The sequence below is a fragment of the Columba livia genome, chromosome 1 (genome assembly GCF_036013475.1).
Source record: "Columba livia isolate bColLiv1 breed racing homer chromosome 1, bColLiv1.pat.W.v2, whole genome shotgun sequence".
Taxonomy (NCBI): domain Eukaryota; kingdom Metazoa; phylum Chordata; class Aves; order Columbiformes; family Columbidae; genus Columba; species Columba livia.
The window spans coordinates 32,701,298-32,773,386 of record NC_088602.1 but is presented as its reverse complement, the minus strand read 5'-3'; the positions used below and the strand labels follow the sequence as shown (position 1 = coordinate 32,773,386).

Below are 72,089 nucleotides of genomic sequence, written 5' to 3'. Positions count from 1 at the left end.
AGGACTGAAGCAGAAACACTTCCTAATGATGCTGTGTGCACTGGAAAGTAATTTCTGGAACCCAAACTATGTAAATAAAGTCTTCTACTGACCCCTTTTTCCCCTCTCAGTTCCCAACCTTATAAATAACTCTTACTTCCACCTTCAAAATTTTTCCAGAGCTCTGCTGAGGCTTTTGGTCTGCCTATTTTTAGCTTTGCATTTATTGACAATGGTTTCCTCCTTCTCTGCCTATTCAGACTGCAGCCTAGAAAACACAGAGGTCATTTGATTCCCAAATTGCCTTTCCATGGACAGATCTGTAATGTTTCTGAAGGTAAAAAGAGAGGTCACAATTTCTTTCCATCATGGCTGGCAGACACATCTTCCAGGAGTCATCAGGGGAGCCACGCACTGTCTGTCTTCAAAAACTTCCTGAGACCTGGGAACATGCTCTCTGATACCCAAGTACAATCAACTATCTCTGGGGAAGCCAGCCATGAAGGCTGTCACACACATAACAAGGAGTAGGAGGGCAAGATGCATTTTAGATAACTCCCATCAAAAAATATTATTACTAACTGTATAGGAAAACTGCTAGATTTTAATAACACGTGTAATTTTTCCCATTTCTCAGCAGACAGCTTTGAATCATCAGCCTTGTACTTTGCACAGGAAATAGACACAAAACTGTTAGTTGGGCAAATTTCTTACCATGTGGTTGGATGTAGTGCATGATAGGCTGTGTGAGGTGATGCCAATTTAGCGTGTTTGAGAAGTGCAAACAAACTTGTGAACCTATATGGTATGCCCATACCATTTATGAAGGAAGACATAGAGGTAGATAGATCCTGCAAAATGTGTTTTTTCTGGTGTATAGTTTTATTCCCATTAATTAAAAGAAGGTAAAAACCCCCAAACTATAAGTAGTTTTAGCAAGAGAATTTTTTTTTTAACAGTGGTAGTCCTGTCTTGTGGGGTAATAATGCAGAGAAGTGGAAAATGACGATGGTGTCACATTAAGCCATAAAAAGGTAACTGTTTGATAAACACAATAATTTATATGAACTTTATGTTTGCTTGATGCTCTACTTCAGGTACGGAATTTCAGACAAATCCAACAAGAGGGTTAAATGACAGAAAAAGCTGCAAATTGCTACAAAAAATTGATTTTTCAGAGGTACGTGACAAGGCCTGATTTTCAGAGACATGCTCAAAGTGGGACACACGATTGAAGAACTTGCTGAATCAGAGATTTTGTGTACAAAAGGCCAGTTACGCAGCTAACGGGCTGTGCAAATAGACTGTGTGGTTTCCTCATGCAGTTATAACTGTGAACGGAGGAGCTACACGTTCATTGCTGCTGCAACTCACACGAAGGCTACCCAGGAAAATATGACACTTAGTATGGCAGTAGCTCCAAAGGTTTTCCACTGTGAATTGAATTCTAGTTTTTGCCTTGTCTCCACAGGTAAGATCTGCCTTGAAAAGCCAGTAGGTTAGATATGGCCTGTGGGAGGTCAATCCTCCAAGACTTGAAGGGACTCAGATACTTGATCTGAGGAAGTAACTGATAGCAGTGATAGGTTGCCATCCAGTCCTTGGGCGAGCAAGAAGAAGAGGATGATAGCACAGTTTGTGGGGGAGTTTCTTGGCTGTTTCTTGCCAATGGAGGAGTGTCAGGATGGGTTTTGCCCAAGATCATGATGCAGAATGTGCTCTGGCCTCTCCCAGTCTCTGCTCTGTTTCTTTTCTCATCCTTGGCTTCTTGTCCTGGTTTCCTAACCTTTCCAACCTTCCCTGTTTTCCAGCCTGTGAGCTATGTATCCTTCACCCAGTCTCTCCTCCCAGTCCATGCTGCAGTGTCTGCAGCACCCCAGCCCACAGAGCCAGTAGCCTTACCTCAGTCACGGTCTTTGTTCCTCTCTCCCTCCCTCTCCTTGCAAGGCTCCTGGTCTTCAGATGCTTTCCCCATGAATTCACATCCTTGTGCTGGTGCTTGTTTCCCCTGCCTTTGAGATGGGTACGTCCTTTTCTGTGCAACCAGGGCACCAGGCAGGGGAATGACAAAAGGCCATGTCCCCTGCTAGTGCACTGAGAGCCACCCTGGCCACCAGCAGCAAGACATGGTGACGAGTGAGGAAACACCCATGGCCCTGAGCTGGATCCAGCCTGCAGGGATGATGGCTCTGCATGTGTTTGGTATGTGAGGGCTTGTGAAAGGGTGAAGCGCACTTAAAGCAGGTGAGGCTCTAGGAGAATTTAGCAATCATGTTCACGCAAGATGGAGGTAAAACCACCATCTCCCCCACAAATGAGGCTGTGAGAATAAATTGGTTAATAACCCCACAGAAGGGATCATGAGAAAAGGGAAAAATATGCCCCTGAGAAAGGTTTGGATAACGTGATCAAGGAGGCATTGGGCTCTACATTGAGCAAAACACTGAACATCTGCTCACCTGGTGGACACCACCCTTTCTGTCCAAGGAGTCAAGGGCTTGTGAGTGGTGGGAGGACATTGTATTCACAGAGACTGGGGGATATCCCAGCAATCTGGTTTGAGGACAATTCAGAGGAAGAAGTTAGAAATCTAGCTGCTGGAGAGAGGTTGTGCTCATGTAGCCTAACACAGGAGGTGTGAATACTCCTTTTTCATGTAGTTAACAGAATCCAGAGACTTCTTGCAAAGCCTCTGAAACAAAGATTTCAGTCTGCTTTCATACCGATGTTTCCCAGGTGTACTCCACTTTGCAGCCTAACGTCCCTTTAGCATAGTTTTGTGTGTGCATGCACAGCATTGTATAGATTTAAAGCAACACCTCCTGCCACACCCACAAATGAATATCTGGGACAGATGATAAGGCAGATGTGTAAGATATTTGCAGTATGAAATGCTACTGAATAAGTGAGCAGCTGTATTCTGATCTAGCTTCATTTTCCAGATGGCCGCAGCAAGCAGCATCCTGCAGGGAGCGTTATAATGGTCAAGTCCTGAGCTGACAAAGGCTGAGTAAGTGTAATAATATCTGTGACTTGAAAGAAAGGATTGTACAATTCCTGCCAAGAGCAGATGGCAAGATAGCATTCTTAGCCACCAGTGATACTGACCTACTAGCAGGAACCACAGATCTTTATTGCAAACATATCTTCTGACAATTGATGCAATCCCTTAATCAAAGAGCCTTGACTGTTCCTCTAGTTAATTCCCCTGTCCAATCGACATTACCGGGCTGTGTCTGGTATAAGGCTTAGCCACATAAGCAGCTCCTAGATTCCTATCTCGTGAAGATGATGACTTGTATCGTGCATTACATCAGCCTGGTCAGATTAGATAGAGAAACGGGCTTTATTCAGGCTGTCTATCAGCAGTGCCTCATGTAGGTGCTGTGACTCTTAAAGGATCAAAGGACTGAGAAGTGATCCAGATCTCAGACCTCATGGTATCGAGATGTATTTGTGGCACAGAAATTAGGCAAATCCTCTGCTGAAAGTGCATGCCAGGGCAACAGGAACTGCTTGTTTTACACATCTTAACATAAACTGTGGTTCAGATTTTCCATGAGGGTCCTGTTTGGGAAATCAGGTGAGTTTAATGTCTTGATAAGCTAAGAGAGAGCACTCAACCAGTACTGCACATCAGCTGATACGGGGCAACTTGGTCAGCTACTACAACTGCTTGCAGTCATGGATCTGTGCTCTTAATCTAGGCAAGGAAAACTCTTTTAGCACAGATTAGACAGCTAGGGCAAAGTTAGCTCCTCATTAGCCTTCACTTCAGTCTGAGCCATTCCTCTAAATATATAATAATATATTAAAATTAAAAATGTTATTTAGTATGAATGTTAAGAGGCAGCAGTTAGAACATGCTAGCTAATGCATTTTACAATAATACATTGTCTCCTAAATGAAATAAGTACTCACCAGCCATAAGGAAATCACTCCCAGTGTTTTATTTCTCATTCATCCTAGCTTTCCTTTTTGCTGTATGTGCACTCTCCTTTCTTTTCTCATGAGACCTTCCATATTTATACTTGCTTCAGAAAGCTGTTGCTCTCCAGCCTACCATACATAATACCAAGCCTGTGAAATTGAGTTTACCCTTGACCATTCACCCTGAAGCCAACAAAGAAAGAGATGGGAAAGGTAAGGAGAGAAAGGAAGCAGGAATATACTTTTTTAAAGAGATAGGCCAGTGCTATTTTAAAAATCATCCTTTACCCACTGTTTATAAAGGCTAAGGGATAGTCAGGACATGGACTTGTTGGAGAGGGTCCAGAGGAGGCCACAAAAATAATCAGAGGGCTGGAATAGCTCTGCCCTGAGGACAGGCTGAGACAGTTGGGGTTGTTCAGCCTGGAGAAGAGAAGGCTCCGGGGAGACCTTATTGTGGCCTTTCGGTACTTAAAAGGGGCCTATAAGAAAGATGGGGACAGACTTTTTGGCATGGCCTGTTATAACAGAACAACTGGTAGATTTTAAAGTAAAAGAGGGTAGGCTCAGACTAGACATAAGGAATACATTTTTAAAATGAGGGTGGAGGAACACTGAAGTGGATTGCCCAGAGAGGAGGTAGATTCCCCATCCCTGGATACATCCCAGGCCAGGCTGGATGGGGCTCTCAGCAACCTGATCTAATTGAAGATGTCCCTGCTCATTGCAGGGGGGTTGGACTAGATGACCTTTGAAGGTCCCTTCCAACCAAAACCGTTCTGTGATTCTATGACATGCAGATGCACATTGAAATGGGATTGGAGGAAACAGTCCTCTCCAAGGGGAAGAAAGGATTCCCAAATGGAGGGCATGCCAGATCCGGGCTGTCTTAGCAGAACAGACAAGGTGACTGTGGGGCAGTCTGAACCTGTCCCTACAAATATACCCCAGCTAACCTCCAAGCATCCTCCCAAACCCCAGCACATGCTAGAAAAATCCTGGTGGCCTCGGGGAGAGCCTGGGGCTCATGTCTGGTTTAAAGGTCAGCTCTGGGTGCCCGGGGCGATGCCAGGCGGAGTGTCACCTCCCTCAGGCAGCTCCTGTTCCTCCGGCAGCTCCTCTGCACACCACCAGGCTTGCCCACTCAGCACAAGTCATCTTCTGTAACATCAAGTAATGTGCATTCATGTCCCAAAGCCACAAATTAAAAGCAAACCCAGCCACTGAAGTGCCAATTCCACTTTTAAGAAGGATGTTTTTTCTTCTTCCGTCCCTATTGCTTTTTCTTTACTGCCATACTTTCATACAAACCTTGGGGATTGGGGGGGTTACCATCACTGCTGTTTTCTTTTCAAACAGATGAAAACTTCTTTCTCTGTGCCATCAGAGTCTGGACCTGCCTCTGGGGCTGTGGGCAGGGCATTCGCCTTCCCCTTCTGTTAGCTCAGCGGTTCCTGAAAACCCAAGTGCTTGTCTTTCCTAGTCTGTGCTCTGGTTTATTAAGATTCACAGACAATACTGCTGCAAACACCAGTGGGGATAGAAAGAGTCTGCACATACCAACTGAAAAATAACAAAGTGACATTCACTCAGAAAATGAAACATAATACATCTAGGGAAAAAACAGCTGAAACGCAGATGTTCAAGGGGATGAGAAACCTAGAAAGTCAGAGTTCTGGAGGAAAGCCAGGGGTGACAGAAAGCAAAAGATGCGCTTTGCATGGCAACGTGAGAGGAAATGCTCAGGATGATTTTGACCTGATGGTACGTGACCCCGCGGGCAGACAGGGCCATGTCAGTGGTATGTGCTGGATCCTGCTCCCCACTCACCCACGCGTGATGCCAGGACCATAGAGCAGAAAGCACAGCAGGGTGAGGTGTCCCTGTGCTGGAGCCAGTTTGCTTTCCCCTGAAGATTTCTGTGTTACACACCTACAGTCTGGTGGTCCAAGCAATTCTGTCTTCAGCCAGGTGTCTTCTCGCCTGCCCATGGCTGCTGCTCCACACAAGGACTAAGTCCTCTCCCAACACCTGCAGCAGCAGAAGCACTCGGACAAAACTAGTCCTTGAACCTGCCAGGTCTGAGAAGCTCCTTTGTGCCTTGTGTTGCAACAAGAGAAATTGGCTCAAGCAATAAATCAAGAGGTGCAATTTCTAAATGCTGGTTTGCAGCAAGATGGTTGTAGGCATCAAAAGGTATTTACCCATTTATACAGCTGCTGATGGAAAAACTGTAGATCAAAGTTTAAAATTTATAGCTTATAGTGCCATTACCTCAGGTTAACCTTTCAGTATCTCAAAAGTACACTTCAAAGGGGTATTGATTTCAGTGGGACTCAAAGCAAAGCGTGTGCTCAGGAGGCAGGACCTATACTTTCAACAATAGGTCTGGGATGTTGTATTTCAAGAGTGTTTTGGATGCAAAAACACTTGCCATTCCTTAGGATCTGTTCTGCACTGGGATCCTTTCATCCCTCTCAAATGGTGCAAAGAGAACTTTACTCATCAAAAAAATTCAGGGAAGAATCATCCCTATGCAAAGCAGTCCCTTCCAAGAAGATATCTTCCTTTGTTGCCTCCTTCTCCTACCAAACAAAGAAACCCAGACTGCATGCATGATAAACTCTTACACATTCGCTGTGGATAAACTAACACATCCCAGTCTTCTCATGAAATAAGACCACTGTTGAACCCCTGTGACAGCTGTAGAAGACAGAAAACTCCAATGAATCATAACCTCCAGCAGCTGCTGGAGGGTAACCTTTGCTTCCTTCTGTGCATCTGAGCTCCACATAGAGGGCAAGTACCCTCATTTCCCAGGCTTACCTTAGAACATTAAATCAGAGCATTCTAGTGATGTGACAGGAAAAAAAAAAAGGAAAAGCCAGACTAAACTATAAGTCAAATGCATACTCTATTTCTCTCTTGCACCCAAAACGTCTTATGAAAGGAATGAGAGATTTACACTGAGGTTCTTCTCATTTCTCTCTGCCAGCAACTCATCTTAAGTCTTCTTTTCCTTGGTCTGTCCTTGCTGGTTCCCTCTATTCATTGCTGAGGTTCTTGTGTGACACAAGCAACTCCCTGTGTCCAGATGTCTGCATGTCTGGACGTCTTCCCAAACATATTTAACTTGGAATGGCTTTATAACAGCTTTCCTTACAGCCCTTCATCTGCAGATGAACCTCTTTTTATGCATTTCTTCATCCCGGTGCTAGTATTCCTAAAGCTGCATCCCTGTTCAGAGGGCTCTTACTCATTTCAAATAAATTTTTGAATAGTTTCCAATCCTTATCTTCTTTTAAAAGCAGAATGCTTGGAAAATGTTATGTATAAACATGTTTTAAGGCAGTTGGTGTAGCTGCCTTTTGATCTCAACTTTTTTCATTCTCTCCAAAAGGAGTCTGGATAATGATGTCTTTCTGGTGGACATTTTCTGAGATTCTTGATTTTTTTGTTACATGGCCCTATTTTCTGGATAAAGGCAGGATCCATGATTTTTTCAGACTATTTTGATTTGCAGACATCTATCCTGCAATGCTGAAATGGAGTGTTCAAGCCTACCAAAGACTCATTAGGCTCCACTGCTTTTTATGAACTCCTTCGAAGCAGACCCCCATGTTCAGGAAAGCCTTGGGCTCAACTGAGTTTTGAAAAAATCTGAAGATGGCTCCGTGTCGATAAACATTCGGGCCCCAGACATTTGAAGAAACAATGTCGTCTTTCTTATTCCCACCGTGGTGCATGTACGTCCGGCTGTGCGGGGTCTGAGCATCCCATGGCCCAGATTCCTTTCCTGACTTGCAATTGTTCTGCGGCATGACCTATCTTCGTCATCGCTCCCCATAGCCCTGATTAGTGTTGCCCTCCAGTCCTGGGAAAGGCACTTAACCCCTCTGAGCTTCAGCCGTGACCTCTGCAAAAGAAATTGCTGCAGAGCCTGACAAGAGGAGTGCTCTGGAAGCTGGGAACAAGCTGCTTTTGCTCATTAATGGGAGCTCAAAGGAGTTAAAATGCAGGGAGACATAGAGTATGGTGTCAATAATCCTTCCCGTTGCCTGAATCATACCAGCCTGCCAAGAAGGGTTGCCCTGATACCTGGTGTGCCCATTTTCTGGCCCTTAACGAAAAGCCTGTTGGAGCTGCACATGTCCCTGCTGCGTGGCAGCTGACAGGATCCCAAATGACAGGCATCTGCTTGCAAGGCATTTTGGCTTTTTGCCCTGCGCTCTCTAACACCCAAATGTTGGTGGGGAAAATATCAAACATTTCCATATGCTTTCATGTGTCCCAAGGTTTTGCTGGAAAAGCCAAGTTCTCCCCAACCCTTCTGGTAGAAAACAGGGCTCTGCTATGAGCTCATCTTCTGGTGTGCTGTTTCATCACATGAATAAAACCCCAGTTGCCCGCTCTTCAGATTTCAGAATTCCTGCATGAAATCCTCCCTTGCCATGAAGAAAGGAATCTCTTCTGTTTAAGGACCACAGCATATTGCTTCAGGTTTCATGCTAAAATGTCCCTTTCCTCCTAGCAACCCTACCTGTTCTCTGAGACTCGTCTCTTGAGCCACGCAAGGAAGGCAGATTTACATGGCATGGCTTTGAACACTTGGTTAATAACAACTCGTTCATCTCCAAGGAGCAGACTAAATGCAAAGAGCAATTATCCTAAAATAATTTTCTATCAATATTCTCAATTTCTGTGTTTTATTGTGTCATGTACAGATGTGCTTCTGCTTACCTGCTGGATATTGAGGTGAATCAGCCGAGGGAAGGGAAGCACATGTTTAGTTTTAGCTCTTTAGCACATTTCGAAACAAAATGCAAATGCTTTTGTCATGATTCCTTGTGTTCAGGCTATTATTATTTATTTGTCGTGTAGAAAGTCTTCTGTAATGTGAATATATGGTGATACCTGACATAGGCAGGATATTTATTTGAGATCAATCCATCACAATTTGTTAACACAGTCATACTCTTCCAACATCCTCATTTTTAAGAATTTAGCAATTATGCCATCAGAAACTTTCCGTTTCTTCTTAATGAACCCTTGTAGTAACGGGATGATGATTTATGTTTTTCCGGATGCCAAAATAAATATAGAAAATAATTAGGCTTTACTTGTGTCCCTTCTGTGTATGTTATTTGGGTCACTGCACAATATCTTAAAAAATATTTTCCGATAATTCCACTTCTGGAACTATAAGTAAACAAGATCACTGAACCTGTAAGAGTGCTAGCACATTTTTGCTATACATGCAAAAGGAAAAAAAAGAATAACTATTTTAAGTGTCCACTGAGCCACAAAAAACAAACAAAACAAAACAAACACGAACAAACAAGCAAACCCCAAACCACAAACCAAAACAAAACAAAAATCAAAAAGAGAATGAAGCTCTAATACAGAAACAGTTTTTTTGGGATATAATGATGCTACTGCTAGTCAAATAACTGTCACATATGTGCAAGACTTTTCTATTTCTGTTGTCTTTCTCTTACTGTTAACCCACTTTGTGATCCAGCTTCAAGTGAATATCAAGGAAGCAGTCAGCCCCATCGTGAATGCTAATATTGTATCAGATGAAAGGTACCCACAAAGATGCAAAATCCTTGGAAAAAAACACTATGAAAAATAAATTCCCACAACAAATAGATTTTATTTCCACTTGAAATGCAGAGAAAGTGTTGAATTAGCAAATAATACAGTGGTTTATAAAAATCTGCCTCTTAGCATTAAAAGGTAGAAGAAAAATATCGTATAAAAAAAAAATCCTTGAGGTCAATAAAGCATTACATTGCAGCTTATGGATGAAATTAAACCTCAGGCTCACAGTTTTTAAATTATGGTGTTTCAAATAAAAGTTACTGGTTTTGTTGTTTTGTGATTTATTTTTTTTTACTTATATTGCCCATTATATTTCAAAGAAGGAAAGACTCAAGTTTTAGAGCAAGTCATTTCAGCTTGCAATCTGCATACTCTGTGCTTTACCATTTTTCCTTCTGATTTTCAATAGAGCCTTTGAAAAGATAATTAAAAGATATGAATTAGCTGAGGGTGACCATTGTGATCAGCCAAGAGGAAGGTCTTTAGTACCACAGGATGGCTGAGAAGCAGTATGTACGCATGAGAGCATTATTATTCTTTCCATTAGGCCGTTTACTGCTCTTGATCTGTGACAGAGCTCCCACTGATGTCAAATGAGGTTGTACGCATTGATCCAGGGGGAAGAAAAGACTCTTGCAAGAGGAATATTGTTTTTTTTTCCTTGCTCCCTGTGTGACAGGGAATTGATCAAAGAGTAAATGCTTGGGCTGGGGAGTTTGGCACAGCAAACTCAAAGCCTGATGCAGAGCGGCACTTGGGCATCTCCAGGAGAGGAGATGTGATGCCCAATGCTTGGGCGACAACCCACCAGCCATCTCTGATGGCCCAAGTTAGGCAGCTACATTACCTACACAGCATTTTTAGGGGTAGATTCGGTGCCTACAGCCAGGCTGGTAAGACTGGGGCACAAGCTCGGGACTGTCCACAGGTAGGGTAGATGAAGCCACCATGTTTTTGGGGAGAAGTTAAAGGGTTCAGGGAGAAGGACACAAGCTGCATATGCCATAAGTTCTCACTGGCCCCTTTTCCCTGCCCATACAGATGACACCCACTGTTGTTCAGACCACAGTCCTGCACCTGACGGGGCTGTGAGACCTCTCCAAAAAGCTCCTGCCCTTTTGGTGGTGACACTGTCAATGATGAGGGCCAACAGCCAAGGGACAGCTAACTCCCGGAGTGAGGTCATTTAAGCCACAGCTCTTCAGGAAAGAGGATCACTGTATTCCTCCTCTGCAAACTAGACCACTAATCCAAGGGGAAATGCAAGGTTTGGAGGGTCAAAAGGGGAGAAAGCCAAAATTTACAGGCACTCGGGAAGTCCCTGTTCCCAAGGGAGTCTTTACATTGAAGTTCCACCAGCCTTTACCCATCCCAGTGAGAAGAAACATGGACACTGGATCTGTCCCTCAGGAGGCTTCAAGGACGTGAGCTCTGGAACCCTAAATTACTGCCCCATGACACCTGCTGAGGAGGTGCCACAGAAGGAGCTCCTAGACTCCTGGGAAGGACAGGCTTCCCATGCCAGGCACCATTGCCTGTTGCACAGACCACACAACCCAAACCATATCGAATATCTCGAGCACTTTAAAGAGCAACCCCCAAAACTTGCATGAACTGGAAACCTGGCAATGTGCAGGGTCAGAACTGGCCAAACTGGTGATGTGGGGGCACTACGCCCCCACCATAGACCTTGCACTCTGGAGATTTTCAGGCCCAGCAAACTCTGTTTAACCCCCTCAACCTTTGAGTCATATCTGATTTATACTCATCCCCCACATGTATAACATTTGTTTATTTCTGTAATATATTAGAATACAGTAACATTCCATACTTGGGGGGGAGCTTAGAGGGAGGGTAATGACTTACACATGTACTGTGCTACATTGGATCTTTTCCAGTGTCATAAATAAGAGGGAAAGCAAGATTTTACAGCTCAGCCATTAATGAGAACAGTCCACTATCACATATGGAAAAATACTTTAGTCAGTAAAAGCTGACACAACACTGATGGCATTTAGCTGTCTGGTATGAATCATCTTCATAGAATAAATTCCAAGAGAAAATATTGTATCATTAGTTGATTTGTAGCCTCATTGCAGGCAGCTGCAAATAAATGTTTGCGTTGCTGTACTCTAAAACAGGCTAGCACAGCTCTAGAAATAAGTTGTTTAAAATGCAGGTACTGGGCAAACACATTCTGTCAAGGGTTAAACCTTCTAGGTATTCTTTTGCATGACCTGCATGACCTGCATGACCTTTTGTGCTTTTTTCCTCCTCTCCATGCTAGGTGGTTTGCAGAAAAAAAACCTAAATGAGCAGTGCATGGAAATCAGTGCTCTTTTAAGAAACGGGCATAACTTCAAACTTCTTCACAGCATTAAAAAAAGTCAGTGTCCTCAGGAAGACACTCAAATATTAGAATGGAAATAGTCTAAAGGGCAGAAACGAAGGTTCAACAGCCATCTAGCTCTCCAGGCTTGTTTATGGACCACACTGCAGAACAGTGGTTATTGTCATTTGCTGTCTTGCAAAGCACCAAATCTGCTCTTGCTGCCCTCAGGCACCTCTGGCAGCACATTTCCATGGGGATATGGGTGGCTCAGGTCTGAAGCACCTATTGTTCCTTGCTGACTTGGGTGACTAAGCTCCAAGTGTAAGCACCTCTCTTATGTCCCTTGTGTTTGGTGGGGAGAGTCTGGCTGCCAGTGCCTGCATGGGATATAAGTCCCACAACACCTGTGTGGATCTAAACCCTTTGGCCTTCCCTAATAAGATGGTTTGGATTTATTCCTGCCTACGCATGCAACACTGTTGGTAAAATAAGAGCTCACAGTCATTGATACTTTCTGTAGCTAATCATTAACATTGCTTGCATGCGTTTGCCCACGCCTTCGGAGAATCAAAGGACAAGTTTTGCATAAACATATTAGCAGAACCATCGTCAGTAAACTGCCAATTTTCTTTGCATTCAGTGCTCGCCTTTAAACATCCTCCAAGCTGTGCCACTCCGAGCCGGCACGCTTCTTTGAGCGCAGCAGCTTGCACCACCGTAAATGTGCACGAAGTCTGGCTCTGAGATCAGATTACACCTGGGGCTCAGTCTTTTCTCACTAATTTATACTCATAAGGATATTTCCTTTCTTTAAACTATTAAAGAGGAAAAAAATCCTCACGTTCTAGGAAGCTGCACACCGTGAAATGCTTGTACTTGTAAATAATAAGTAGCTTTCAAAAGCTGGAAAATCTGACTTCTTGCCTGGGCTTCCACAAGGAGTTGATTTCAAACCACAGTGAGCACTGATCTTCAACCATCAGCAAACAGCAAAGCTGGCAATGTGCTTGTCACCCCTCTTACATGTGTTTCAGTGACACCTTGGAACTTGGGTCCTAAATCTATTGTTCCATTGGGCTTGGAGAATGAGGGAAGTCAACTGTCCATGATCCAGGGCAGCAAGGGACTTGGGTTAGCCGAATAATGGAAAAACACAGAGAACAGGGGTAGAGCAGGAGAGTCTTCTGGGAAGTTTGAGCTTTACATAGCATAAAAGCGATTGTCAGATATGAGGTGACCTTGAAAACCATTCAGCTCATTTTCACATGAGATAATTAGCCCAACTGGCTCCTGCACGTGTGAAGGAGCTTGTGCCTGTGTGTGTCTAACCTGCACCTTGGATGAAGCAACAGGAAATACTAACTCTGTACCTGAGACCTAGACAATGGGGAGTAGCAATAGACAATGGAAGAAGAAAAAGGGAAAAGACATAGCAATAAAAACACAGATATTTCTGCATAGTGAGCACCCATCTCACCTTTTGTACCGACTCCAGGAGATCAGGATAAAGGCTGTTCTGCCGTGGACAGATCACCATGAGCTCTCAGACAGCTGTTGTTGTGAGCAGTCACCACCTGTGCAGAAGCAGCACTGCAAATAGTAGCCACGTGGCTAAGTACCCACGATAAACATGGGAGGAATACTGCCTCTGAAGACCTATATAGGTGATGAAAAGCAGAAACAGAAAGGTTAGACATAGAGACAAAAGTAAATAGGTCCATCCCCTGAGCCAAGCCTTCTAATTCAGTACAAACTTGTTTGAACCCAAGCCAAGAGTCGAATGGACCTGATATATCAATAGGGACTAGCATGATCTCAGCCGCAACCCAAAAAAGAGTAAATTCTCAAATAGTGGCTAATGTTAAACAACTGAGTTACAATGACTTCCTGGCCCTGCCACATCAGTGCTGGGAGCTTCCTCTGCACAGAGACTGTAGAATATTTCGGGCATCTGAAGCCTCTCAGAACCTTTTCAGTTCACAGCTTTGCTCTGCAGTAGTCTTATTAAGAAGCATGCAGCAATACAATTGCTTGGATATATTATTACATTCTGACAAGATTTCCATATATGGGCATATTATTGATTAAATTAAAAGAATAATTTTCTATAGAGTCATCTCTATAAGTTATGCCAGACCTCAGATTTATTTTGGATACTGCCAGCAGGAAACTTTGTTAATGAAACAGAAAAGGGAATTATATATATTCTTGCATTACACTATAGAAAAGATGCCTGAGATTTGCATCCAAATCACACTGGATTTTTGAGAGATTTGAGCACTTAACCTCTCTTTGTTCCTTATCAACATATAGTAGAAAGGAACAAATTAGCTTCCCAGAAATTGCCTAGTGGTTCTCATACCGTAGACGCCAGAAAGAAATGTCAAGCAAATCAGTCACCATATTCCAGAGGAATTACTGCCTGTGAACCAGGCTATTAGACACTCAGCCTTCCCACATGCTGCTTTGCAAGGATATAGGGCTTGGGGATTGACAGGAATACATCAGTTTTCACCCAGACATTTTTCTTACAAATGTCACCTAGTTAATTCATGGGGTAATTTCTACCCTTCTCTAATTTATGCAATTTGTTAGGTGCCTGAAAGCTTACCTTCTTGAATTAAGAGTAAAAACTTTGGGAGACAAAAACACTATTCCCTTTGTCTTTGTGCAGCACCACACACAAGAACTGGACTCGATAGGTAATTAGAATAATGACTGTAATGGCTTAGCAAACAGAATGAACTCTTGACTGCAACCACAAAGGATCACTTGCCTTAGCTATTAAGAGGGTCCTACAGAATTGAGGTCTTTGTCTCTGCAGGTGATCAGCAATTTAACAACAGCGCGTTGCACATGGTTTCCATCTCTGCTATAGATAAGCATGCTGTATATTCTTTACGAACCTCACTGGAACAACTACAAATCTCTCTTTTAGTTCATTCAGATAAACAGAGATGCCTTGGTGTACCAGGAATATTGTCTTTTCTCTGGCCAAGTAATAAGTGAGGTGATACCAAGGATCAGTTCAGGGCCTTTGATCTGTAATCCATTAAATATTATTTATGCCTCCTCACTGGTGAGAATTATTGTTATAGAGCCAAATGAATGGTTTCTGTGATGTGTCTGATGACATTTGCTGTTTCTCATGGGATCAGAACTTTGAATCATTTTGCATGTCTGGATAGTGGGGGAGAAACGGGATGACTCTCTTTCAAACAGGGATAACTGCATTCAAAAGGAAAGGCAGATGCATTTTGAATTCCTAACCATGGTGGCTTCATCTGTAAAATTAATGCTTGATAGGGCCTGCTCCAATTATTGTGACCTGGATATAAAGTGGGTGGAAAATTGGGTGGCTTGCCAGAGTCAGAAGTTGGTGGGCAGTGGTTCAGAGTCCCGCTAGAGGAGTTTGTCAGGACAGCTTGCCTCATCAGTGAGGTGACCAGTGCTACTGAGCCAGAGGGAGCAGTCAATAAGCTCTAGAGCTGGGCCATCATGCACAGGGACCTAGGGCAGCTGGAGAAGTGGTCCAACAGGAACATTATGAAGCTGAGCACGGGAAATGCAAAGCCCTGCCCCTGGGCAGGAACAGCCCCTGCACCAGTACAATCTGGGGGCGGCCAGCTGGAAAGCAGCTCTGCAGAGAAGGTCCTGGTGGCCAACAAGGTGACCATGAGCCAGCAGCATGTCATGGCAGCAGAGATCAGTGTCACCCTGGGCTGCATGAGTAGGAGCACAGCCTCTTCCCTTTGCTCCTTGTGCTTGGTGTTGGATGATCTGGGCTGCTGTACCCAAGCATTTTATATATTCACACCACCCGTCAGATGCTATGCTGTACGTGGTAATTCCCTTTCGGCTCCATCAGGTGCGGTGTCTGCTCAGGCTGGGACACTTCTTAACTCATCCTGGTAGGTAACAAGGAGAGAGAGCTCTGCAGCAGCCTGCGCTCACTCAGCCTGCAGATTCCTTTTGCACGAGCTAAGTTTGGGCACAGAGCTTTTAAATAAGCTCTTGAACTTTCCATTCCCTTTTTAGGCTAGATTATCCCGGAGGCTGAGGCAAATAACTACCTGGCTCCTCTCATCAGCGGGGGATGTTCAGCATCTTGCAGGCTCAGGTCCTTCGGATACACAGCTCTGGTGTGGACAACAGGCCTATTTTCAGCTGACATGGGAATTTGTGCCTATTGCTCCTGTGTGAGACAGGAAAAACAAAACAAAACAAAACAAAACACCTCTATTCTATCTATAACCAATGGAATGTCACAAAAAATATCAGACTAATGAGGCACTTTATAATAAAACTCAGTCAAGACTTTTGTTATAGTCAAATCAGTCTCTGTTTTAACAATTCCCTGTGGCTTGTACGTGCTCGTGATTATCATGGGCATGAGTGCGGTCACTGACTCCAAACACTGCTGTCCGCTTGCATACCCCAGCTTGGAGGCATTCAGTCATAAACCCCGGATCTGCTGAGAGTCTGCAAATGGGAGTTAGCAACTTCTCACGTGCAAATGCAGGGAAGTGGAAAGCATTCAAAACCACTTGGGTATGCTTGCATAAACCTTTTATGGCACACACTAACAGTTTGCAATTAAGTGAAAGAAGGAAAAACTAGACTGACCCCATGATTCAATAACAATGGCATTTTATAGAGTATAGAAGGACTTCAAAACTGACCTCAAGATACGGGTGAGGAAGTCATTCACTTTACTGTGCACACTGGAGAAGTAGGTAAGAGCCAGTCTGGCCAACTTAAGCACTTAGCTTGCACGTAGGTATGAAGTGCATGTTTTTATCTGCTCAAATGTGTGCTGTGGATGCCTACATCTCACTAGTTATCTGGATTCATACAGGAGAGAAATGAACTGTTTTAAGGTGTATCTGCCTTTTTACTAAGACAGACATGTGAAACAGGTCAGATGAATGGCTTCCTAAATGTGTTCACCCCTGCCCATTGACTATGAAGGGTGACTAGGTCCATCACAGATGACGTACCCAGTAATAGATTTTATTAGGATACAGTTAAGAGAAACAAATTGTATTCTGGTTCCTTGAGAGAACTGTAGTGTCAGCCTCAACAAGAAAGCCTGTGTCCCAGCACAGCAGTCTATCCTTGGGTGAGATGTCTCTCTGGCTTGACCTTCTGGGGGTCTTATCTCTCTGTTGACTTTGGAGGTTGCCTGCAATATCAGGACAAGCTAAGGGCCTGGAGGAGAAGCAGACAGGAGGGCTTCATCAGCCATTCAGAGCCTTTCCTTGCAGAAGAGATAGAACCAAGCAAAAGAAGTTAAGAACTAGAAAAGGTCAGAATTATGTCAGGAGTTATTGGAAAAGCATTCTGTCAACTGATGACCCCCTAGGGCGTCTGCCGCATATGCAGCCATTATTCATGGGGTTAAGTGGTTTCTTTGACTATGCATGGAGCCCAGGATTTGCTGGATTGGGTCCTTTTTCACAGAAAGATTTGCTATAGTCAGCAGTTGGTTACAGCATCCTCTTGAGGGCAAATCATACAGTAAGTTGCAAAAGTGGTTTCTACTGTAAAGCCTCACTTTCATGGCATGCCAAAAATGTTGCCTTTTCAGATGGGACGTTCCAAGTTTGATTGCATTCCAAAGGTCACTGCTGAAAACTCAGGGCAAAAGGCTTTCAGTTGGCTGTGAGCTGTGATTGTCCCTGTGTGTGCAGGGAATTCACTCATTTGGAACTTCCTCTGCTGTCCTCTCAAGTATGTACCACAGACTGGTGTGGTAAAGCCACAACATCAGATAACACCAACCACCAGGATGAGTTGGTGGCTTGATCATTGTGTTCTTGAAACCTTGTCACATTTATAAGCATTGCTGTGAACCCAGAACCAAACCTGAAATGCCAGGGAAATTAAAATCCAGACATTTTTCAAATCTTTCCTGATGAGCCTGCATATGGGACATGAGCTTGTCTGACAGCATGAACTTGAAGGGGAAGTTGCATACACAGCATCTTTCAACATTGCATGCTTCCCATGGAAATCAGCAGTCATTCAAAAAAGACTTAAAAAATGGCTTAAATGCTTTAAGCACCTAGAAGACTTAATAAGGATTTAAGTTGGCTTTAATGCTTACATTGTGCTACCTTAAAGATTTAAGGCAGCTTAAATGCTTATGTGCCTTAAGAAGTTAGGGTAACAATCACTTTGTCTGCACAAAGCCCATATAATCAGGATTTATGCAGCGAAACACTTTAGGGAGGTCTTCAAATCACCTCTTTTCTGAGGCTGCTAGAGATGTCTTCATCAAAGGTGACCTGGCAGCACCGGCTCACAGTTTTGCCTGCTTACTTAAATATCCACCACTCTTACCTGGCACTTAGCACTTCAGGATTTGAGGTTTATCACATCCAAGCTTGTGCACCACAGTGGGCCTAAGAAAAGCTCTTGCATCGATCTTGCGCCTGTTGGAAACCAAGGCACCGTCAGGCTGAGGGCTTTGACCAAGATGGCACAGGAAGGCCGATGCAACACAGAAACATGAACCTGGGTCTCCCACACACCAGGTTCCTGGTTGTAGAGTCTCATTCCAGCCTTGGAGCTGGACTGGCTTCCCCACTCTGGTTTATTTTCTTTTAAAGCATGACCCTTAACTTGGCTCTATGGGTACTGATGAAGCTACACCAAGAGGAGCAGCTTCAAGGCCAGGCCAGATGGGGCTCTGAGCAACCTGATCTAGCTGAAGATGCCCCTGCTTATTGCAGGGAGCTTGGACTGGATGACCTTTGAAGGTCCCTTCCAACCCAAACTATTCTGTAATTCTATGATTCTATGAGTTTGGACTATTATTGTTCTACCTTTGGGCAGCCCCACTTCTGTGGGACTCATCTCTTTCCTTGTGGCCAAAACCTATTTCCGCATTAGCCCCAGTCTCCCCTCCCTTTCTGTTTCATTATGCAGAAGTCATGAAGGCATTTTTTGCCATTTGGCTGGAGCATCTTTTCAGAAGTCTTCTTCCCTTCCTTCTGAGAAGCCAGTTCTTCCTCCTGCTGAAGTATGGGACTGCAATCTGGACACGGACCTGGGCAACTAGCCCTGTTTGAACAGAGGGCTTGGACTAGATGACCTCCAGAGGTCCCTTCCAACCACAACCATCTTATGATACTGTGGTGTGTCCCACATGCCTCAAATCTGCTCCTCTGAGGACTGTGAAGTAATTACAGAGGAAGCTAATTTCTAGTGCCTAGTTTTACTAACTGGTAGTGAAATTATCTGAAGTTGGATAATGATCGCAGTCAGCTTGGAGAGATGAGCAAACAGCATGGGATGGGAATGCGGTAGGTCTGGGAGGCACAGCTCTGGGAGTAGTCACTGGCAACCCTCCCCGTTTGCATGCACTTATTTGGAGTTACAAAGTCACTTCTTCCCCTCCTCTGACACGTTCTCTCACTTGCTCTTCTCAGAAATATCTTTCATACAAAACAATAAGTGCAGCCTCACAGTGCAGGACCAGCTTAGGCATGGGCAAAGCAGATGGATCCCCACGGGGAAGGGTTGTCCTGAAGCAGGGAGGAGGGAAGGGGCCAGCTCAAGGTCTGTGACTCTGCTCTTCATTTTGCCTATGCCAGAGCACTGGACACTAGAGACACCACAGTGGATGCTGCTGGAGGAAAGGTTGAGGTGTAGTGATGAGCAGAGGCTCAGCCTCCTCCAGCAGCAGGAGACTCCTTCTCTGGAGACACTCAAAACCCGCCTGGACGCCTTCCTGTGTAACCTCATCTGGGTGTTCCTGCTCCGGTGGGGGAATTGGACTGGATGATCTTTCGAGGTCCCTTCCAATCCCTGACATTCTGTGATTCTGTGATCATTTATCCCCCAGGCCAGCAGAGCTATACCAGTCCATCCAGTAGCATGTTCAATGCACTAAAGTTAATTCATTAGAAGTTTGTTCTTCATCCTTGGTGGTTCCAAGCCAAAGGGACAGGGAAACACAACCCTGCACAACCCATTTACTGTTGCCTGGCTGTCTGCTGAAACAGCATGGAGCAGAAAGATTCTCACGAGACTAGCCATGTATTCAGCATGCCAGGAACTCTCCCAGCTAAAAGCTGGGAGAAAGCATCCTTAGGGCAGTGAGACTTTCACAAAGCACATCCAGGGTACCTGGCAAGGACGTGAATTGCTGTCCATGGACACCTCAAGCAAGGATTTGTCAATATTGCTACAGGAAGAGCACGCCAATACATTGCATTTGAGCTGAATTTGTTTTGCAAATGTTGTTTTAAACACATTACCAAGAAATGGCCCTTTTCTGGCTTTTCTCCAGCTTCTGGGACACATCCTGTTCCCCAAGCTGGCCATGAATAGAGAGTTATGTGGAAAGCATCAGTACCATGAATAGCCACAGTACAAATTCCTCATGTCAGGTCTTCTGTAACTTATGTCCCCTTCATGCTAAATGGCACCAGGAGCTGCTTTTCTTCTGAGGGGAAGTTTCTAATGTTAGACAAACACTTTGGTATGTAAATGGGGTATTTGCAAACTTTCCATATTTAAGATAATACTTAATATTTAATAATGGTCATTAACTATAATAATTCTTATGAAGATATCTTATTTTTTTCTATTTGTACTTTACTTTAAAGTTACCTACCACTCTGATATAACTAACTTTTATTGTCTGGTTTTTTAGTAAGCAGATTTGGATGAGTAAGAAATTGGTGAGCACAGATATTTGTACTAATGGCCTTACTTTGTGTATTTTAGCATGCAAGATAGACATCCACTGTGTGGGCTGGGTAACAGGTGATATATGTTCAAGTAAATATATACACACTGAAGAGGAACGTGGAAACTCTTACAGGATTTATTTAACACAGTGCAGAGCTATGAGGTTACTACCCACCCAGAAAAACTCGACAAACTAGCTCTGATCCTTTAGAAAAGAGCAGATGAAGAGGACTTTGAATGCCTTAGAAAATAATGACAAGAAGCGAGGGTTCTAAATAACTTATTGCCTTCAAATGTTGCTCTTAAGCTACACGAGTTGTATCTAGTTTCATTTCAAATAGTGCCTTTCATGCAAATCACATCTCTGTATGCTTCAAGGTTCTAATTAGAGTGTTATGACAAAGAGAAAAAAAAAAAAGTAAAATTGGAGATATGAGCAAGTGTGGGTTTAGATAAGCTTTGAGTAAAATGGGAGAGGCAGTGAAACGGAGAGCTAATGTCATCTCCCAGTAGGGGTCAAGAATTTAAGCTCAGTGTACGCAGGATGGGTGGGCCCAAAAGGAATGCCAGATGATTTAAAATAGCAGAAGGAGCTAATCTACAGGATGAGCTGCCATGGGGGAGAACACAAGCAGCTGGTAGAACAAGATTTTTTTACTGTCTTTTACTCAAGTGAGTTAAAAAAGGCAGGGAAAAATACTTAGAGGCAAATGCAGAGGGGACAGATTTGTGCAGAATTCTTAAATCGGTCCTTTGATGGACTCTCTTCTGGAGCATGCTACTGTATGATTAGTTCTTGAATTAATTAGGAAAATAATAAGTGTCCCATCCTTCCTGTGGTCAGTGCTCTGAACCTCATTAGCACCAGTGCACAGCCCATTAGTGAAGGACCTGCAACATCAAGCCCTCTAAAGGCTTGCTCTTGAGCAGGATGAGATCTGGGAGCCTTGAGCAAGCACAAGAGCTACGAGTGTCCCAGGGGATAAATACCTCCCACTTATGAGGACTGGACATACAAGAAGGACTTTGTGGAACATCTAGGCCAATGGGAATACCAACAAATTTTTTGCAAGCTTGCTTTTTCTGTCACACTGGAGAACACTGGTGTGGCTTTGAACTGCTTGGTGCTCGTAGTCCTGGGATGTGTTGTTTCCCAAGGGCCAACAAGAGAAAACTTGCAAACTGCTGATAGCCAGGCAAAAAAGGCGTGCAGTAACATTTGTCTTTGCAGCTTAAGTTCTTATGAAGGTGGTTTGGGGTTATATTTTCCCCCTGAAATTTCACACATAAATACATTAATATAATCTGAGTCATGTCTGCATATTTACAAAGAAACAGATCCCCAAGGAGTTTATGGATTTGTAATCCCAGTGCTTAATCTCTGAGAATGATGCTTCCAGACCATAATGAGATATTGTGTCTGCTCATGGAGGCAAAGCCTGGCCTTGGACACCTGTCTAACTTTTCCAAAGGAGTGAGTAAGAGTCATGTGTACGTAACCCTTCTGCCAGAACTTGACTGGCAGCAGTGAGGGCTGGGTTCAAGTCTAAGGGCATCACTACAAACCCTCTATCTTGAGCTCAGAACCAGCAACCTCAGAAAAAGAAGTTGGGCAGGCATTCTCCAAGAGTTCATCAACAAGAGTCAGATAGGTAATGAGAAATGCACTTATTAAAGAGGAAAAAAAGAAAACTTGAATGAGGCAGGGAAACAGCATTATAATAACAAATGCCAAAACTGTAACACTTTCACTTTCTCTTGCTTTGGGATATAGCTGCTTGGCAGCTTTCCCGCCCCTGCGTAACCTTCACTGGTGGTTTCAGAATTAGTCTTGCAGGATAGCAAGGACTTACACAGCTGTGAGTCCATGCTCTGCTCTCTGCCCCTTGCTGCTGGCTGCTCCTCCAAACACGCTACAGTGTCTTCCCTTTGCAGCTCAGATGCTGAGAGCTGTAGAGCTGGGGTGTGGGAGCCACTCCTCCCAGGCTCCCTCTAAAAGATCTGGCTGACCTGTGCTTACAAGCGTTATTGCAATCACCAACTTTTCTGCTTGCAATGCTGTTCAAGAAGCCACTGTGCTTCTCTTTTCACCTGGTAGCACTGAAGCTCCCCTTGATTTGGGCCCTTTTGACTGTGGGAATTTCAGGGGCCCCAGGGGGATGCACAGGGTGGTATTTTTGCTGCAGTGTCATCCATCAGGTTTGCATGTATTTTCACTGTCTAAAGAGAAGCTTTTTAAATTGGGAATTTATTTGCCTTCACGTGCACTGCATCTCCACCTGACTACAGCCATTTGCTAAGGACTTAAGTGTCGTCCCACTAGTTAAATCAGTTGAGTTGTTTGCTTCCAAATATGTCTAACTGTAGAAGAAAGTGAAAGGATCCCAGAATCAGGTACATTTGGAATACATCCTTCCTGGGATGTATTTTCTTTCCGCTAATCCTAGACAATTACTGATTGGATCACACCTTGAGGTGGGATGTCTCCTAGACCATTTTTTTCTCTTGAAATATAGTACCTGCTGGGCCTATTAGTCATGGAAATGCCAGCTATTTCTAGCTTCCATCTGAATTATCACTTCCAACATTACCTTATGAAAATTATTCTTGTGCATCAAGCATTTGTTGTCAGTGCAATGAGAGAAACAAGAAGTCACTCACCTATGGACATGGCCCTGTATACAGGCAGAATTTTAAAAAAAACTACTCAGTTATGGCAATCAAGGTGTGCTTCACTCTGAAAAAGCAGCATTTCTTTTTGGGCTATTTATACCAGTTGCCTTTTATTTCTGTCTGATGTCACTTTGCTCTCACTTTAAAAAAATGAAACAATGTATTTAGCTGAAATTCTCTATGTTGCTTCAGCTGACAAGTTTTATACTATCTCAAGTCATTCTGTCAGGTTCCTTCCTATTTACCATCACTCTCACCTAACCCTTTTCATCTTTCAGTCTCTGCTGCTCCTCAAATCTTTTTATTGCTCTCTCTATACTCCTTCAGACTATTTTGACCTCATGTCTGAAGTGCCTCACAGGTTTTTCTACTTTCAATTCACCTCGGCAAATGGATGTCTTCAGCATATTTCCTCCTCCTTCCCTCCTGCTCTGCCCACTGGGACACCTGTAGCTGTGAGCTGCCTTGGCCATATTGCAACTGAACTCTTGCTTTATACTCTTGTCAGTGATTTTTATCCATGACTGAATTTACCCACACACCTGTTCAGTTTTCTGAGGAGCATCTTAAAAATGCTACTGAGAAAGTATTTTTTTTAATTGGTTTTTCTGTTTACTGCAGTTGAGTTAATAGATGATGGGAGAGACACCACCTGTCCTTGCAGAAGCCACTCTTGTCTGCTACTGTCCTACTATATTCACCAGGTTGTTTTAAAGTAGCGTTTCAGTTATCAGTTCAGCCAGGACTTCCTGCTCCTGATTCAAGACTTCCTGGTCCAAGGCTTTTTTTTGTTGTTTTTTTTTTTTTCAAGATTGGTGCTTTGGAGGGTCTTAGCAGTCCAGAGAAAAATATCCCAAATTCCTTTAGGACTTAGGAGGGATGTTTTTACTAGCAACTCAGTCTCATATCGTTCCAGTCCTTGGTTATTTGATACACAGTGCAGGAAGGAGGAAAGAAAAGAGTAAAGACCCTCCAAAGCATTCAGGCGTTCAGGTTGGGAAACAGTATCTAAGGTCCTGCCTCAAAGGTCATCTTCAGGGAACTTGGGGTCGTGCTGAAGAGTGCTTCTGGTGGGAGAAGCGGTTGCCCAGAGGGCTTCTGCAGAAACACCTCCTGGTGATGGGAGTGTTTGGGTCCACCTAGGACCAACAAGTATGCTGGCCAACACAGAGGTGAGCACAGGACTGACAGGCGTCACCAGGCTTTGCTGGAAAGAGGCGCCACATTTGCTTCACCCAATGCATTCACTCTGCTATGGTCAATGACAAAATCTTACAGATTCCTCTTGTGCTGCTTCTTTCAACTTACCAGTTTTATCTGTTCCTCCTTCACAAATTTGCACATGTTGAACCGAGTGAGGGATGTATCTGCAACACTGCCCATGGCCGGAAAAACCCTGCTTCATGGTTTCTTGATGGATGCTCACAAAGGATATAACTTGGAGGGGGAGAAGGGATTATTTAGCGTGGTTTGTGATTGTGCACATAGGGACAAGGCGCAAAAGCAAGAAAATCTGTGGGATATCTGGGATTTTATCAACCAGAGACTCTCTCACAGGATGGTTTGTCCTGTGAAACACTTTAAGACAGGGCACATTCCCACAGAACACAGCAGAAGCCATCCAAGGACGTCCCCGCTCTAACTTTATCATTTCTATTAATATAAAAGTAGAGGCAAAGCCACGGAGCACTGAAACAATCCCTTCACTGTGCAACTGCCCATGGGTATATGCAGATGGTGTGATTGCCCTTGTGCTGGGGTAATGACAGAGTATTTAACCTTTTCAATTGTAAGCTCTCATTAAAACCTAGCCCCATGTGCACCTCCTGGTTATACGGTTGTGGTAATGTAGGATCGTGTTTTTCTCATTAAGAAAGAAATGGGTTTTCCTCTGTCTTGTGGACAGCCTCTCTAAGTTAGACACAGAGGACTGGTACAATGCATGCAAACTCCTTGTTGCTCTAACATTCAAAGGGTTTGGCTTTACTGCATCCTAATAAATAACTAAAATGTTCCATCAGTTCAGTAGCATGGGGAGTGAGAACAATGTATGACCAGATAATTAAATGTCTTGTCTTTGAACAAGACACAAAGTCATTTTCAATAGAGGCTGCTAAACCAGATGCCCTTGCTCATCTGACATGCTTGCAGGGCTGTGTTTGGTATTCTGTGACAAGTGATTATGTGGGGATTTTGCTGGATGCAAACACTGAAAAAAAAAAACCTTGTTTATTTTGCAGTTCTGGCTTACTGATCCCAGATATGACTTTTCCAGTCCTGTTGAGAGCCTTAGAGACCATGTGTAACCCCATTCAGCTCTGCCCTGGCTCAGCACAAAGGAAAAAACAATATACAGGCATCTCTGCATAGGCAGGAGTGTAACCTCATCCTGTGTCCCACAGGAGGAGAGAAGCCATTTGCTGTCTCCTCTGGGGAAAAAGGTGCTATAGGCCACAGACAAACAGCCCTTGGTCTGGCTTCATCCTATAGATCTTCCACTGAGCAACACTGAATTGCACAAGAGCAGGGCCAAATGTGATACCTCAAATGACATGCTGGAATCTGAGAATAAACTATGCACAGAAATAAAAACTCTTCTTCAGTTGGCCATTTATATTCTGACCTACATGCTATCAAACAGTCTATTCTATTCTATTCTATTCTATTCTATTCTGTTCTATTCTATTCTATTCTATTCTATTCTATTCTATTCTATAAATGTTGTGCTACAAAATTGGTCAAACCAGTAGCTAAAATAATTAACCTCAAGAAGGTAAACAGGATACAGAAAGAAGAAGATAAAACAGCCAAATGCAAAGGACAGTTGTATCTTACTAATCTACGGTAATTCTTTCCACACCTCAACAAATAAAAGCTGGTGTACCGTTTTGGCCTGGATGTTTGTGACCAAATAGCACACACACACAAAAAAAAAGGATTAAATAATGAGGCAGCAAAAATTGCTAATTATGCTTTACTTCCAGATGAGTGAAAGCTGTAGGGAATTATGCAGGATGCAGGGACTTAACAACTCAGTCACCAGAGCAGCACAATACTACGTGAAGTCCCCAGATGCCAAAAGCAGCCTGATGCGCATTAAGAGAAATGTCACGAGTACTCAGGCATACCTCACACAGGGCTTGACATGCATCAAAACCCACCCAAAACCAAAAGAACTCTCCTCTTTTTCTTTCACGCTGCCTCACAGCTTCCCGTCACAGAGCTGCCTCCTACAAACTGCTCCTGAAAATGACCTTTAATTGAAATGATTTTTTTGAAAGATGGCAGAAAATATTCTCCTCATGCTGCTCTCCTTTGTGGTCCTGTGTCTGATTTTGCCTGGTTTGTACCTTGAGCTTGGTGGGCTTTGCTCTATGTGTCTGCAGAACCCGGCTGTGAGACATCCTGCTCCATTGGCCACGACTCTTGACCAACACAGTGATGTGAATAAAATTGCATGAAATTGAAGCAGAACAACTTGAAAAGGGATTTGAGGATTTTTTTAAAATATGATGTAGAATTAACTGACCACCTTGGACAACCATGCCATAAGAGATCATTGAGATAGTTGGCCCTCAATGAGGATGAGGTGTTTAAAAATAAGAATCCAATAGCCTTTCTTTCTCAAAAAATAACTTTTTGTCTCCTTTTTCCAATGTCACAAACCAGTTGTGAAGATTCTGTGAAATGTCACCTCTAATATTACTCTCTAATTGTCCCTTTAAATATTTGTTGGGCTTCCCTTTGAAATACAATATTTGTCTCCAATTGCGCTCAGAAATTGGACAGGAGGGCAGAGGGATCCTGGCTCTATGTGAGATGACAATTCCTCTTGCTCCCAGCAAAGCCTGTTTGGCTGCATTCACCAATTACACCAGATACTTTATGATCCCTCTAAATTCCAAATTGTTGAGCTGTTTTCCAGCTATTTGGACTGGAACACAACAGCGTTCCCCGGGAATTCCTGGTTTCAGAGCAGAGCCACACCTGGAGCGATCGAGAGACCAGCATCTGTGCCTGGGAATTTGCTCCTGAGCTCTCATCTCCTTCCTAACCTGTCTGCAGCCTTGTGAGCAGAGGGGGGAAAAAGGTCTCCACTGGGACGCTGGATTCACCAGCCGACAGGCAGAATCTGGTGCACACTGCGGTCCCAGATTGAAGATCGCATGTGACCCCCCGGCAGCCGCCGCATCTCCCGCCAGCTGCCTCCATGGCCAGAAGTGAGAATGTTAATAAACACCCAAATGAAAGGAAGTTGTTGGGTTGTAATTAACATATGCCATTAGTATCTGTCGCTTTTGGCCGGCCGCAGCAGACAGGCTGAACCCATACATACAAATGAGTGTCTGCCCGAGCTGTGGGGAGGGGAGGGAAGAGATGATTTCATTGTAAGCATCTGATGCTGTCAGCAGCTTTAAATCACACGGGTACTTACTAACAAAAACAGTAACGACCATTGTGTCCTGGAACAATAATATGGCTTTTAAAACCTTGTTTTATTCAATAAAGAGTTCTGAATTCTTGCCTGTCCTCTTCTTTTCACTGGAGATGCTTGATTTAAAAGATATTCCAAGGGGGAAAAATAAAGGTCTGGCCCACCAAAGGCTGATCTGCACCTACGGCTCTTTTGCAACTCTCCCCAGTGCCACTACCAGTGGGATGGGTGACAGCACCAGTCACATGGGAATCACATCAACCTGCTTCCGAAGAACCTCAACAAGGGCTTCTGGAAGGTCCCTAATGAGCCCAGATACACCTGTTCTGGCCAGGACCGTTTTGCTGAAGCAATGATGTTACTTTTCTGTGTTCATTACCCATAATTATCTTTGTATGGCTGTGCACTGCCTACCTCACAAATTCTTCTCACTTAGGGAGCTGAAAGATTAAAATGCACAGACAAGCCCCTGCCCATCGGCACTGCTGGAGACATCCCCGTTAATTGCTGTCGCTCTCTCCTTGCTCCACAGAGATGTGGCAGAAACTGAAGGCTTAGCAGGTTTTATCCTCTCTAAAAATAAAGCTTCTGTGAATTCAAAAAATAATGGTAATTTGTAACCCCCAAATATTGCTGGAAGTTAATTGTATTTTTTTTTTCAGCCGTCTTAGTCCTCCTCTAGGTTTTAAAATGTTTATTTACATAAGCGATTAGTTCAAGTACCATCACTACCAAAACCAGCAGATCTAGGACTGCAAACGTGATTCTGCTGAATTGCTAAACTGCAGCAAAAAACAACAAAGTCAGAAAGGCCTGGGCTGTTTTCCAAGACACGGGATTTATATGATCACATTCTGCATCTTGGTTCAGTCTGACAGAGTATTTTCCTACTTTGTGTATTAAAAGAGCTTCAAAGGTCTCTGCAGGAGTTTCCCTTTGGAGGCATTTGAGGTGGTAGATAACAATTAGACATTTCTATAGTGCAGAAATGATTTTCTTTGCATTTCCCATTTCACAGGCAGAGCTGTGGTCAGCAACTCTGTCTGACTCAGCCTGTCATCTTCCTGCTTTTAAAACCCCACAATTCTTCTATTTACTGTCTTTTTTTTTTTAAGTATTACTGCATCTGAAAAAAATTCTGTTCTGTTGTCCTTGCTTCCAGCTTTCCGCAGCAAAACTGCCACTGTCTCCAGCAGAAATTTTGTCTGAGGAGGAACTGCAGAAAACCCACAGATTCCTCCTTGGTTAGCAGGTCCAGCTGGATGCAGCCAGTGCTCCCCGAAATGGCCTGGGAAAAGCTGTGGGACTGTCCCCTTCAGCTGGCCCTGCTCCAGGGGAAAAGCCAAAGGCCAGATGGATGAGGAGCTGGCAAAGGAGGTGTTTGGACTGATGGTTTTCCCAAACTTCATGATAAAATCCTTAGAGGTGGTTGTGGCAGTACATTCTCCTCTCCACACAGAGATGGACCCAGCCACTGGGCACACAGTGAGGCTGCCAAGTGGGAGGCCTGATTTTCCAGCCTTTACACCTCCCATCTCAGCCCTTGTGTAATTCCCCCATTTTCCTCCTCCTTTACATCACAGCATGGGCAGGAGGCCAGTGCAGCCACCCTGCATCAACAAAGCCACACTGTCGCTATCCTCACCACCTTTCACCGTACAGTATCACAGTATCACAGTATGTTTGGGATTGGAAGGGACCTCAAAAGATCATCTAGTCCAATCCCCCTGCTGGAGCAGGAACACCTAGGTGAGGTCGCACAGAAACACGTCCAGGCGGGTCTTGAATGTCTCCAGCGAATGAGATGCCACAACCCCCCTGGGCAGCCTGTTCCAGTGCTCTGTCACCCTCACTGAGAAGAAGTTTTTTCTCAAATTTAAGTGGAACCTCTTGTGTTCCAGCTTGATCCCATTACCCCTTGTCCTAGCATTGTTTGCCACCGAGAAGAGCCTGGCTCTGTCCTCGTGGCACTCACCCTTTATACATTTATAAATATTAATAAGGTCACCCCTCAGTCTCCTCTTCTCCAAGCTAAAGAGACCCAGCTCCCTCAGTCTTTCTTCATAAGGGAGATGCTCCACTCCTTTAATCATCTTTGTTGCCCTGCGCTGGACCCTCTCAAGCAGTTCCCTGTCATTCTGGAACTTAGGGGCCCAGAACTGGACACAATATTCTAGACGGGGTCCCACCAGGGTGGAGTAGAGGGCCTCAATGCCCTCTACTGGAAAGAAGACCCAGGCTGCCATCCTGGTTTCTCCAAGGACCCACCACCAGCTTCTGGCCCTACCTAGGGCTAGGGAGAAGTCAGGGTGCTGCATCAAATCCCCAGGGGAATCAGGGAGCTGCAGCCTGTATGACCAGGCTTGCTCTGGTGCCACTGCACTGCTGCACTGCAAGATGGTACTGGAAGGATGTCTTCAGATGGAGACCTCAACATGCTGTCAGATTTTTGGGTGGAGAAATACCCCTGTAATGCCACATCATGAAGCTGCTGCTTCTCACCTAAAGAATGCAATGGCACTTATTCCACCTTCAAGATAAGGTAGGCTGGGGAAAAAGCACTGGATTTGACACCTGCAGTTAGAGCCCAATTCTTCCAAGGTCTTCATCCAGCCTGGGAATAGATTTCAGAAGCCTTTTATAACATTGAGAAAAAGGGAATAGTCTTGTACTGTGGATATCGTGCCCTGCATGAAGTCCAACCACCTGTAACAAGATTCTCAGGAAGAAAATTCAGCTGTTTTAAACCAAATTTCTAGATCAAGACGTAAACCCGAGGGAGCTTTATGGAAGCTGGTTTCACTAGTTTTATCCGCAAAAGCTCTTTTCTGGATGGTTCGAATGTTCTTCAACCTTTTTTTGACACTACCCTAAATATTTTAATGGGGAAGCTGTTCCACCCAAAAGCGGTTGTTCAGCTACACAGAGTTCAAAGGCACAAGAAGAAAAGGTTGCCAGTGAAAAGTTCCATTAGGAAGTAGATTTAATCTTATACTATGTATATTCATCAATGCTTAACATATTTAACACAGTGCCCAGGGCAATCCATTGCATGAGGTGGAGATACAGATCCAGTCTCAAGCTTTTTGCTCTCCATGGGTGCATCTTCTGCCAGTCTGAGCCAGGGCTGCCACTGTCCTGCTACCCCCTCCATCCCCATGCTCCCATCTCCTCCATGGGCCAGCACTGATGTATGCCTGGCACCATGGTGTGCACCTTCAGCTCTTCCACCAGCAAGAAACATCCCTACAAATAGCTGGTGGGGTTGTTTTGTACTGATGTGTCTTAGTGGCTCATCCCACCCCCACACTGTCAATGCAGCAGGGGCTGAAATGGCATGGAGCTGCACCTTGGGCTTCACATGGGGACTCCTTTGTGATCTACTCAGCTCCTATGAGCTTTTCTCATGCTCCAAGTTAAGCAATTTCACAAGTGAAATTTGCAGGATTGGTCCTTATGTTTCCACCCAGTGGTTTCCACATATTCTGATTTCATGTTTTTTTCAGGTTTTAGGGGAGCAGTTTGACCATGTTGAATGCAGCACCAGGCAGTAAGCAGCTCTGTTAGCCTCAGAAAGGCTTCAATGTTTACTTTTCCTTTATTTTGCATATCTTAAAGTATTTCAGTGTGTTTCTCCATCCAAATTTTTACCATAGGTGAAAACACACATTTTTAATTCCAAAGGTAATGAGTGATAAGCCCTAACACACTGGAAATGAAAACTATCATGTTTTTCCTTCATATCAACTGTCTGCTAGAAATAAATTATGAGCAGGTGTGTGTCAGTCTTCTTGAACAGAGGCACCTGCACACGAAAATGCCCCGAAGCACCCATTTACTAAAAGGAGGTTAAAAACTTCAGCTCCTGTATTTGGTACCTTTGTGATAAGGAGGCACGAAGCATCCCAGTTTCTTTGCTTGCATTGTTCAGCCCCTTGCCCATGAGATGCCACCTCTCCTACACCACCAAGAACTGCTGATCTGGTAAGCAGAGCCCAAAACTGGCCCACACCTCATGCAACAGGGAAACCAGGTTTCCTTCTGGAACTAGTTTGTTGTTGTTGTTTTGTTAGCTTCCTTTATACAGAAAAAAGGGACTTGAGGAAGAATCGGGGAAAAAAAGTGTCCTTCATGCTTTTTTCATTTCATTAGAGGAAACTAGAAGGTTATGGAGGTTGGTATAAGAAGCAGAGCAAGAAAAAAATACAGCAGTTTCAGGATTAACATGTTTTCTTTATTAAGCTCTTTGTTGCTGTGAAGAAAAGCAGAGGATCTTTGTGATTTGTTTGCGTTTTTGTAAGACAATCTTGTATCCAGTTTCCAGTCTCTAAGTCTCACAAATGAAGTGCAAGTATCACAGCATGATGGATCCCATAAGGCATCATTGTCTAGAATCACAGTATTACACAAAAAACTCATGTGTGATTTTTTTGTAAAAATTTAAATTTGCCTTCCAAACTGTGATTCCGATATATATATATACAGAGAGAAAAAAAAAAAAATACCAGCATGGGTTTTTTAAGATAATGTGTACTTTTAAAGCTCATTTTCTAATTTCGAAGGGACGTGACTCATGTTTTCTTGCATGCTTGGATGTGACCGTGCTGCTTGGTAACACACAGACACGAGTGCAGCAGCTTGAAAACCCCAGTTCATGTGAAAAATAAACGAGTCTTAACAGCTGCTTACTTCCTCTGTGATGTGGTCATCTGCCGTGTAAGTTATCTGGACATATGAGTGTATATTTTTAAAGATGACACAAACTTCTCCCAATGTCCATTAATCAAACACTTCCCTTAAACACAGCTTACACATACACTGCCCTACAGATCTAGGAGGTCCTATGTTCCTCCCAGGCTAATACCATGTTACAAGTAAATTCTTCCAAAGGGAAAGGTGAATTCTGTACCCAGTGTGAATTTTGTTTAGGTTATTTGAGTGGAAAGCCTCACTTCCTGCCTACCACGCTGGAGAACCTCTAGAAGACCTGGCTTCTTCCATAGCGTGCATACTCATTGCTTTCAGAAACTTCACCTCCTTTTAGGATGTTGCAGGCCAAGAGATGGAAATTGCTGGTCACTTTTGAAAACATGGCCATTTGGCACTGTTTGCGCATGAGGACGGCTAGGAGGGCAGCAAGATGAAGGCTGTGGCCATCGATGGCCAGAGGAAGGAGGTTTCTCAGGGTTGCTGGAAGTGCAGTGCTCCTGTGCTTCTGGAAGTCCTCCATCAGTTGAGCCTTCCTGGGAAAACAATGGCAATCTAAATTTCTAATGTAGCAGAACAAGCAGGAAAAAAAGCACCTACTTTCAAAGGCCCTTTTGTGCCTCATTAAAAAACTGAGAGAGACTTGAGGGAGGTCTCACTGCTCAGTCCCTCTAATCTTCTTAACTTTGTCGTGGGTTTGTTTGAGTTTTTTCCCCCCATTTGTGATGGTGATAAGCACTGACAGCCATGAGACAACCTTTCTGAGTCCCCAGCTCCACATTCAGCAGTAAGGGCTGAGGAGCTGGAGCTCTGCCTCCCTCCACGTTCACTGGGATGGAAACTGACTTTCTGCCCCATGCGTTTATCCAGGTACTTAGCCAAATTCTTTGTATTTCCATGCGATCTCCAGCATGGTCTGCATCTCAAGTAGCTGTGACTCCATATCTAAACTTAGAAAAAAAGAGCAAATTATTTCAACATCATGTTGCAGCAGCTGCCTGTACGCGACAGAAATGGAAAAGCCTCCAGTGGCCAGTCAGGAGAAGAACTATAAATGTCATAGGTTGGTCACAATAATATTGAAGAGCCACACTCTCTGACAGCCTTTTTTAGGTATATATCATTCAAAATTTATTTGACCTTTCTGGATGGATTTTTTTATATACAGATCCAGTTTGACAGTTGTTTCTTCCTCACATGTTGGAATATTTTGGTATCACAAAAGTGCATCTCTGCTCAGAGACCAGATGTGCCCTCCAATAACAATTACGTAGCACAGAGTAGTAAGCCTATTGTTTAGCCCAGTAAATCAAGCTGTTTAATCAAAGAAGCCAGATTGTTATTTCTTCACTGCACATTTATAACTCTTTGTTTGACTTCATATACATTCATGCATATATACATACGTACAGAAATATATATGTTTCAATGCTTGGAGCACTGTGATCTGCAGCACAGGCAAAGTAGAGCCCCTATGTTGGCAAGGGACTGCTGATCCATCAGAAAAGTGTCACTCTGAGCAAGCCAGGGTCCCACGGCTGCAAAGCAAATGTAGACATTGTGCAGGAAGGAGAGAAATTTAGGGAGTGCCCTGACCCCCAACTGAGAAAGCTTGAAGGGCAGATGACCAGCCATCACTGGGCTCAGAAAGAAGTTTAGAGCAGCCATGAAAAGCTGATTCATGAACACGAAACATTTATTACTAGCCAGCGCTGTTTTCCTGTTAAAGCTGGCAACCGGGCAAGGGGAGTGAAGCTGCTTTTCTGATGCTCATACACAACAACCTGCTCCTCCTTCCTCACAGCACAGCGACAATGCTGAAAACCCTCCTCTCCTTCATCTGAGGTGACCCCCTGGCCTGCAGTGCCCTCCAGCACACAGAGTTCCCCCAGGCGCTGCCCCAACCCTCTTCCCAGCCCCACACCTTTGCCATCAGGTGGGGTGAGCAAGGAATGGTGGGTGCTGCCCATTCACCCAGGCTCCCCCGTGCCATTGCACCTTCCTCTGCTCTATGGTTCACCCATGGTTTGTTTGCAGAAACACACGCCCCTTCTAGATATAAGAAAATGTATCAACTCCATTGAATGCATTTCCATAGGACTACACCTCTCTAGGGCACTTCTGGATGGGCAGCTCTTCATGCCGTAGGCTGCCAACAACAGGTTTAGCTCAGCTAAGACTTTCCCTATATAAATAACTGCTAGAAGATGAAACACATGCATGGGCTATGTCCTGCCAATAAATCCTGGCTTCTGCCCCATACATCCAACTAGCCCTTCAGCAATTTATCTTCTAACCATGCTTTTGCACAACAACCTTCATTCTTGACTTGAAGCTGCATATTGCAATTTTGTAATTTATGCTGTAGGAATAGGATATATCTAGCTCTTCTTCTGGGATCTGGCACTGCAGAAAGCCTCTGCTCTCTATTTTCTGGCTCCTTTTAATGCTACCGAGAGAGCTACTAGAGAGTGTCCAGAGAAGGGTCACGAAGTTGGTGAAGGGTTTGGAGGGGAAGCCACACGAGGAGCTGCTAAAGTCAATTGGTTTGTTCAGCCTGGAGAAGAGGAGACTGAGGGGAGACCTCATGGCGGCTACAGCTTCCTCACAAGGGGAGCAGGAGGGGCAGGCACTGATCTCTTCTCTTTAGTGACCGATGGCCGATGGCAGAACCCAAGGGAATGGCAGGAAGATGTGCCAGGGGAGCTTCAGGTTGGACATGAGGAAAAGGTTCTTCATCCAGAGGGTAGTGGAGCTCCCCAGGGAGGTGTCATGGCCCCAAGCCTGACAGTGTTCAAGAAGAGACTGGATAATGTCCTCAGACACATGGTGTGAATTTTGGAATTAACCTGTGCAGGGACAGAAGTTGGACTTGATGATCCATATGAGTCCTTTCCAACGCAGGACATTCTATGATTCTACCTGACAGCAGGCAAATAACATTTAATGTGTTACCCCTTGTCTCTGCTTGTCTATTTAAATTCTCATTTTCACATCCTATAACCTTTTTTCCAGAAAGAACTGCACGGGTAAACTCACATCAAGCCCAGACAACCTGCACTGGAAGTAGTACAGGTTTTGGTTACACAACTTTTTGGGTAAAAAATTTGTGAAAAGCTAGTCCAGGCCATTTCCACTATCAAAACCGCAGGCCTAAAGTCATTGCAGTGTCCGTGCTGCAACCAGCTGTGTTAAGTCATATAAAAAAATCCTGATGAGCTCTTCCAAGAGGCAGCCACCAAAGCTTCCTTCTGCATCAGCCTGGCTGTCCCCTGCCTGGAGACAGGTCTCCCTGAGACCAAAAAAGTGTGTTAGGTTACTGCCAAAAAGGAGAGAGAACTAAGAGTCAAGAGATCCAGGCTTGTTTCCCAGATTTGAAACAGTCATCCTTTATGGCCTTGTGCAAAAATCACTTTTTTCTCCACTTCCCCTGTATCCTTATCATGAAAACTGGAACATTTCCTTACTATCAACCAGTCCTGCCCACCAGAGGGGTAAGTTTGAAGGGGAAGGATCTGAGCCTTGCTGCAAACAAGTACAGCCCAAACAGGTCCTGATGTGGAGGACTGGGGGCTGGCAGGATCATCTTCTGGATGTAGAGAGGCATAACTCAGCTGGATGCTTTTTTAAACTCCTTGATAAACCATCAGAAAACAGCTACAGTTTCCTCAAGATCAACATGGATCATATTCCCCACCAAAAAGCTGCTCTGGGGTCACCAGAAGTTTACAGCCCTGGAATCTTAAGATGCTTTGGCTTCTCTGGTGAGGACATGGTTTTATGGGAATCAAGTGTTTATGGGAAGAGGATGGCTTTCACCTGGCAAGGCGAGGAACCAGCAGCGAAACTTACACATTTTTGCACCGTCTATTGTGCCTGTCAGTGCTATGGCTTTCAAACCTTTGAGGAGAACCTCTTTTGGTTCCTGATTTCTTTTTGACTACAGCAATGGCCTTCAAGAATTTACAATGTAAATACCACCAGGTGACTTTCTTGTGTGAAGCATTGCAAGGTCTCAGCACATGAGTGAGGTTGCTTTCATGCTTGGAAAACATGCAGCTCTCGCACAAGTTGCACATCAACCAGAACATTGCTGTGGGAGGAGAAGGTTTTCTTTTTACCTAAGTGTTTATGTCAAGCGATCCTTCCTTGGACCAGGTTTAGACTGGAGATTTTCAGAGGAAGCAACTGACCTGCATACTGACATCTCACTCCGAAAATCGGTCACCTCCATGTGTCTGGTGTCTCCACCAGTGCTCACCTGCTAGGTGAAAACTTCTCTTAGGTCTCAAGAGAGCCACAACACAAACTGCCCAGAAAAAGCAGCAGTTTAATTTTAAAGGGCCTTTTGGATGTCAGCATTGTGCGTGTCCCCAGTGAGAAACGAAACCATTCGTGCTGATGTGCCAGTCAGGGCTGCAGCCAAGTGGACTTGAGAGCAGGAACAGCTGGATGTCAGTGGACTATTAAAGTGCTGCAGCCAAAAGCCATCATTGTGGACCTGCTCACATACCACAGACCTCTGGAGAGGATCATCTGCATAATTACAAGGATCACAGATCTTGCACTTCCCCTATCAATGAACATTTTCCTTTTGGGTACAGTATGTTCCTGCAGATTCCGACGATAAACTGCTCTAATGGTCTTTGCAGTCATCTGATTTAGGTGCAGAAAAATGTCCTAGCGCTGAGCTGGAAACACAGCTCCCCACCGCGTGAATCTGCATGGGAACAGGGTGTGTGCGGCACGTTCCATCCACGGATAAGCTAATCCTTTCTGCAGATAAAAACTACCAGCAAAATGTAGCCTGAAAAAGTAGTTACTGAGATTGTTTATTTTTTAAAGGATGGATAAAATTTCAGAGCGATAAAATCATTTCCTTGAACTACTTTCATTCAAATAATTTACTTCCTTTTGAAAGGCTTAATCTTTGCTGTAGGTTTTTTTGGATGTATTTTGTTGTTGTTGTTGTTGTTGTTGTTCTGGTTTTGGTTTTTTGTTGGTTGGTTGCTGGGGTTTTTTTTCACTCCTAGGCAGGGGTGAGCAAGGACAGAGGTGGCCCTGATCTGAATGGGGGGGCATGTGCAGTTACAAGACTGCATTTTGTGATAGGGGGTGCACGTGCCACACCAGCTGGAGCTAACGTGCATGGAGGGGGGACGACGAACACCCCACGGGCCCCTCCAGTAAATGTCGCATTGTACTGGTAAATGCCTCATTGTGTTAATTCACAGGAGCCCTGCAGACAACTACAATGAAAATTGTTGTGTAGTACCAGTGCTCAGGCTGTGTCCAGGGCTTGGCTCGTGTTGGTGGGCTTCACCTTGCATGGAAGGAGTTGGTGAGAGGTGCTGAAAGCGCACCATGTGCAACATGGCCAGCTCAAAGCTTTGGACTCAGAGACGGAACCAGGGATTTATTTTTCAGTGAAGGCTGAGCTTCTTTGATTAATTGCATGTAACTTTAGGCAAAACATCAAATAGCATGAGATTCTCTGTAAGGCCACAAAAAGCTGGCTGTGCTGGGGAAGTGGTGAAAAATGAATTGTTTTTTCAAAGTCGCATAATTATTTTAGTGAGATTGTCAGCCAAAGCCTGGAAAACTCTGCAGAGCAAAAAATAAAAGCCACTGAAAAAAACAAATAAAGGGTACATCGCTGGCTTAAGTGCTGGCCTGGACTTTGTAGGGTATTCTCAACCCCTGCTGTGCAATGCAGGCTGCCTTCTGGAAAGCGGATTTGCAAACGGGAGGATTTAATCTTGACTGTGGTGGAAATCAGTGAAGTGCCATGGGATCAGGCAGGGAGTCCAGCACCCATGGGCTTGGGCTCACCTGTGGGAGCTGAGAACCCTCTGCCCTGAGGCTGCCATGCTGCAAGGTCAGGTGAAGGACAATACAGGAAAGCATAAAATGTTACTCACAAATAGGTCAAAAGAGAAAGACACAGCTAAGCCTTTTCCCTGAGCTGACTGACCTGTGCTGCAACCTGCAGCATGTGAGGACATCACATCCAGATGTCTTTGGCTGTCAAACTTCTCACAGCCAGTTTGATGGGCATTTCAGTGGGCATTTTGACTGCTCCCGCTGCAGAGGGGCAAGGTAGAAGAAGAGCAGCGTGTTCAGCTTCTACACAACAGCGAGGGAAGGATGACTCATCATGTTTGCTCTATAAGGGATTTTGTAGGTTTACATGGCAGAATTGTGTCTGTAAATGCAAGTTTGCATCACAACCTGGCACAGACTTAATCAGGGACAAAAGGAGAAAGAAGGAGTTAATGCCTCCTCTGCACCCCTCCCTATATTAGCTACCAGATATCAACACCTACCCCTGTTCCTCTCTCAAGTAATGGCCATGTTGTATACTCCCTCCCAACCCATTCAGATGACTTGAAGCTGCTTTCACCTATTTTGGGGTTGTCTGCCAGCCCATTCCTCAGCACTCTCATAGCACCCAGCAAGCAGAGCACTATACAGATCTAAAAGACAAAAAGATGTAAGAAAAATAGTCAAGGAAGCTGAATTACAGAAACAGAAACTTAACAGGATTTGGTGGAGCTGTCATCAGGTTAGTCTTCCACCAGTATAAGTTCACTGATGTAAACAGCAGCTAACTCACTAGACAAAAATCCCAATTGAAGCTGGGTCCATCACTGGAAGATGGTGAAAAGCTGGCACCTTCAGAAGCTGAGCAAATTGCATGTTTCCCAGAGAAACCTTCAGTCGAGAAAGAGGAGCAAACACAACTAGAACTAAAGTAAACAGAAACACAAACATACCTGGACAGGAACTGATCAGAGACGGAATGAGAAAACCAAAGTGCATGGCCTGGGGCTCCTGAGGAGTCAGGTGATAGGTACTTATCCTGTATCTCACAGAGATTCCTGGAAAACAGGGGTTGTTTTTGGAGTAACTGTGTTGTTGCAGGTTTGAAGGTCTAAGTATGTAAATGAGGCAAAGCCTAAGGGGAGAGGTAATACCTGTCAGTAGATCAGCTAAATACCATGGAGGTAAAACAGCATGTAAACCTCCTGTGGGTACCTTCTCTGTCAGACACTCATTGTGTAATATAAATTGGCTTAATATAAATTACTTTAGGAGAACTAGGTATAAGTGCCTGACAGGATGATGGCAGGCAATTGGCTTTGCACAAAGGCAGTAACAGCAGCGATTCGGTTGTAACACTGACGGTCTTAAGACGTGAGCCAGGCAAGGGTACAGGGAGAGATGATATTGTGCAATCTCTATATATAACTGCATTGTGCAGCCAGATACAGGATCTCTGGTCTGCCATCTCCTGGGACAGAATCATGTAAAGGTTTGTTGTTTCTATTCCAAGGGCTTCTAGAATAAATTGCACTATAAATGCAAAATGAAATCAATAATAATACAAATAGGTGGCTATAGTTCATGTGATTTGTATCTCAATTTTTCATCTTTGATAGCTTTTTAACAAAGCTTAGCATCAACTGTTTCAAGCACACTTAAAATAGGAACGGATCAATTTTCCCAACACTCCAGTAAAAATGGTAAGCTGCCTTATGTGTTTCAGCAGATGAGAAACACTAAACCAAAAAGTGAAGAGGTTTGTCTGAAAGCTCAGGGCAAGTTTGTGGCAGAGCCTGAGACTAAACCTAAGGCTTCCTAATGCCCTACTTGCTATTTGGCCATCTGGCCTCTCTCCTCCAAAGGCACTGACATAGTAGCTCGCCTAGGGTTCAAGATCTCCCAGAGCACTTGCAATTGGCCTAAGTGGCTTCCCATGTAAAAACCCAAGTGAAAACTCTCTGTCTATATTTCTGAAATTAGGAGCTCTGCAACAGAGAGAGAATTAAACTAGTGTAGGGCACGAGAAATCCCTCCTCTCTGACTTCTGATGTGACCTGAATAAGTTTGAGCCTTACTTTCATTAAGCCCAGCTTCCCACCACTAAAACACTATAAAACCATGAAATGAGAATGTTATTAGAAGAAATCCACACAAAATTCAATGGTATATGCTTTATATGCATAGGTACTGTATATACGACGAATATACTATATATGGTGCGGTTATCTCAGCACTTAAAAAATCCTTAGCACCAAAACCTAACAAAAAGAGAGAAGTTCTCATTTTCAGATTTTGGGTTTGTGCTGGCATCTCATTCATTTCGGTTTTTCTCTTCCCCTCATTGTCTTGTGCTCACCTTCCACCAGAACAGCTTCTTTGCCTGTGTGCCATCAGCTACAGTGTTTGCACAATACTTGCCACCTTTGGATTTCTTACTTGCTTCAGTAATGTGAAGAAAATGCAACTTTGTGGCCTGTCATGACAAAAGATTTCCAAAAGCCTCTGGATTTAATGAAAAAAAAAAAAGAAAACAAAAACAATTTTAACAACAACAAAAACAAACAAAACCCCTAAACCTACAAGAATCCTTCCCCCAAAAAAAAGCTCCCACACCTACTGTAGACCAGATTCTCCATCCACAGAGCTAGAAACCAGAAGTCATTCCTAGTCAGCACAATTACAACCCTATACAATTGCTGCTGCTACCGAGCAGGGTCGCAGCCCTCTCGGTTACCAGCTCACCTATGCAGATGACAGCTGGAGAAGGGTTGGTTGCGGGGGAAGAGCTGGCTGCACTCCAAAACAACAGCATTAGGGGCAGAGATGGTCTTTGACATGCAATATTTACTGGTCTCTGCCACTGGCACTGAGTTATTTCTCTTTTTTTCCTGATTCTGTGATAAGGCGAAGATGGCAGCACAGCTGAGGGAGCCTGCCCGCATGAGCTGCAGCAGTGATCAAGCTCACCAAATAGCTTCTGACCTGCTCCCAGTGAGTGAGACCTGTCTTGTTTGAGCTCTTACAAAGCTAACGAGTCATTTTCCCTCAGGTAAAGCAAAGCAGAAGTAGGAAGAAAATTGTAACAGCACTGCTGAATTAGATAATCTACCTTTGGCAGCCAGCAGCGTCTGAGAATGGAAGATATTCTTTCTTAGCAAAGGAAAAACAAGAAAATTTAATTTGCAATGAAAGAATTGCATATCAGGTCCTTGAAGCCACTGAACACAGCTTTCTGCCCAACTTTGTCCTTGCTAAAGGCAAAAGAAAGCCTCAGGAAAACCCCTGGAAGCCACCTCAGCCACAGGCAGATGCTGACAATGCAGCAATGACTGCTCTGAGTGATGACTGTGAGGAGAAGCGTAGCAAAGCTTTTGAAAGTGGAGAGTAGAGTAGAAAGAGCAGCTGACTTGTAGCCATACAAATAACCAACAAAATCCCTGAAAAATAAAAGAAAATTTAAAATATCCAAGGCCTGTGCACCTCCATGGCTGACTCCCACCATCCCATCTAGGTGCACGGTTTGATGCTCTGGGAAATGGACTCTTCCTTGGGCTCTGAGGACCCAGATGCTAAAGGCTAAGTGAGCAATTATTATTGTCAGTAAAAGCTCTGTTCATCATTAAAAGCCAATTTAGTGGATTCCTAGTAGAAGTGGCAAGCAGCATTTCCTTTGTACCATGAAGACGCAAGGGAAAAATTATTGTTGCTTCGTATTTCTCTGTAAGTAGAGCCAAAGGGACTCAGAACCAGCACCTTGTTGTACTACAAGACAAACACAGAAGCTAAGGAAGACTTCACCCAGCCAATGTTAGGCACATGCATGAGCTCAGGATGCAAGAAAGAAGCCAAATAGATGCTGAACAGTGAAAGCAAAAAGAGGGACAGAACGACTATGTTATGCCATTCTCATGTACTTTAGCCCTTACCTTGTTAGATCTGATTTAACTTGTTTTATTATGTAAAAAAAAATCCCACTTTTCCTCTCTACCTTTGGCTAGCTTGTAATGCAAGTCCCAGAGCAGAGCCAAGATTCAGTGACTAGCAAGTCTGCTATGGGGTGCCTTTTGCAGAATAACCTGGATAGTTCCCAGAAGCTGAAAGCAAGTGTATGAGGCAGATCTTATCACCAGTGCAAGGCCAAAAGTTGCACTAGAAGTTCAGGATCCTGAGGGAGAGAAGTTGAGACCACACCATACAATGCATTAGCTGAAAAGTGGGAGACCACGACTGGCAGAACAGTTCTTGCCGGGCAGACTAACCCAACCTTCATCATGTTTAGAGCTGTTTTGAGACAATATGCATTTTTTTCTATTTGTATTTACTCCTTGCTCAGACTGAAGAACTTAGATTCACAACCGAGTGGCCAGCATGGCTTCTGGAGAAGTACATGAGCTGGATGTAAAAGCCAGATGCAGCTACAAAGGGGGCAGCTGCAGATCTTCCCATGTTGTCTTGTGACCCCACCCATGTGCTGGATGGTGCTAATGGAGAGGAATGGCAAAGCCCCACTTAATCCCCACCACTAAATATGTTCCTCTAATGTTGCCAGGTCAAGGTCTCAGGCCAAGTGTTTGCTGCAGCAGTTCTGCCTTGTGCAGAAAGACCATCAGTGGGCTTACTGCCCAGACTGGCCTGCTCTTCTCCACAGCATCTTCAGAGAGGTGAGAAAGAAGGTGCCTGCCTGGCAGAGCAGAGGCCATCCCCAGAGATGCGAAAACCCCCAGCACTGCAGTCAGGCCAAGGGATTTCCTTCCAGAGGCCCCTCCAGGCACCTCCCCTCCCACCATCAGCAAAAGCATGGCAGAGCTTGCAGACACCCACTGCTGCAGCAAGCCAATACTGCAGGCTAAGCACATTTGACATGGTAACTTAAAAAAAATGCATTTAAACAAGCAATGCTGTGGACTTTAATGAGCTTTAGAGCTGTACTCAGTAGCCTTTTGTCTGTGACAGACAAAAAAGGGGAGGTATTGGTCTGCAAGGCTTGGCAATCAGAAAATAGTTTGTATTATGGGGAGAAAAGAGTGAAGAAACACTGGCTGTGAGAGAAGTGGTGCTCACCAAAAGGGTGTAGGAAGTGGCAGCCCTAATGGAACAACTGATGCACCTGAAAATCACTAGATGAGAGTATAATTTTGAGGCAAACAATTAATTTTGAGCAGCACCTGCTGCACAAAAGATGCTCACAGCACTTGAAGCATAATCATGAGCTGAACATTCTTTAAAAATACACACACTCACAAAACAAAGCAAAAACCAAACCAAACAAAAAAAAAAAAAAAGAAAAAAAAAAAAGAAGAAAAAAAGAAAAAAAAAGAAAAAAAAGAAAAAAAAAAGAAGAAAAAAAGAAAAAAAAAAGAAAAAAATAAAAAAGAAAAAACAACACTCCAGTTGAAGGTAAGAGCAGTTATATATAACACCACTACCGAGAGAACCATATAAAACAGGACTTCAATTGTGCAGAAAGCAGCAGCAGTCAGTTGAACAGCTGAAAGGCAAAGAGGGCCAAAGACTGATGCTCAGTGACAGGGACTCACCAGGGAAGCAAGGAGATGTGTTATCTTTGGGGATTTAAGCAACCTGCAGTCTATGCCATGCTGGTTTTGTGTGTGACCTTGAAGAAGTCATCCAGTGCGCTCCAGTGTCCTGATGTAAAACAGTCTTTAGGAGAGTGTCTTTGAAGGTTTTTAGAGCACTGTGTAATGCTCGGATAGGAAGAGATGCTTGCTTGTCAGGATCGAGAACTGGTTGGCATCTGAAAGCATTCATAACCACCCCTGTTTATAACCCACCTGTAAAGACAGATGGAACTTTCAGCAGCTGGGCCAGCAGTGGGACAGCCCCAGGAGCAGTGTGGCTCTTGCTGCTATCCCACCTTAGAAGGTGAACTAAAATCCAGGTGTTAGTTAGTAGAGCTGTGACCCTCATACCCAAACCTGCAGCTGAGCAGGTGTGGTGGTTGCCAACATGTGCAGGTAAGTGAGAAGTTTATCCTATAGATCTTTCTCCATGCTTCCTGCCTCTAGGGGTCCTATCTGAAAACCTCTGAGGCTTTGTCTGGAGCTGGCTTGTTTGCACCCCAAAACCCTTTCATTCCTTCACCTCTGATTCTGCATGGCTTGTTGGAGGTGTGGGCTGCTTGAATGCAGATAACCATAGATATCCCCAGAGCTCCTGACAGACTCTTTTCAACCACCATCAGAAGCCACCATCCCATGTCATAGACATAGAGAAGCCCGCCTCCACTCCACTGCTTGCCACCAAGTGCAGATCCTCCCAGGCAAGAGTTAAATCGATCCTTTTAATTCCCTGAGACAGCCCACAAATGAGGCACAGGCCGGCCCGCACACAGCCCTAACACGTTTGTCTAAAAAGGACCAAGTGTGAACTGCAGGTTTAAGCCTGACCCTCATTCCTTTACCGTGCTGCTTCTGCACAGATATTCCTCACCACATTGGAGAGATGCCTGCTCTTGCTGTTTCCCCATTTCCTAATTGATCCAGAACCCAGCTGCAGATAGTCTCATTTTTAGTTAATCCTTTTTGTTTATAACCAGTGAAGGGCACGATGTGGTCGGAATAAAATGGCTGGATTTCTTCCCGCGCGCGATGCTCTCACAGTGGTGGCATTCCCTGCCAGAGGAAGCAGCCCGGTGAACCTTGCGGCAGGGCATTACGGTAATCTAATCAGAAAGAGATAAGAGACTGGATGAGCTTTGCAGTGTCTGATATGGATAAACACCAGACCAAAGCTTGTCAGCATTCATGAGAGAATAAACCGAAGCATTTAGATAGCAGCAAAATGATGAGAACTGTTGAGATGAGATATAATTGGCGCCTCACATTTTAAAAGAAGAACCAAACTTATTTAATCTATGTCTCTGAACTTACCCGCTTCCTTTGGCAAGAGAAAAAAAGCTTTAGTTCGATTAGCTGACTTGAGTGCACACAACTCCGAGCTGAAAGAACACTTCTCAGGGACTAATTTATTCCACAAATACAACATATTTTTCTGCTCACAGAATACCCACAAACACATTGTCGTTTCCTTACATATTTTTCTTTGAATTATTTTGGCACATTTTCATTAATTGTTTGCAAGTTCTCAGTTTGCAGTATTTAATGCCTGGAATCTGAGCGGCTGGTTAGTGGCAGTTGGTCACGTACATCACATGCTATTATTTCTGCTGGTTCCTGGCTGAGACTGTCCTTCATTGGGACCAATTCAATGTCCTTTGATGTCAATGAGAATCTCCCTCTTTGACTTTAGTGCACTTGGGTCCAGCCTTTTGTTAGGGAAGGAAATGGAAGAAGCCACTGGGCTCAGATTTATTTGTGAACTCAGCAAACATTCATTCCTTCCCACACAGGCCTTTTGCAGCTCCGCTCCTAAGAAAAACTGAAGTTTTCAAACATCTATTGGAGCAAAAATTTTGTTTCCTCGCAACTTACTCAGTTCAGTAAAAAATGGGCATAGAACGGTGCCCTGATGAACTTCACACTCCACTCCAGCGCATTCAGAAATATCAGAGGAGTGAAGGATGAAGCTCCTCATTTGAACACCGGGTTTGCCTTTAATTTAATATCAGCACCGTAAGAGAAAATTCCTGTCTGCATCACACCCCATGGATATCCACAATTTAGAAGTTCAAAACCCTTCTTTCTCACCAGGAGGCACCCCTCAAATGTCTGCATTTCTTCCTGTCCATCTCCCCAGGCTTCTGAGCACTGGTCTCCAGGCACCTCCAAACCCATGTCCTGACAGCACTGGGCAATGAGCTGCCGCAGGAGGACCGTGGGGAGAAGCTGGCAAGCCTGTATAAGTTGAGGCACTTTTTTTGATCTCTAGCACTTGTGGTGCTGTGAGGGAGCAGAAGAACCAGGACTGACACAGGGATTTTTCTTTTCCTTCTCCTCTTGGGCAGTGCTACGCTGGCAGCTCATTTAACTTTAAGACTGCCTGCATGTAAAAATACAAATTGTCTTCTCTTCAAAACCTAGTTTAAAAATAGCACTATTTGAGGAGTACATAAATAAGTAATCATTTGGAACACAATATTGGAGTACCCTTCTTTAATTAAATGGTTGCTTGATGCATTTCAAAGCTCTGTTCTGACTCAGTCTTCCTGCATCTCTGTGCTTTTCCTGTTATGAACGAACCTTGTCTAACTGCACCATGAATTTTAAAGCAAACCAGACTGTGCAAAGTAATAAGACTATTAATATCCTAATTGCTGATCTGCGCTTGGGACTAGCCCATTCTCGTGCAGCCACAGGAAGAAATAATGTCTCAGACATGCTGTTAAGCAGGAATGGCTTCAATGGCCATCACTGCCTCCATTTGACACCTGGCTGACAGGAAAACACAAAGAAAATATTCTAATGAGAGGGTACATATATTTTTCCTCTTAACCCACATAGTATTTGCTAGACATAGCCAGGAATGTAATCCTGCCTAGTCAGACCAACCCCTCTTCTGGTCCTGAATGCCACTGGAGGGTGAGTAGAAAGGCCATGCATTTCCCTTTGTTGGAGTGCATTCTTTGTGTAATCCCTGGATTGGATCAGACTTTTTTTAGTATCACAGAAGTGGGGAATGCAAAAGACACATGACATGAGGCCAACAGTTCACCCCATACCCAAGCAGGATTATTGACTCTGTTTCACTTACTGACTCTGGTTTATTCACTAGCGCTTTGTCTTGTCCAGTTTTAAATTTATCAAGTCACACAGCTTTTGCTCTTCTCCTGGGGTGCTATTAGAAAGTATATCTTAATAAAAGCTCCCTGATTTCAAGGTCTATAACTTCCCTTTCTTAATTTCATGCAACTAATCATGCTGCCCACTTAAAGGATATCAAATGTGTTTTTTTTTTATTTTTAGGGGTCCATCGGCGACTCTTTAGCTCCTCTGTACATATTCAGCAGTTCTTTCTTTTTTTTGCTTGCAGGTCCTTGTCGCACTGGGAGTCAGATTTCCCCAGCACATCACTCTTCACTTCTCACACAGGCTTGTGGGCAGCTGCCAAACAACTAGAAGCAGGGCACTTTTTTTTGTTCATTAAATGACAGAGGGAAAGGACAGGAGGTCCTAGCTAGAAGAGTGCAAGGAAAATCACAGCCTTTGCCTGCAGCTGGTTTGCTTACACACTTGCTTTCTGAGAGGGAGAAAAAGAGAATAATTTATGTCCAAAGATGGCCATTCTTCATTTGACATGCATGGACCTAAAACTTCCCTGGAGCCTTTCCCCAAAAGGCAACCTAAACTGTGTGTGACAAGGGTCTTGGATCCACACAATTCTATTAAAGGCAAATTTGGTGTCTGTAGCAGCCCTGGGAGGACATGGATAGTTACGTGGTGGAGCTGGGAAGAAGATGAGGCATGCTTCATGGGAGCTCGCTCAGTGCAGTGTTTAACTTGCAATGGTATTGGACATGGAGCAGCACAACCTCCTAAACCCTCTGTTGGCTCTCACCCTTCATTGCTCCAGCTTCACTGAGTAGATGGTTTCTACTTTTCCCCCACCTGAGACCAATGCCCACCAACCAGCCAGGTGCTACTACAGCTCTAAACCAACAGACACCACTTCAGCTTCAAAGGTGTGGACTGGTTCTCACGCTGCACATTCACCCCAGCGGCTTGCACAGCAGCATTTAGTCAAATCTCATATGGGACCAGTCATATTTGAAGTGTGTTGCACATGTGATCCCACCACAATCCCATGAGAGGCTCTGGGGCTCAGCAATTGGTTTGTCTTGGGAGCTCCTGAAAGGCCAAATTAGTAAGGTTTGTGTTAAGATTCATCCAGATACCCTGCAGAGATGAGCTGCTTTTAAATCCCATGTTTAAATCTCCTTTGAATATACAGATGACTGTTTTGGGTTGCCAGACACCTTCATTTTGTCCTCTAATATATGACATCTGCATTAGGATGACACTCATACATTGTACAAGTATGATTCTACCTTTCATATGTTTGCTTGTTTATTTGTTTGTTTTAATTCCTTCTAAATATGCAGCAATATTCAACAGAAGAGCTGATGTTCAGAGTAAATATAGGTGTGTATTTCTGAGTACACCTCATAAAGCTGCCTTGAGTTCTTTGTAATCTCACCCAATCTGGTTGGCTGCTTTCACTGTTATGAATCTGCCTGATGCCATGTTCAGGTGATGAACAGGAGTAGGATGGAAAGCCATGGTGAGAGGGGGTTCATGCAGAGCTGCTTTTGTAATTTCTCCAGCTCTTTTGGTTTTGGGAGGGGAGGAGTGACTGACCAGACAGGAGCAATGTAACATCACAGCACACCATGGGGCTGTGTCACGGCTGGGAAGGAGCTCAGACGCAGAAGAAATGCAGTGCAGGAAAGGCAATTTTCGGAGAAAAAATAAATGGATTAATCTGAAAGCATTTTTTTCAATTAAAAAGAAGAAGCAGAGATACTGCCTCCCTCACTCTGCTCCTAATTTTTGAGCACTTGGAACGGAGTAACTTCACAGGAAGATTGCCAACATCCAGAAGCGGTTCTTCTTGATTATATAGGATCTTCTGTTAAGTTGCTTGAGGCTTGTGTGGTAACAGCATTATTCAAAACAATAGTGGTCTGTCTTTTATCAGTTAGGAGAACAATGGCAGAATCATCTTTCCCTAATCCCTAATCCTCCCCGCAACTGCTTGAGATCCTCAGTCACAGAATCTTTGTTTTATTTACATGTTTGTTGGGATGGCAGCTGTGGGATTGGATCAAATATCTTTCAGATTCTGGGACATTTTGAGCCTTATAATGGGTGTAAATGTAAGACTTCAAAAAGAAATATTTAGAGAACAGTGCAAGGAAAGTACTGCTTGAAGATAGAAATGTTATAATTGCAGTAATATGAGATATAAATGATGTATCAGCCATCCTCCACATGTGTGTGGCTATATGGACTTCTTGGGATTTATTCTGCTTCACAACAGTCCAATGCTGGTTGTTAAGCCTACATCTGAAGCTAGCAATGAGAAATGTGTCGTTGCCACCTTTGGTTTTCAGACTGAGTGTAGAGAGTTTGACTGAGTGTACTACAGAAAGCAGGATCATGCAAGCATTGAAATCTATGGATACTTCTTGATATGACAGATGAGGGTTAGATATGAAGCTCGAAGCCACTTGCCAGCTTTCAGTTTCTATCCTGTTACAGGTTGCAGTCTCCTGCTGTACAGTATCATGCTAAGCAGTATTTGGCTATTCTGGCTGGGTGCCATCTCCAGGGTTGATGATCATCGTTGCATACAGACTGAGTAATGAGGAGCAAAGACATCTCCTGAGTGCATTTTGGAACAGTCTTCTTCCTTTCTTGGTCATAACCAATTCTGCAGGTTGCCTGGTTTGGAAACAGAGTCATCAAAGACAGTGGTTCTGGCATTGCCCCTTAGCAGCTCTTTCAGCACTTGCTCAGAGCAGCTCTCTTCAGCTATTCATTTCCATCCTGACTGTTTTTCCAGACAGATCCCTACTGAGCTGATGTAGTCACACAGTAAACACTGCTAGAAGCAGGCCAACATATGGTATCACTTAGGTACAAAGCAGTCCCAGCACCATTGTAATGGTATTTCAGTATCTCTGGTTCCATTCCTAATCCCAGTCAGTCGGTTAATTTGTGCATAAAGTGTAGAGGAAAAGAAGGTGTTAAAGAGACTTCTACAATCCAAGGAAAGAGTTTTCATTTGATACCATGCTTCATGTCTTCATGAGGAAGAGGCCTAAGGTCAAGAGGAGAACAATGCCCAACAAGCAGTTGGCTCTATAATCATCTGATTGCTCTACTACAGGCCAGGTCAGTGAGATGTTAAATAAAAATAGCTTTAAAGTCTTTAAAATTAGACTTCTCTACAACCTTATCGAGCTTTGCTGACCTAACATAAGAAACACGAGCCACTGCAGATGCAAACAAATCCAGTAAACATGAGCCACTGGAACCTAAAGGAAAATGCCAAGTCCCACTGTGACTTCTTCTCAGTGTTTCAAGCAGCAGCTGAAGGTAGGACAGCAGGCAATGCAGCAGGAATCCAATGTGCGAAGGGGAAGGAAATTATGGTGCTGAGCCAGACTGAACTACTTGGGACCTTGTCAAACCATTGCACCACCTTTCGCCTGCAGGACTGAAGCAGTGTAAAGTTACTGAAGACCGCACAGGGAATCCAGATGTTAGGCAAAGGAAAATGATGGAAACCTCCCAGAAAGTAATGGGAGGCTCTTGTGGTGAGAAGCATGTGGGTTTGTAGCAGCACAAGCCAGGTCAGAAGCAGTGGGTTGCAGGCTGCCCGCACCAGTGTGGGGTGGCAGGGCAGGAGCAATGGCTGTATGAAAGGGAAGGTGAGGCTGTCATTTTGCCTTATAAATGAGGAGCATTACTGCGTCGGGCAACCCTCTACAACCAGCTCTGCCTGCCAAGTTGCTTTTACCTAGTGTGCAGCACCTGAAGAATCAAGCTATCTGTAAACCTTCAGTGGCAAAACTGTGCAATGGGGAAGTTTGAGGAAGCAGGTGTGGTCATCTGGGTCAGATGGAAATGTAAAGTCCCATCTCTCAGGCTGAAGCTGCTATGCTGTTTGGTTTGGAAGGGACCTTCAAAGGTCATCTAGTCCAATCCCCTGCAGTGAGGAGGGACATCTTCAACTAGGTCAGGTTGCTCAAAGCCCCGTCCAGCCTGGCCTTTAATGTCTCCAGGGATGAGGCATCTACCACCTCCCTGGACAACCTGTTCCGGTGTTTCACCACCCTCAGTGTAAAAAATTTCTTCCTCATGTCTAGCCTGAATCCCCCTCCTTTAGTATAAAACCATTACCCCTTGTCCTATTACTGCAGGTCCTGCTATAAAGTCTGTCCCCATCTTTCTTATAAGCCCCTTTTAAGAGCAAAAGACTGCAATAAGGTCTCCCCAGAGCCTTCTCCAGGCTGAACAACCACAGCTCTCAGTCTGTCCTCATAGGAGAGGTGTTCCAGCCCTCTGATCATCTTGGTGGCCTGTTCTGGGCCCTCTCCAACAAGTCCATGCCTTTCCTGTACTGAGGACTCCAGGTGGGGTCTCACCAGAGCAGAGCAGAGGGGCAGAATCACCCCCCTCGACCTGCTGTCCATGCTGCTTTTGATGCAGCCCAGGATACGGTTGGTCTTCTGGACTGCAAGAGGACATTGCTGGGTCATGTCCCCAGGAGTTGGGGCCCTGGAGGCAGTGGAAGGTGAGCAGAGCAATTATAGTGGGGTTTGGTTCCAGCTGAAGCCTTAACACATGCACAGACTGTGGCAGCTGGATCCCCTCTCCACAATGGGCTGCAAAGCCAAGGTAAGGCAGGCTGGTCTCATGACACGAATAGGTGCTGTTTCTCACCAAAATGAACCTAAGGGAATTGTGTAATAACATACAAGATACACTGCACAGAAAGGAGGATTTGCTTAAGCCACGTAGAAAAGAATTGAAAGATTATTCTTGCAATTTGCTAACCCAGATGGCCACCTGTGGGCAGAAAATCCTTTGGAAAATCTTTTTTCAGAAAATCAGTTTCCTTTAACAGGAAATCTAAAAGGTACTCAAGGCGCTCAGCAACGTGTTGTTCACATATGCCCCAGCACACACTCACAGAGGTATCACACTCCAGATTTTCAGTTTTAGGTAGTGAAAGCTACAGAAGTTAATCTATATTTGGAGCCATAATTGAGGCACCTCACAGCTACTGAGCAGTACACACTCCTTTCCTGCAATTCAAGCCACTTTTCTGCTTCAGGAGCATCAGCTTCCAACACCCACAGTTAAACCGTGAAGTTTCTGAGGTTTGTTAGACATCCTTACACAGGAAGGCCAGCACAACAGAATTCAGCAAGCCACCTCCTCTATAACAAGATCATCACTAATGAGAACGTGTTATCCTGCATTTTTCCAGATCAATTATCACCTTGCACTTTTTCTGGTCTCTAGCTTGAAGCAAATTGAAGTAATTGCAGTCTTCCACAGATAGTTGTTTAACACCTTCTGAAAAAAAAATTAAGCTCATTTTAAAAGCACCTTCTTTTGGACAACTAAAAATGGAAGCAACACAAATAGAGGCATTTTGAAAATTTTGGCTCTCATAAGAGAACGATCTGGTTCATTTTCTCACTGGAGTGCCCTTGCATTGACTCAATCCTCAAGTTATGAGAGGTGCTGGGACTGGCAAGTGGTAGCCTAAACACGAACAAGAGAGACATGGTGATCTCAAGTAAGACATGAATATTGTAGGGTAATGGGTACAAACTGGAACACAAAAGGTTCCACTTAAATTTGAGAAGAAACTTCTTCTCAGTGAGGGTGACAGACACTGGAACAGGCTGCCCAGGGAGGTTGTGGAGCCTCCTACCCTGGAGACGTTCAAGACCTGCCTGGACACCTTCCTGTGTAACCTCATCTAGGTGTTCCTGCTCCGGCAGGGGGATTGGACTAGATGATCTTTCGAGGTCCCTTCTAATCCATGACATGCTGTGATTCTGTGACTTGAGAGATGTTTACTGTACAGGATTTTTATTTTTTTTTTTTTTAACTGCAGGCCTTAAAGAATAAAATCAGCTCTTGAAGAATTCTAAGAAACCACAGGAAGACTAGAAGCTGCAGCCTCTGTCCTCATCACTTGAAGAGCTACCAGGGACTCTGGTGGGGCTCCAGTTCAGGTAGGAACACAGCTCCTGTGGACCTGTTGGGGGAAAAACAAATGGCCTCCTGCAGCTCATGGAGGTGCCTGAAGTTAGTCCCGCCTGAGGCATCTTCAAGAGGGTGCAACAGACAGTGCAGCCTGGTTTTGCAGACCTTTTATTTTTTTCCTTCCTAAAGACCAGTTCCTGCACTAACAGAAAAAGTGCTGGGGTTGTGACTTTGCTTGTTCGTACACAGATCACTAAAGGGAGGAAGGGCAGGCAACAGAGCCACTTGGGCACTTGCTGCAAGCTTGGGTGAGGACTATGGCACCGGAGTCCCCATGCAGACAAACACCATGACAACCCCCAGGGGCAGTGAAGGCAGAAGGTTTCATACCCAAACGCAGGTACGAGAGGCAGCAAAAGGGAGACATAGCCCAGGGCTGCAAAACAAAAAAAAAAAGGAAAACCAAGCTAATTTTTAACAAGCGGTGCTATTTCTGTATTGCACAAGAGCCGCACAAGTCATGCTGAGCCTTCTGTGATTGTCGTACATATGTTTAGACTAGAATTTCAGGAGAGGGCAAGAGAGAGTCCCAGAACTATGGGAGCCCTTCTACTTATAGCTATGAATTAATTCTAATTAGCCCTGGAAATGAGCCTCTCTGGCTCTTTGTTCTCTGAAATTGTGCTTTTCAGATGCAGACTTCTCAATTAGCGGCTAATTATGATGGTCTTGCCTCCTTGCGGCTAGAGGGGGTATAAAAAACCACAGCCCCTGACAGCTGTTGGAGCTTTGCCTTCAGCTTCAGCAGCAGAATTATTGATATCGATTTCAAGGGTCTTTGGCTCTAGTCCATAAATCCCTGACAGACCTGAAACAATGTTATTTGTGACACTACTGAGAATTATTTGATGGTGTGAGCTCTGGAAAATACACGACATTTGCAGCTCTCACGAAACATAGTGAACGCAAAAATAGACAAACTGTATGTCTGACACTCTGTCCCTCCTCTTCTCTCCTACAGCAGCGAATAGGAATTTTTAGACAATGATACTGGTAGGTCTAAGCACCCTTAACCCAGATCCAGATCTAGTATGCCTTACGCTGATGACCCCAATTATCCATTTCTCCATGGGCCACCTCCAGTTTTGTAGATTACTGCAAGCCCAGCAAAGAACCTTTTCAGCCCTGTGATAGGTAGGTTCGGTTCTGGAGCCATGGGCAGGGCGGATGGGATGGGGAGGAGATGCAGTTCACAAAAAGATCAGATTTGTGCTACTGGGGCGAGACCCTGAAAGCCCACCTCACCCCATGCGCTGTTTCTGTTAATGATGCTAGGACATGCTGCCTAGGGAGTTTAGTGAGTACAACCCTGCTTCTTCCCCTAAGTGTCTTTTTATGAACCTGTTGTCTATGAATTTACTCAACCACTTCTTGAATTAGCTGGTAGTACCTGTACCCACAGCCGTCTGCAGGAATAAATCCCAGAAGTTCGCTGCTCGTTGTAAAATAAATAGGCTTTCTTACGTCTCTTTTAAGAGAACCTCCTAGTTCGATCATCATTTTTTTCCAGCATCGCCCCTCACTTTCAAGCTGCATACAATTTCTTCTGCATGCAGGGGAAGAAAATGGTTTGTTTGTTCTTTAATCTGTGTGTACTGGGGTCTGTCTGTACAAAATGTATCTGCTGAAGGACGTGACAGAATCATACTAGCATCACAATTCTCAGCTGCTTGTAGATGTACAGTTGTTCTCAGATAACTGGAAATACAGTCTGTTCAACAGTTCTCACGTTCTTCTTGTATGATGGTTTCACTTTGGGTCTCAGTGGAGCAGTTATTGTCTGATATTTCCTGGGTAATACCAGAGGGGGTTAGCAGTACTGGAAGGACTCTGAGAGTACTGTTTAAAGATAAAATTTCTTTGCCGTAAAACTAGAGATAAGACAAACCCTAGCTCAAATCAGCCACAGACTTTCCCCCGCTGTAGATCCACATCTGGATATTAACTTAATGCAGATGCTAATTATTTCTGTGCTGCAGTGGACAGACTCCCCAGACCCAGACTAAATTTCAGCTCCAACTAAATCACAAATCCTCAGTCTAGAGCATGTATCTGTGAAAGCCAGGAAGCCTAACACCAAACAGTAAGTAATAGCACCTCCTTCCACATATATAAAACACAGCTATGAAAACTTGTTTCCATATTGCAGGCAGTTAAGAAATGAAGTGTATATATTACTACTGTAGCATTATAGCTCATAGTATGTTGTAGTTTCTCTCCCAATGCAAAAATCTATGTCCTGAAGGGAAAACAATCAACTTTAGACTAAATTAGATCACAAAACTTTTACGTTATCAAACAATCTCTTTGAAGATTTCTAGCATTTCTGTTTCCTACCAAAAATTGGAAGGATTGCAGCAGCAAATGAATGTAGTTTGGCTGGTTTAGGCTGAACTGTGTGTAACTTGTCATCAGCTATGTTGTTTTGGATCAGATGAAGTGGCTGAAGATAGGAAAGTACAGGGAAAGATTGTCCAGGGGGTTTGCTTCAAAAACAGGTTAGACAAACAGCAGTCAGAAAAGACAGTGATAGACTTGATCCTGCTCTGAGCACAGAACGGAACAAGATAACTTCCTGAGGTCCTTTCCAGGCTGATTGATGTGACTCTATAAAACAGCAATAAACTAACAAAGTCAAAGTCTCTGTTTTCATTTCACATAGCACTTCCCAAGCTTGTCTGCTGGGCAAATTTGCCAAGTTTGCTGCCTCTCTGAATGATATACTATTAGCAAAAGAATAAACTGCTTCAAAAGGGACAACATACGACACCAGACAGAAATAAGACTGTAAACAAAAATCTTCTCTAAGATTGTGACATCCAAATGTTCATCCTCAGCAACATACTTCAAACTGATTATAACAGTGGAAAAACAATGGCAAGGGGGGGAATGGGGCGGGAGAGGGAAGGAGGGAGGGAGGGAGGGAGGGAGGGAGGGAGGGAGGGAAGGAAGGAAGGAAGGAAGGAAGGAAGGAAGGAAGGAAGGAAGGAAGGAAGGAAGGAAGGAAGGAGGGAGGGAGGGAGGGAGGGAGGGAGTGAAGGAAGGAAGGAAGGAAGGAAGGAAGGAAGGAAGGAGGGAAGGAGGGAGGGAGGGAGGGAGGGAAGGAAGGAAGGAAGGAAGGAAGGAAGGAAGGAAGGAAGGAAGGAAGGAAGGAAGGAAGGAAGGAGGGAAGGAGGGAAGGAGGGAGGGAGGGAGGGAGGGAGTGAAGGAAGGAAGAAAGGAAGGAAGGAAGGAAGGAAGGAAGGAGGGAGGGAGGGAGGGAGGGAGTGAAGGAAGGAAGGAAGGAAGGAAGGAGGGAAGGAGGGAAGGAGGGAGGGAGGGAGGGAAGGAGGGAAGGAAGGAAGGAAGGAAGGAAGGAAGGAGGGAAGGAAGGAAGGAAGGAAGGAAGGAAGGAAGGAAGGAAGGAAGGAAGGAAGGAAGGAAGGAAGGAAGGAAGGAAGGAAGGAAGGAAGGAAGGAAGGAGGGAAGGAGGGAAGGAAGGAAGGAAGGAAGGGAGGGAGGGAAGGAAGGAAGGAAGGAAGGAAGGAAGGAAGGACGGAAGGAAGGAAGGAAGGAAGGAAGGGAGGAAGGAAGGAAGGAAGGGAGGGAGGAAGGAAGGAAGGGAGGGAGGAAGGAAGGAAGGGAGGGAGGGAGGAAGGGAGGGAGGGAGGAAGGGAGGAAGGAAGGAAGGAAGGAAGGAAGGAAGGAAGGAAGGAAGGAAGGAAGGAAGGAAGGAAGGAAGGAAGGAACACTGTATACTCCACATGTACCAGCACACCAGGAAAGCTCCACTCCAACAACTCCTAACTGTCACAGTAAAAGGAAGAGGGAAAACTCTCATTGAAAATTCTCATTGAAAGGAGCCATTGCTGATGGCTGAGAGCAACAATTGGAGGGCAGCATGAGCATATGAGTCAAAAAGAATAATTTACTGAAAAACACTAAAAAAACAGAAGAGACTTAAAGCAAGTATGTGTGCCGTCGTGAGAGAAATGCATGTAGTGCTCTGTAGTGTTCTTCATGCTACATTTTTTAAATTACCGTGTTAGAAGCCTTCCCAGACAAAAACTACTTAGATCTCATAACTCAGTGTTACTACACTTCCAACACAATTGTGTAGAGCCACTTTCCTGTTGACATACGCCTGTGAATTAACATATATTTAGGTCTCTTTTCTGCTCCTCTTCCCTTGTCAAATCCCTTTTATTACTTCCAGATATAACAGTGCCCATGTTACCATTGAGTGCTAAGAACAAGTTTCTGTCCCTGAGAAGTCACCCTCCATCAGCTGAGATATAATCACTGATCTTACACAAGCTTTCAGCCTGCCTCATCTGCAGAGTAAAACACAAGAATTTAAGGGAGCCCATTTAATCTGGCAAGGGAGGCAGGCTAAGGGCATACACATGGTTAATTAGTATGGTTCAGCCAACAGGCAATAACTCATTAAGCTGCAGTAACTCGACTATGTTTGATCATGTGCTTTATGCCCCAAGGCACTTCATAAGTAAAGCAGTAAAGTCAGGTTATCTGCCATCTCCATTTCTCTCTCCCTCTCTCTTTCTTTTTTTCTTTCTTTCTTTTTTGTTTTTTTTTTTTTTTTTGTCTAACCACAGAAAATCGTGGTTAAACCACAAAGGATAATTTCTGAACACAGAATAGTTCACCACCTTCCTCTTTTTGGAGACTAACAGTGCTTGAAGATTGTTATCCTGTCTCCATTCAGCCTTGCCTTCCCCAGGCTAAATACAAATGCTTTGCCTCTCTCCTCATTGGCACAGCCCCATAGATGTTTTGCAGGCTTCCTCCCTGATGCCTTTCTCTCCTCGGGACTGTGGCCACATCTTTCCCGAGTTATGATGCCAGAAACCAATCTCACTGATCCCGCCGAAGGGATTATCCCTCTGTGTCTCACAGGCGACATCCCCATCTGTCCAACCCAGCCTGATGCTCCTTCCTTCCACGGCTGAGTCATTGCTCCATCACGACCTCCAGCTCCCTCGTGGCAGAGCTGCTACCTGGCTGCTCTCTCCCACCGTGTGCCTGCGGAGATGATTATTTCAATGTAGGTGCAGATTTGCACTTGTCTTCACGAAGTCACATTCTGTTTATTTCCAGACCATCCCTCTAATTACTGAGATCTCCTGAGTGCTAATCCTCTCCTCCCTAGTGTCTCTTGCTGTTGGCTAAAACTTTAACAAAGGGACTCTCTACTCCTTCATCCAAATTATTGATGAAAATACTAAATAGTCCTGAACCCAGGCCATACCCCTGGGGATTCAGCTCAATAAACCTTTCCAGTTTGACAGTGCTCACCTGCTCTCTGAGTACTCACAGTAATTTCATTTAAACATTTTCCCCTTGATTTTCTTACAAGAAAACTGCTTCTCTAAAGGTGATATATTGTAGCTGCACCTTCTCCCTGTTATGTGGGCAGCAAGAAAACCTGTATTTAATATTTAATGCTAAGATAAGATGTAGAAGGGAAACTAACATCCATATGTCAGACCTGACTTCAGCCAGCTTCTGTCTGTGGAGGATTAGGATGTGACCAAATGTCACGGCCTGCCTATTTCAAACCCATTTCAGCACTCATCAAAAGCATCTTCTGGTGGTCCCCACTGCAAATAGGATGATGGGCAAAACAGATTTGGGAATAGTATAGTGTAACAGTTCCTAAATTGCAGGCTTCCCAACTTCCATGACATTTGGATCAGGCCTATATGAGTCCAAATACTCTTTCCAACTCCAAATATAAGGGATATGTTTCCACCACCAATCTCCACTCTTGCATAGGTAAAATTGCTGAGCTTTGAACTAAACATCAGAGTGGGCTGATTGTATTTATACAAGGGGAAGGAAGTTCATTCCCTTGTGCTCTAGTAATTTTGTGATCTGCTTAATGAAATACAGGAAGATGTTGGTTAACAAACCTAGATATACAGAAAACTTTTTGTGCTTTTCTCATCATCCTGTAGCACAAGAGCAGCAAGAAGGTAAAAGAAAATATAACCCTAAACACCTGGTTTATTGCATGACATGGTAATAAAATACTGCTCATTTAAGCAAGAGCCCTTGAACTGCTGACTAGAGGAGCCCTTCCCTCTCCATAGGTTTTTACACGCAGTCTAGAGAGTTTATGTGCTTAACTTAGTCATTTAAATTTAGATACCTAGAACAAACATCACAGGCTCCCCTCCTCCCTCCCAGAATAAACACTTCATGATGACATAAAACCATTCTCTTTTAAAAAAAGAACTGGTATTGCAAGAAAAAAGAAAAATATGAGAAAAGAAGCACTTCACTCTTCAATGTGGTGGTTGTTTTTTTTGTTCTTATAACGTCAGTTGTGCCTAATAACTGAATGGGAACCGATGCAAATTAAGCAAGAGCATTTCTGATCACTGGCAGAGCGCTTGCATTGTGCTAACGAGAAACTGAACTGTAAAATCAAGTCAAAATATTTTTTCCGTGGTTCCCAGTGGAAGTCAAAGCAAATACACATTGGTACTTCCTCTTGCTCTGCGGGCAGCTTGGCGCCCCTTTCATTGACATCGAGTCCTGCCAGAACAGCCCATCAGGTCTTTCAGGTTCCCACTGGCAGAAAAAGTACCGCTCTCGTTGCACCAACGTTTGGAAAACAGAGAATGTGCTGATTCTTAATGTCCTTCGAGTCTCCATAAATCACTCATAGAAAAGAGTGGGGATTAGTTGGGCAGCACATTGTATGCCCCAAAATGGAGCTGAAGGAGGACCTCCAGAGTCGCTATACAGGGATTTCATCACGAGGAAGGGAGGCTGAGCAAACAGCAAGGATGCTCTGTTACAACAACATCCTGCCCTTGCAAAGAGGAGAATGGCTTTTGAGCGAATGACAGAGCTTTGGATCTCAGCTCCCTGAGGCAAGTTCAGGCAAGTTCAGGCTCATTGCTTTTGTGCGATGGGAAGTTTGGGTTTACTATTAGATTGAACTCAAAAGAGCCTTGCCAAGTTTGAAAGTTCATGACGTTTCAAGCAAAGAAAGGAAGTGTCTTACCTCTTAGAGAGGCTAGTCTCTCCGTTATGAAACAGGCTAGGAGTTAATTAGCTCTCATTCCCAACGATGAATGAAAGATGGCTGAACAATAGTCTGCTGAAACCCGGAGGCAGATCTGCCCTTCACAGCTCACAAGCGAGGGCACCATCGCGTTTCTCCTCGGACTGAAATTCCCATTTCCCGGGTTTGCTTTCTCTGCTGCAAATGAGATAAACATTGATACAGTGCAGAGCAAACAGAGCCCACTGTGAGGCTCATCAAGCGATTACTGGCTACTCAAACAGAAGAAGACAGGGTGGGAATTAAATTCATATAACCTCAAGTCTTGCCCCCTTGCTTGCAGCTCTTTCCCACCCTCCTGAGACTCCATCTTCATGCCAGCTGGGCACTTGCCTCTATTTGAAGGCTGTCCCAGCACCTTACTGCTTTCAAGCCAGAGGAGACATCCTCTAGTTTCCAGCCTTAGGTAACAGCAAACAGTCCAGACCCATTTACTTTTGTGCCGATCATCTCCCCAGCTTAAATAGTTTGTATCCTTCCTTTCGGGTTACCTACATTATTTTGATAAACATCAACCAACTCTCAACTTCATTTTCACTAAGGAAAGCAAGCCAAAGCTTTTTATTCACCTTTTAGCAATTAGATTTTTTTTTTCCCTTAGCTCAGTTTTATATCCTTACCTGATTTGATTTCAGTAAAATTTCTCTCTCTTAAAAGTGTATTATTGGAGTTGAGTTAGTCAGAGCTTGCCAGCATCTTCATTAGGGCTCAGCATATCCTTCCTCCACACTAGCTTTCATACTTATTTGGGCTGGTTTTAATTTTTCATAGTCACCTCACATTTGTTCTCCATAGTCACCCATAGTTGAGTCCAGTGCTCAGATCTCTCTAGGCCAGATGACTTTCAATGGACAAATTTCCCAGAGCATAGTACAAAATTTCCTTTGTGCATCACTTTGCTGTTCTGTGTTACCCCATCTCATCTCACACATTTTACCCTGCTTCTCAAACTTAACCAGTTCCTTCCAAAACCTGCCCGTATCCTACTCCCTAATGACAGCACATTAAAGCAGGGTTCATAAGTACACTCCCATTTGTCTGTGACAAAACCAGTCATGCAAGTATTTAAGAAAACCAAAGCTAAGACCTGTCTGTAAGGAATGCCACTGGCAGGTTCCCTCTGACTTGATGCTCCCCTAAAGTACAAAAGCTGTTTCTCACTGTGAGTCAAACCTTTACCCAACCCATCGTTCTTACACTAATGTCCATCTTTGTTAGCTTTTCTGAAAATTTTCCAGGTACCTCTATATCAAAATAATCTGTTGAAATTCAGCTATATTACATGCCTAGAAAATCAATTTTCTAGCAGTCATCTATCAGTCTTTCAGTTGTCTATCAGATGAGGCTGCCTTGAGCTACCACTGCTAAACTCAGTCTAAATTTAACAGGTGGGGGTTTTTTCTCCTGAATACTCATTTCAAATTTTTTTCTAGGCCTTTTCTTATATCAGGACTACAGTGGTCAACAGGCTAGGAATAATTTCCCATTTTCTAAATTTGGGTTAGCACCTCTGACTGAGTACTTTATGGAAAAAGTAGTTACTGTTGGATTAACTATTCCCTGTGGTCTGATGAATGAGTCTTTAGTGTCCTTGGATGGAGATGATCTTGTCTATGTGGTAAGGTAAGGTATATATATAGGTGTATAAGGTGTGGTAAGCACTGATCATACTGCTTTGTTTTTCACCTGTGGTGTGATCCCTTGAATCTTCCCTAATTCCTGACAGCGTTCTTGGTTTTACCCAAAGTATTTAACATCTGTTTATTAAAAAACTGAATTATGGTGCTTTTTTTAGCTTGATTCACTATCTGAATATCTCTTGCACTTGCCTCTTCCCTTACTGCTTCCTTACTCACTTCTCGTCTGCTTTCTGTTTATGCCTCAGAAGGGACTTTGCTGTTTGCTGTCCTTGCTGGGTCTAACTCAGCTTGATTTACAGCAGCTTCCTCTATATGTCAACCCATGGAGACCCCTTTGCTTCTCCCAATTTTTCTTTGGTCCCTCCTCCTACCCAGTGTCCCTCTGTCACTTGTCCAAGTAGGTCTGGAGCCTTCCCTTGTGAAGTCCATCCAGTGAAACCCTGCCTTTGGTGTCTCTTGCTTCAGGAAGAGCAGTGTCAAATCTGGATTTGGGATGCAGGGGATGTCCCAGCGGCCGAGCACATGGCACTTCCCTGGCTGGGGAGGTGCTACCTCCTCACAAACATCTCTGTGACACCCATCGCTGCACAGGAGCCACCTACATGCTGCTGTGCTCCACCTGATGTGCTTTTCTGGCTCTCTCTGTCTTATCTTAGTCACAGATCAGCCCTGGACCAGGCATTAGAATAAAATAGGAAATATATCTCCCAGTTCAACACTTCCCTGTCTGACGTTTGCTTGTTCAACAAGGTGCCTTATTCATTAAAATGGCTCTTCATCCCCACAGCTCTCAGCTTTGGGTGAAGAAAAGGGGGCAAGTGTGTGTGTCCAAAGCACAGAGAAGTGAAAGCTGCTTTTCCTCATTGCATTGACAGCACTCATCCAGGGTAGCATAACTCTGAAAGAGAGAGCTGGCTGTAAACAAGAGTCAAGCTAAAGAAGACTGAAGAGATTCACTCCTCCTATTGCAAATTGTGATGCTCAGATCATCCAAAGCTGTGCCATACATTTTGGAAAGATTTTTCTCATCTTGTGTTTATGGGAAGGTCAAACTTAAAAAGCCTACGTCAAAATGGAGGTTAGATTGAGCAATGAGCAAGTCAAATAATGCAAAATTTTACATAGGAAAAGCTGTGCCATTGCCACCAGCCCCCTTCTATCTCAGCTACAGCTACTCCTCCCTTTTTCAGCAGTTGATCCAGCAAATTGCTTTTTTTTTTTTCCTGACGATCTCCATCCATTGGCTACCCTGGATCCAGGGAGTGCTCCTGCTTGAATACTTGTTGCTTGGAGCATCCTTCCCAGTGATGCTGTATCTGCGGCATCATCAGGCTGAGGGAGATGGGTCTCTTTAGCTTGGAGAAGAGGAGACTGAGGGGTGATCTCATTAATGTTTATAAATATGTAAAGGGTGAGTGTCATGAGGATGGAGCCAGGCTCTTCTCGTTGACAACCAACGAGAAGACAAGGGTCAATGGGTACAAACTGGAACACAGGAGGTTCTACTTAAATATGAGAAGAAACCTGCACAGTGAGTGTGCCAGAGCACTGGAACAGGCTGCCCAGGGAGGTTGTGGAGTCTCCTTCTCTGGAGACATTCAAAACCCACCTGGACATGTTCCTGTGTAACCTCATCTGGGTGTTCCTGCTCCAGCAGGGGGATTGGACTGGATGATCTTTTGAGGTCCCTTCCAATCCCTGACATTCTGTGATTCTGTGATCCTACAACAATGTCCTGCTCTGGGAGGCTGAGCAGCCTTTTGGTCTCTGCTGGCGTCTCCTTTCCGGCACGCTAACTCTGAATGCTGATGTGGCAGCAGTGTTGATGTTACATGCCAGACCAAATGAATGGCCAAAAAATATTTTTATTATTTTGAAATGCCAGAGTGATTTCACATCCAGCTGGCACTAATTATATATCCTACTTCCCCCTGCCCCTCTGTTGTTTTTTTTTTTGAATACTGTCCTGATTTCACAGGCTGTGATTGTTTCTGCAGCCCCTTCTCAGGCCAGAGCTTTTGAGAAGGGGAAAAAAAAAACAAACACAAACAACAAGCAAACAAAAACAAACAAACAAACAGAAAGCCCCCCCAGTTTGGGTTCTTTCCTGCATTGATTTCATTAGCTGCCCATCACTTTCACAATTAATGTGCTAATGCTGTCATAAGGCGTATGCTGTCAGTGGGATTTTCTTCCCACCCTTGCTCTTTAAACATAACCAGAAGTTCCTATTTCTCTGTAATGAGAAGCTGAAAAAAAATCCCAGCCTGGACTGGCACTGTCTCAGGCACCAGATACACCCCTACTTGATAAGAAACAAGCAGACATAGAATGATAGAATCATTTTGGTTGGAAGAGATCCTCAAGATCATCAAGTCCAACCATTAACTGAACTCCCTAAGAACCTCATCTATGCATATTTTAGACATCTCAGGGATGGTGACTCAACCACTTCCCTGGGCAGCCTGTTCCAGTGCCTGGCAATGCTTTCCAGGAAAAAATATCCTAATATCCCATCTAAGCCACCACTACCACAGCTTGGTGACTTTTCCTCTTGTCCTATCATTTGCTGCTTGGGAGAAGAGACCAACACCCTCCAAACAGGCTCAGATGAAGCTCATACCTTTGGGAGTCTGGCCCTGACCATCCTTATTTGGTGGTTCCCTTTGTTCTGTGTCCAAAATTTTGTTAATTTTGTTTTTATTAGGTGATTATCTTGACCCTGGCTTCTTTCTGTGAAATGCAGTGGGACCCACTGCCCCCTCCTGTCCACGTCCCCCGACCAACAGAGGGGGCTGAGGGCAATTGAGAAGTAGTGGGGAAGGAGAGCGGGTGAACAAACACCAGGCCCTCATCTTCCCCTGACACCGCCATGCAGCTTACACCATATTTTCGGAGAATTTATCTTATGTTGCCTTGAATACATCTACTATTTGAATCATAATTACCTCACTAGGCAAAGTACCCTGTTATCTGATGTCCTTTCTGGTGGGCATTTTGTTCCAGCAATGTGAACTCAGTTGGGCTTCTCCTAAGCACCAGTCATTTATTCCTCTTTCTGCTTGTGGTACCCAGCATTAGTAGATGCTTTTTTCTTCCACATAATTGTTATCCACCCAGTAGCTGTTTTCTTCCACCCCAGTGTATCAGTGTGGGGGGAAATACTGAATTTGTAACTGATATTTTTAAGCCTTTTGCATGTGCATGCTTTTTATTCAAACAAGAAACTTCAAAATTTAAAAGCTGTACAAAGGGCTACAAATGAATATGGAGACAAGCCTTTTGAATCTGTGAAGGCAGATGTTTTCGGATATGTGGACAACAACCTTTAAAGCTATCTGCTCTCGCATGCTTTCAAAAGGTATTCAACACGCATCCCAAAGTTACGCAAGCTGAAACTTCAGAAAAAAATGACTAGAGGAAAATAGAATAACATGAAATATCTCTTCCTCCCCAAATCATTCCTGAGGTTTCAAGCTAATGCTATTAGAGCCCTCAAAACTGAGGAGAAATGCCCTAAAATTAATAGGAAATTTTGTAACTAACCAATGAAGAGATTTCAAAGCCAAAGTAATCTGATTAAATTCTCTGAATCCAGTTGGTATCCTCCCATATCACTCTGTATCAGCTGCAATCTTTTAATAGCATAAGCCATGAGGTACAAAAATAATGCGCCACAATGGCATACGGTTCCCTGAAATACAATTAAACTTTCATTAGTTGAATTATCCCATAAGAATAATCACTTTTGGCTGAATACAGTCATATTCCATAGCCTTTTGCGTATGCCTGATCTAAAATATTTGACACAGTTAAAAACAAAAAAAAATTAGAGTAAGAAAACCCTCAAATACAGTGGTTATAAAAATTAGCCTTTTCTTGAGGATGTGAGAAGAGGAAGGGTAATTACCCAGAAAGGGTGTCTGGAAATTCAATGCCCCCCTCTATCCTCTTCTTGACATCAGACTGAGCGGCTTAAGCAACAACAGGAGCAATACTGTGTCTTGCTTGCTTTTTAATATTTTTTTTTTCCTTTTTTCTTTTTTGATACAAACCAGTGCCGCCCAAAGGAAACGAGCGCTCCTACGTGCTGATGTGCTGGAACCTATGACATGAGAACAGAACTGTTTTCATAGTTAAGGCGTGATCTCTACACTTCCCCCAGACTTTAACCAGAAGCCTTACGCAGATGCAAACATACCAAGAGGATGTTGCCTGGCTTGTCAAAACCCAGTGTTTGGCACAGCAAAAACCAGACCTTCCTCTGAAAAACACCAGCCCAGTCACAGGGTTTCCACTTCAGGAGTCAGTTCCCTTTGCATGGGAAGGGGTAGAGCTGAGCGCAAGGCAGGGGTCTGGGGTGGGGATTCAGCTCCAGCCAGCCCCCTCCTCCTTCCTTGCTGCAGGAGATCCCAAGAAACTGGATTCACCCTGAAAACTTGGAGGTTTTGCTTATTTTTAGATGTCTTACGTAATTTCAGCAGCAGCTGAACGCACCTGTCGTGGCTGGAGTTGCACAGATCCTTTCATGGTATTGTTGCAGGGATCTTCAGAGAGAAATGTATAGGAATGAACACATTGTGTCATAGAATTAAATTTAAAAAAACCCTCAGAGTGCATAGCCTTGGTGTGGGAAAACATTTGGAATGAAAAGCAAAAACACTGGGTGTTTGTGAGCACTGTAAAAGGAGCAATATGCACATCAGAGGTGAGGGGCAATTTACCCATCGTGAGTAGTTACTATCATATATACAGACCTGAAGCCCAGATCAGTGAAAGCAGTACCTGTGGGAGGACTCATTTTTTTTTCCAGATCAAACTACTGGGATTAAGAGCCCCTCCACACATCACATCTGTACTGGAGGCAGCCACAAGATTCCTCCTTGCCCACACACCCAAAAACGTGCATGGATCCCTCATTTACAGTACTTAGTCAGACATTTGGGGTTTTTTTTCAGTGTCAAGACCCAGATCTGCTCTCCTTCTTGATGAACAACTGTAGTCCCTTGGAAACACACAACAACTGTGTGCAAGGTAGGGAGCAAAGGTCTGAGCCTGAACGCAGAACTGTGGCACTAGGAACCCAACCTTGACTAGACCAAACCAAAAGCTTCAGTTGCTGGCTAACCCCTGCAGCACTTCCAAGAAGCCTGGCAGCCCCCTCCTGCAAGTGATCCTGAGAAGTCCCCCAGCAAGTAAATTGAGGGTTAGTTTTGCCTGAGAAAAGGGGGAGGCGAGTTCAGTATTCCACCAGCTTCCAGAGCTGCTCCAGCAGTTTCACACTGAATACTCCTATTCTACCTGCAAAATACTTAATGGCACATTTCCACATGGATAGGAAAGATAATTTATTTAATTAAATATCAAAGATCCCCTTATTTTGACACTGACCTAAAGCACATGGTACTCCTGGCAGGGGTTGTGTTGGTTCCACGGACTTCAGGATTAACTCCAGTAGCTCACGTTGCTCAACTTCACTTCCATGAACTCTCCTGGAACAAATCACAAACAATTTTGTAAGTGTTTGGGAGAAAACAAGGAGATTATTAACAGCCAGCATGCATCAAACTGACCTAATTGTATTGGGTTATGTCAGGCCAATCTAAATTTGTTTTCATAACAAGATAGTGGAAGAATCAGTAAATGTCACATATCTTGACTTTTCAAAGCTGAAGAAGTATGGTCCAGATTAAATTATTTGAGGTGGTTACAAGAGTGGCTGGAAAATCATAGAGAGTACTTCTTGGTGCCCTAGTCTCACCTCACAGTAAGACTGAAAGGACATTCAGGCAGTGGTCTGTGCGGTCTGTCCCAAGTCTGATGTCACTCCACATTTTCAGTAACAACCTAGGAATAGAAAAAAAGGAACATTTGCTAGTGACATGAAGCTGGAAGAGGTTGCATGTAAGTTAGTACACAGATTAAGAACTAAAAAATAAAACAAAATAAGAAATCCCCTGCAAAACAGTTCGACTCAGTTTTGAGTAGTCAAATATGAAGTTCTGCATTAAACAGCAAACACAGCTTCTCAAAATCACACCAGGGAATTACCAGGTGAGGAGCAATTTTGGAGAAGTGAGCTACAGGCTGAGCATAGCTCAATAATATCTTGTTGCTGTAAAAAAGGTAAGTCTTGTAGGGGATATATAAACACAAGTGTCTCAATGTGAAAATACAAGATAATTCTGCTCTGCTCTGCTCTGCTTGATGATCTTCTCTCAAAGGCCTCAGTGCCCAGCTTGGGAAACAGTGCTTCAAACACAATCTGTATGATGGGTGGACCAAGCAGAGACAGGTCTGAGGGGGGCAGCCAGGTCTAAAACAAAATGATTCAATGGTGAAAGTAAAAAGTTAAGCATTGTGGCATGGAAGGCTTTCTAAAATTGAAGATAAGGAAGTGCTGGAGAAGACTGAAAAAGCTGTGGTTTCTCCATCACTGCAGGTATCCACTACTGACAGGTGGGCAGATATCTGTCAGGAATGACATTGAGCTGGGGAAGAAGATGGATGAGAAATTGCCCCCTTGCAGAGCAGAGGTATGTCCTGGGACTGCAGACAGCACTTGGGAGACATCAAGCCATGAAGCCAGACCCAAGGCTTGAAAGGACCAGAACGCTGTCCTAAAAAACATAGCAGGGGTCATCCTTCCCTGACTCCAGATCTGCATGTACGTTGTTGCAGCAATGTGCTACCTACATAGCAGAAGGACCACCTCTGAAAGGTAATGTAGCTGACACTGATGTAGGAGAAAAGATGCTGGCAGGAGAAAGAAAAGCAATAGGTAATCTCCAATGAAGCAAATAATTAATTACCTCTCCTGGAACATAAAGTTGGGGAGGATTGTAATGTACCATAAAATTGTATCAATGAGTCTGTAGTTCACGCTATCCAGCAAAGCTGCATGTTTAAGTTTGTGGATGTATTTAAGTCTCCCAGCTCTGAAGTAAGCTGCCTCTATTTCAAACCTGAAGAATGATTTCTGAGCCTGAGCTTTTTATACTTTTTTGAAGATAAACCAATTAGTCTTATTAAAGGTGCTATCTGTACCTCACCATCACCTTGCCATCTTGCCTCGGATAACAGAAGGGTCTCTGTTTTATGCGATAATGCAACAGAAAATGGGCTGGAAGGGTCCTTTTGTCCATGGAAGGATTAAATACATTTATCTCATTTTTGCTGAGTTACCTTTTCAAATGATCTCGAAAAATCTGCAGCAATGAAGATCCTGCACATGTCTTAGGCAGTCTGTTCAGATGCTTTGTTATCCTTTGCTGCAGACAGCATTTCCTAACACCTAACCCATATTTCCACTGATGTAGGGAAATTAAGGCCATTACGTGCTTTACACAAGACACTCTTGTTTACATACTTAACACACTATTGATTCTCTTTTTTTTTGAGAAATCATAATGATACTGTCTTTACCAACTTGATCATTCCTAAATGCACTTCTCCCTTTTGTCCCTTTCCGTAACCTGGCAAAAATAAGGCCAGTGTACAGCCAGGGTACCATGCAGTCACAGTGATGTAGCCTTTGAGCCCTCTTAAAGTTAAATATACAATCAGTTATTTCACCTCTTCATTGCCAGACAAAAATAAAAGCCAAATCAGACTCAAATTCCACATATCAGCCATCGCAAAGAACTGTCATCTCAGTCTTCATGCTCAGCTGATTGAAATGACAATTGATGAACTTTAAATATCTGTATATCAATCATTGCTAAGGTTAAGAGCTGAAAAGAGTGGAGTGAGAACCATCAGGAAGTTTCTAAAAGGAGGAAAATATTTCTCCTCCCCAAAAGAAAGCAAAACCAAAACCACCACACAACTGCCAAAACCAAGCCATGAACAAGGCATATTTTAGGTGTCCTATATCCTCCATCACCCAGTGTTCTCAGGCAGCTCTTGAGAAGACTTTGAAAGGTGACATGAAGAGCAGCAAGGGAAACTTCATTTTTGCTCTTCTCGGTCCATTCCTGTGCACTGTCTACGTTACAGCTTATGCCAGTGCAGCCAATGCACAACCAGTCAAGGAACATCAAATAGTAGCTCCTATTTTGTTTCCTTTTGAATTTCATTGCTCAGAAAGAACATCAGCCCAGCAGCTGGGAGCCTGGCTGGTGCATTTACAGATCAAATGGATCAAGATTTTGGCAATGCCAAATCTGACACTGCAGACTAGAGCTGAGGTGACCAGAGAGGGAGGGAACAAGGGGCAATATGTCTCTCCAGCCCAGCTACAGACCTTTTGGATGGCAGTTTTCACCACAAGAAGGTCTTAACCCTGCAGTTAATCACTGCACTTCACAACTGCTCACCCCATATCCAGTGGCAAGACCTGCCAGCCAGTGAAGATGGGACTGGCCATACATTTGCACTGGGCATGGTCACCTGCAGCTCCCTCTACGCTCAGACAACATGGTTCATGTTCACAGCCCATCTGCCTCCATCTGTCCTGTTAGGCAGAGACATTTGATGGCTCCTACTTCAGACAAGGTCCATCACACCCCAAAACATGGTTTGGGGATTGCAGTTCACATGAGGTGGTGGTGCCCAGGCACTGCTCCTGCCCCTGCAGGGAGTCCCAGTGAAACTCCTCTAAATAACACGCACCATTGTGGTCTTTGCAATTCAACCTATAACAGGTACAAAGGAAAGAGACAGACAGAGGCCTTTTTTTACAAACACATAGTAAAATCTGCAGAGAAACCCACATGACTGCATCCAGATGTATTTTTCATCCTGAAGAAAAAAATCAAGCCAGCTCCAGTTTGGAAGGAGAAAACCATGTGTTAGCAAATTAAACGGCACATGTGATTAATAATTTACCCCAGCTATTTAGGACTTGAAGCCGTAGGTGATACCAGGAAGGAGTGAAAGGGAGCCGTGTAATCCATGCGTGCTGCACTGCGACCCAGAGATGAGGCTTTGAATAGGTCAGAGGTGGAAATGATTTACAGCTGTTTCAAGCTGGAATACCACAAAGCTTGGAGGGAGTGGCAAACCTCGCCAGCGACCATCATTCATCTCTCCTGTCTCTTGCCTTAGTCTCTAATTTTAAATGTCACTTTTTTTTTTTTTAAGAGCCATCATTATGCTTTCAATCTCCAAGCCTTTCAGTTTCTCTGGAGAAACAAATGAGGAAAAAAAAAAAACTTCGAAGAGTTCAGAAGGAAATGATGGGTTGTGATCATTTCCTTCTAGGAGATGAGTTGGTGAAGGATTTCCAAGAACAGACTCAAATGAGTGTGTGTTTTGTGTTCAGCAGTATTGCTGGGGAATTTACACACCTGTCACCTAATTGCCGCTTCTTTTGTAAAACAGAAATGACAAACTCAAGTCATTTGCTTTTATTGTCTTTTTTTTCTTTCTTTCTTTTTTTTTTTTTTTTTTTCTCTTAATAGCAAAGTACTTGACACACTTTTGAAAAGAAATAGCAGATTTCCTCCGCACTTTGGGATTCAGTGCAGGCTGCAGTCTTCAAGGTGTAAGCAGAGTGGGTTTCCTTTGAGTCGTCACGGTATCAGATGGTGCAATGTATTATTAAAATCCAATTTAAACTTCCTACTCTCAGGTACCAGATGGCCAAACTATGTTTGCAGTCCTGGAGCATAGCTAGGATGGATTTGTCACATGCTTCTGCCATTGTCACACCTGTCTAAATAGAAATTTCTAATGTCACTTTGGCTTTTAAGTAGTTGGAAACCTGTTGATCACTTCAGGTCTAACACATCTAAGTGTTTTACAGGTGTCTGTCACGATGCACAAACATTCCCACAACTGTAGAGATCTCGTTTAATTCTTGCAAAACTGAGGTCATCCTTAGCCAAACAGTGGGGATACAACTGGGTCTGGACCTTAATATTTATCTCTTGTTCCTCTGCCCTCATCGTGAAACCATGAGAAAACAAACAGAGGAGCAGCGTGCACAAAGAGACCACATTCCCAAGGCCAGACCAGACTTCTCAGCTTGAGACTGAACATGAGGTTGGGAGCAGCTTGTTAAACAATAAAAAGAAAGAAATTGAGGAGAGAAATTTCCTTTATATTCAGAGTTCAGGGGATTTCTGCCAGAAAAGTTTTTTTCTTTTATTCATCTGTATGTATTTCTTCACTTGCATTTTCCATGCTCCATTACATTCCCCATTGCTTTGTAATTGAGGATTTTAGAAGACAGAACAACTTTTGAGCTGGCAGGGTAACAAGATCTAGAAAATTATACAGGACGTGGCTTGGACGGTATTTAGCCCAATGACATCATGGCTGCGTTACAACCCCTTCTGAAAAGACAGCAGCCTCCTGATCACACATAGAGCAGGGCATCCTCTCTAGAGAACTGTTCCATGGTTGTCCCTGGGAGAAACGGGATGGGGCAGATGCAGCTGCAATGTGACTACAGGGGAGGTGGGCATGTACCTGCCTATGGTCTGATGAGCTGGAGCTCCTCCACTGTACTCAACTGCACACGTGTCTCCTC

General features: G+C 44.0%; 1 long non-coding RNA gene across 2 annotated transcripts; it reads right to left on the bottom strand.

Annotated features, from left to right (window-relative positions):
* Nucleotides 1-40,338: 40,338 nt before the first annotated feature.
* Nucleotides 40,339-60,951, bottom strand: LOC110358366 (uncharacterized). Of its 2 annotated transcripts, XR_010470755.1 has the most exons (4): nucleotides 60,593-60,951; nucleotides 59,913-60,110; nucleotides 43,727-44,871; nucleotides 40,339-40,691 (listed from the first exon to the last, which is right to left on the bottom strand). It is a non-coding gene; the product is annotated as an uncharacterized LOC110358366 (long non-coding RNA). The 2 variants fall into 2 exon arrangements; XR_010470756.1 differs by lacking the exon at nucleotides 43,727-44,871 and having other exon boundaries at nucleotides 40,358-40,691.
* Between the last annotated feature and the right edge of the window lie 11,138 nt (nucleotides 60,952-72,089).